This window comes from Amphiura filiformis, chromosome 7 (genome assembly GCF_039555335.1).
Source record: "Amphiura filiformis chromosome 7, Afil_fr2py, whole genome shotgun sequence".
In the NCBI taxonomy this organism is placed as follows: domain Eukaryota; kingdom Metazoa; phylum Echinodermata; class Ophiuroidea; order Amphilepidida; family Amphiuridae; genus Amphiura; species Amphiura filiformis.
In genome coordinates, this window is record NC_092634.1 from 18,069,392 (window position 1) to 18,141,480 (window position 72,089).

General features: G+C 37.7%; 1 protein-coding gene across 1 annotated transcript; it reads left to right on the plus strand.

The window, feature by feature from the left end:
- The first annotated feature begins 3,157 nt into the window (after window positions 1–3,157).
- LOC140156289 (DDB1- and CUL4-associated factor 17-like) lies at window positions 3,158–52,631 on the plus strand. The gene is made up of 15 exons (XM_072179270.1): window positions 3,158–3,321; window positions 31,599–31,721; window positions 32,694–32,755; window positions 33,233–33,274; window positions 33,634–33,730; window positions 40,267–40,403; window positions 40,761–40,839; window positions 41,694–41,783; window positions 42,735–42,842; window positions 44,413–44,512; window positions 44,783–44,919; window positions 45,266–45,375; window positions 46,732–46,927; window positions 50,155–50,316; window positions 52,229–52,631. Exons 1-15 carry the CDS (start codon window positions 3,307–3,309, stop codon window positions 52,442–52,444), a joined length of 1,674 nt encoding a protein of 557 aa, XP_072035371.1. The 5' UTR covers window positions 3,158–3,306; the 3' UTR covers window positions 52,445–52,631.
- Window positions 52,632–72,089: the final 19,458 nt, after the last annotated feature.

Sequence of the window (72,089 nt, forward strand, 5' to 3'; positions counted from 1 at the left end):
TAATTGTAAAAGTCTTAAAAGACTTAAAAGTTCATAAAGTACAATTCTGAGAAAAACACGTTTTTTTTATATGGCAATTTCAGTTAATGTTTGAATTTGTTAATATTGCTTGTGGGTTAAGGTACCCAGCAAACACAAAACGTTTTCGACATCATTCGCAAAAGGTTATAAAAGGTTGTCAGAAAACGTTTAAATGTCGGATTATATAAAGGGTACATTAATGGTATAAAACGTTTTCATAACATTAAATAACATTCGTTGGTAATTTACTGCACAGTAAACACAAATGTTTTACAGAAAACATTTAAATGTCGGGTTATATAAAGGGTATAAAAACGTTTTAATAACATTCCAAAAACTTGGTACAAATCATTCTAAACAGAATGTTATTTTGGGGTTGAAAAAATATTTTGCAAAAAATGTTCCAAAATATTTACAATAACGTTTTTAAAATGTTTTTACGACCTTTATATAACCCGACATTTAAATGTTATTAAAACGTTTTGTAAAAAACATTTTAAGAACATTTCTGTGTTTGCTGGGTGCAAATATTTTAACATAATGTTATTTAAGTGTTGACAAAATATTTGGCCAAAAATGTTTGCAAAAATAGTTTACAATGACATTTCGAAAACATTTTAAAAATATTGTTGTAGTGTGTTTTCACACAAAACGTTTTAAAACGATTTCATGACCTTTAGATAACCCGACATTTTAATGTTATTAAAACGTTTTCACCTAAACCAAAACCCAAAATATAACTTATTTAAAACGTTTTAAAAACGTTTTTGTGTTTGCTGGGTATAGTCATATAATGAAACCAAAATAATTGGTTTATTTGAAATATTCAAACTTCGTATTTTTTATTACATCTTTTGTTTAAAAAAAATTAGTGGACTTTGCACGTTTTACCACAAACAGTTTGACCCCTTTCTAGAAACCCCACGTTGCACAAGTTATAGTTTTAATTTAGTGTGTCTAAAGAACCAAAATGGTTCCTATAAAGGTCAACAAAAACCGTCGAAGATATTCTTTCAGTTTAAAGTTTGCTTCATGACCGAAACTCATATCCAATGGGACGAAAACAACAACCCCTTTTCAAATTGTTAGTGTTTATGATATGCCTATTAATATGCCTACCCTAAACGAGTAGGCCTACATCGAGTACTTCATTTGGCTATTTCAGAAAATAGATACACACCTATAGGAGTTCATTTCCTGTCTTTTTGTCCAGTCATGACTGTTGGAAATCCAGACTTTTAAAGTGTCCAAAGGCAAAAAGAAACCGGCAGAGAAATAGCTCAAAATCAGAAATCCACAATTTGAGAGCTCAATTTTGTTCTTTCCGTGATTTTTCCTTCATTTAATTGGATTTCCAAGCTTTTTCAAGTGGCATTGGCAACTGGAATTCCAGTCGTTTTCAGAAAGTAGACTTGGAAATCCGGACATATCTTTGATTGAAAGTTACTCCCTGATATAGGGAATGCGCACTTATTTTCTGGAATAGCCCATTGCCCGACGCTGAAAAAAAAAACCCACTTTTACTTGTTTTTATTTTCAACGTGCATGATATCCACCTCGAAACACTTTCATTTTGAACCTTTTTGTTCAACTTTTTCCAACTAAATTTTTACACAATATCAATAGTGTAAAAAGTACCACTGTGAAAAATGTCAATGGATAGGCTTCAATTTGGCGCTTATAAAATTGTCCATCTTCTCAGAGGGCAACAGTCCCTGAGATGAGAGGCTATGACTTCTTTCGTAATAACCCAACAAACACAAAAATGTCTTTAAAACGGTTTAAACATGTTATACTTTGGATTTTTGGTTTAGGTAAAAACGTAATAATAACATTAAATGTCGAGTTATATAAAGGTCAAGGAAACGTTTTGTATGAAAACACTCTACAACAATATATTTTTTAATGTTTTCAAATATTTTGCAAATATTTTTTGCCAAATATTTTTTCAACACTACATTATGTTAGAATATTTGCAGTAGGTTATCAAAAATATTTTTTGAATGTTATGAAAACGTTTTATACCCTATTTTATTATGTCCTTTATATAACCCGACATTTAAACGTTTTTTGGCAACCTTTTGTGTTTGCTGGGAATTATCCCCACCACGATCAACTTCGGATTGAAGCCCGCTTTGCTATCTTTGCTGGCTATTTCATGGACATTAATCAGCAATAGCGATGATATTCACAAAACCGCGGAACATAGGCGTAGATCCCGCCCGAGATCCCGTCATCATAATCATCATCATCAACATCATCATCATCATCATCATCATCATCATCATCATCATCATCATCATCATCATCATCATCATCATCAACATCATCATCATCATCATCATCATCATCATCATCATCACGTCATCATCACCATCATCATCATCATCATCATCATCATCATCATCATCATCATCATCATCATCATCATCATCATCAACGTCAACGTCATCATCATCATCAACGTCCATATCAATTTGTAAGCGCACTTTTAGCAAAGTCATATAGTTCATTGAATTTAGGCCTACAACCGTATGACCAAACAGGCGAAAATAGTAACTTTTTGCACAAGATTTGCAATTTAAAGAGAATTCTCCATTGTTCATTCTAGTGACGCTTATGTATGGACAATATATAAGTGTGCTTTTTCATTTAATGACATAAAATTTTACAAATATTTTAAGGAACACTTGAGGTTTGACTTTTAAAACCTTCATTTTGGTCAAAAAATGTGCTTGGATAGATTGAGTTTTTTACCACATTCGCCTTGCTTTAACATTGAATTGCGTTATCTGTTGACCTAGTGACGAAAAGCGTTTTTAGGGGGAAGTGTTAGCTTTCGTTTGATATAAAAAAAAATTCAGTCTGATTGGATGAAGGGAACACTTGAGGTCAAAGAGGCCCATTTTTCAGCTAGAAGCTCCACAGCTCTCACACTATGCACTCACAATAGGCGCACGCACCCGGCACCCCTGAAGAACAGGGTAGGGTTGGGGCCAAAAATGAAAAAAACAAAAACACCAAAAGTTGATGCTATTAATAACATCAAAAAGTTAAAAGTCACACAATTTTCCAGCAAGCACAAAAGCTTTGCAATGCTTTTTGTAAATTTTGATTTTTCCGGTCCCATCTGGGATACGGGCTGCGAGTAGCAAATTATCTGCAACAATTTCGAAGAGACCGAAATGAAGAATGAACTCACTCATGATCTCACCTAAAACGTACCATTTGGCATACAAGTTGTTGACTTTGGTTTGAGGATAGCCTAGGAGAGGTGAATAATCAATGCATGGTTGTTTGGTAAGTTTAAATTGGATAGAAGCAGGTAAAGTAGCATGGGTCATTATCGTCATTGCCCGCATTGTCTTGCATGTCTTGCAGGACTGCATAATTTTGCACCATTTATTTTTTTTGTAAACAAAGTTAGCCCTTCACAATTGATATTTGGCCCCCCGGGGGGCCACTCAAATATAATGATGTAAGCCAAAAAACGTGTGAAAAGAGTGTTTTTTCTTGGTTGGGCACGTTACGCGTGAAGGGGCAAAAAACGGTGATTTTCATGAAAAGGGTAGTTTTAAAATCGTTTGTAACGCATTTAGGGTAGGCCCTACCATTTTAATCCGCTTTTCAAATCTGCTGAAACTCCGATTCCAAAAAAAGTTTATTCCAGTGCCGGAATTCCCCGTTCGTCACTATGTTTCATGCAAATATATTTCATGACGTGTTACATGTGATAATAATAATAATAATAATAAAAGAGATTTATATAGCGCATCATACAGAAGTCTCGATGCGCTTTACAGAGCACACATACATAAAAGTAAAAACTAAATAAATGTACAAAAATCCTTAAATAATACACCTTACAATGCTTAAAATACAAACTACAATAACAAGATTAATTAGGCTACACCAAGCATCCCTCACAAGGAAAGGAGAAAATAAGAACGAGCAAAGGGTCCCAACCAAGTGAAAGACGCATGGTAGCACAGCATATACATACAGTAAGCAATAAAACAATGACCATATTATATTTACAGGCCATTATATTCATTATAGCAAAAACCAAGTTCAACATGATCAATATAAAAACATAATAATTATTAAATGGCGAATAAGATCAAATCAGACAGAAGCGAGAAATATTTCAGCTTGGAAAAACAGCAATATGATGGTGGCACAGCACCCTGCTGAGGGGAGAGGTTGCCAGCACGTCACCCTCAGCTAGAAACATAATAAATAAAACGCGAAATATGGGGTGGCACAACACCCTGCTGAGGGGAGAGGTTACCAGCACGTCACCCTCAGCGAGAACAAACATGATAATACAATTAAAATTAAGGCGTAGGCGAGACCAGCGGCGAGAACAACATTATGCCGATTATTAAAACGCAATATGGGGTGACACAGCACCCTGCTGAGGGGAGAGGTTACCAGCACGTCACCCTCAGCAAGAACAACACAGAAGTATTTTTACAAGATATATTTGACGAAAAACAGCGATAACTATCTGGCGATAAATAAAACACGAAATGGGGTGGCACAACACCCTGCTGAGGGGAGAGGTTTCTAGCACATCACCCTCAGCAAATTGAAACATAATAAATTATATAACAACAAAATCACAGATGAATCAAACAATGAAAAGATGCGTCTTCAGAAGTCGCTTGAAAGAGTGCAGTGAGTCAGCAGAACGAATGTTATGTGGCAGGTTGTTCCAAAGAAAAGGTGCAGCGAACGCGAATGATCTTTCCCCATAATACTTGGTAGATGGACGACATGTGACTGAGAGAAGTGATTTAGAAGACGAACGAAGTTTGCGACTAGGATTGTAGTGCGAGATGAACTGTGAGATGTACAGAGGAGAAAGTTGATTTTGAGCCTTGAAGGTCATGAGAAGAATCTTATAGATTATCCGCTGTTGTACAGGGAGCCAGTGAAGTGCCTGAAGAATAGGAGTGATGTGTTGATACTTGGAGGTGCGAGTGACGAGCCGGGCTGCAGTGTTTTGAACTCGCTGCAACTTGGAGATATAGCCAGTGTTCGAAATAAGGAAAATATGGAGGTTATCCCGAGGATAACTAAAGCATAAATTCTGCTTGTCCTCAATTACATTTTGGTTGTCCCCAAAATGTGTCATCCTTTTGGAGGTAAAATATAGTGGTTGTCCAGGGGATAAGTACTTAGCTCAATATGGTTGTCCCCAGTGATTTTTGGACAAGAGGACAAGAGGATAAGTGCTTATTTCGAACACTGGATATAGCTATCCGGTAGGCCGTATAACAAAGAGTTGCAGGAATCAATCCTTGAAGTAACAAATGCGTGAACTAATCTCGCTGTGTTGACCTCGTCAAGATAATATCTGATTTGACCAATTCTACGAATTGCAACTAGGGCAGATTTACAGATGCTGTCGATGTGCTCTTTCATACAAAAGTGAGAATCCATTACAGCGCCTAGATTGCGCGCACCACTTGAAGAATTGATCACGGAATCCCCGATTACAAGCGATATGTTTGTAGCAGGTCTGTTCGAGAAGCGGGAAGTGACATGGATGAGTTCGGTCTTGGCATCGTTAAGGACCAATTTATTTGCAACGGCCCATGATCTCACATCCGCAATGCAGTTTTCCATCACTTCAATAGCCTGAGCTCGATCATCAGGGTGGAAACACATATAGTTGTGTATCGTCTGCGTACACCATAGTATGCACACCATGTGCTGTTATAAGATCTTGCATAGGGGCACTGTACATGGTGAAAAGTAACGGCCCAGCGACCGATCCCTGTGGTACTCCGCAGCTGAGAGAAACACTGGTTGAAACTGCATCTTTCACGACGACAGATTGTGTTCTATTCTCAAGATATGATTTAATCCACATATGGGCAGTACCAGACACGCCATATCTGTCAGCTAATCTCTGAAGCAATAACTGATGGTCTATTGTGTCGAAAAAAAAAAAAAATCAAGGAGGACAAGAATGGCCTCATTACCTTTATCAAGTGCACAAAGAATGTCTGACTGAACACGGAGCAATGCAGACTCAGTACTGTGATGTGCACGATACGCTGATTGTTTGGAGGCGTTGAGGTCATTATCATGCAGATAGGACTGAAGTTGAGAAATTGCGACGCGCTCAATCAACTTGCCTAAGTAGGTCAGGTTAGATATCGGACGGTAGTTTGCAAGTTCATCAGCATCAAGCTTGGGCTTCTTAAGAAGTGGAGTGACGATTGCATGTTTCAGGCTTGATGGAAAAGAGCCAGATAGTAACGACTGATTCACAATTGCCGTCATTCCAGGCAACATCTCGTCAATACATTCCTTCGTGATGGAAACAGATTTAACCATGGCCTCGTACTAAGTTCTATGTAAAATACCGTTTAGATTAAAAAACGTGCATATTAATTAAGAATACAGGACACTTCGCCCACAATGCACTTCGCCTACACGCAATTTCGCCTACGTGCCATCTCGCCCCCTAATTAGCTATAGCGGCAATGCAACGCAATGGCATTGTGGATGTATACGATCGATGCGCACAGGATGTGTGTGTATTCAGACCATACTATCAATGATGTATTCATTAAATCGCCCCATTGAATGGATGAGAATTAGCCTGGTGTAGTCTTGAGAATAGCCCGGTGTCAATAGGTGATGATTGTTTTTAATGATCGTGCTGTGGTGATTTGAAGTTGAGAAGTATAGTTGTATTTCTCCCTCACATAATTTAGCTATAGCGGCAATTAGATGAGTAGCTCAGTATTAATTGTGTTTCCGTTTTTAGTCTTTTTGACTTTTGCATGTTTTTTAATTCTTTATTGGGTAATTTGTAATATAAGTATCTTTTCTTTAGTTTTCTACGGGCCCCTGAGGTCCCTTTTCTTTGCTTTACAGGCCCGTGGTAAAGTATCTTTTCTTTACTTTTTACGGGCCCCTAGGACCCCGGGCCCGGGGGTAACGCACCCCCTTAACCCCCTTGTCGTCGGCACTGTATCTTTCTTGACTGGCGAGAACTACTCTTTGACCGTTCCTCATCAGGGATATCCCTTTTAACAAAGGAGCACCTGCGCATATGATGTAGCATAAACACCGTCATCATGATCTGACTCGTTATACTTAATTGCTTCGGCTTCAAGTATTTAGCATTATGTATCCTATATAATATATTTATTTGATTAAAATGCAAGTAAGGCTTTAGGTATTTTAGTCTCAGCTCAAACCAAAAAATGTATGTATGACATGACAATTGACAATACAAGAACGTATCAAAGGGGAAAAAAGAATTAGGCCTAGGCCTCAAGAAAGAACAGGATTGAATAAAGAAAAATTAAGGACATAAGGAAAGAAAGACTTTGGCCTTATGCCTGAAGGAGGAAACCGGGTTTAACAATCTAATACGGTATTCGTTTATAGTTTGAACCATGTGATTACCAACGGAGTAGGCCTACAAAACAAGCATAATTGGACGGGAAAGAGAAAATAATTATTATAATGGGTGTACTGAAATGACATGTGAAAGACTAAGCTAAAACTAAAAGACCTACGCATTTACAGCTGCAAGTGTTACGTTTCTCTACGCAACATGTATAGGTGGTCGTCTCATGATGGAAGGGCCTTTTGATGACCAATGCTCAAAGTCTATTCGGGCCTTCCCGGAGTCCTTCTTTCTTAAATTTCTTGGTGACAAGCTCAAAGTCGAATCCTTCCCTGATCATGCTGATTTTTTGGCATTGTAATGGATAACATGTCCACTGAGTATACATTGGAATCAAATTCATTATGTTTGTAAGACATCGGAGCTACCCTGGGAAAAAATTTCAAATAAATGGAAACTTTTTGTGCAATAAATGTGTTTATTGATATACGAGCTGTGATTTAATTTGAAACTTCACGTAACTCGTTATTTTCCCCAGATTTGGAAGATGTAGGTTGTTTGGCTTTATACAGGTATGATTCATTTTAAACTTCATATAACTCGTTATTTTTCCTAGATCCTGTTAACACGCGCACTGCGTCTTCTAGGTCTATCAAATACCATACATGATTTCATTTTAAACTTCATATAAATCATTATTTTGCCCCGTATTTTGCGAATACGAATAGGTCTACGAATAGGTCTTCCCTATCCAGGCTTATCAAACACCCAGATTTGGAAACTCGGATGTCGTTTGCATGATCAGGCTGGGCATACACACAATATTAACACTTGTCTAAAATAATTCCTTCCATATCTTTCTTTCATTTATCATGTGTATACCTTCTTGTATATTACACATATGCACATCATATTTCTTTACTGATTTCTAACAAACACCACCGTCAAACAAAAACAAAAAATTCAAATTCGGATTTATGCGCGCAAATTTCAATTTCCGCGCTTGTTTCTTCGAGATGTGTTCGTGAAGGGGTGTGTATGGAGTGTTAGATGGGGTGTGTAGGGGTGCGTTTGTAAATGCCTCCAACTGTGGAGGTGTGTGTGTCTTGTCACATTCACACTGTGGAGTCTGCTAACAACCGTGGAGCTCCACAGTTGAAGATAAGCTCAAAAATGGGGTTTTTGGGCCATAGAGGGGGTATACCACCTGTCATTTTCTGATTAGAGCAACCTCCACAGTATGGCGGTTGCTGTGAGATTTGTGTAAAAAAATCTCCCCAGTTTGAATGTGGGTGTGTGAATCTCCCCAGTTGGAATATACACACACCTCCACACTTGGCGGCATTTACAAGAGGGGGTGAGTGGACGTAGAGAGAACAAATAAACAAACCAAAGTCATTGTAGAATTATAGGAGAAAGAAAACAAAACACAGATTCCAGATTCAGTTTTATGCGCGCAAAAGTAACATTTTCCATTTTCGCGCTTTATTAAAATTCTTCGAGGTGTGTTCGTGAAGGGGAGTGTGAGGTGATTTAATATCTTTTATAGGACTGCAAGTTTTAAAAGTTTTGAACATCTCAAACTTTATTTTAAGTGAGTTTGAGCCGGTGCGCGGTAAAATGAATGATTCGGTAATAATTAAATAAAAATACACAAAACTCGCAAGCGCTTTTTTTGGCCACATTATATAAATTATTAGGCCATACTGGCGCTATGGCCATAATTAATTTAACACTAAAAAGTAGGAACTTATATGAAGTAAGTAAACATAATTTGTAAAATAAAATAACACATATAATAGGGCCTAATTGATTCTTTTGTTCATGAAAACATACCTGTAAAAATAAAATACATAGGCCTAGGATTTAACATAAAAATACATTTATAAGGCCTAAATTTCGGACATATTAAATTAATTATTGGTCGTGAAAATATAATGTAAAAAAGTGATGCCGATGATGGGAAACTTGGAATCAACTTTCATTACCCTTATGATTTTGTATCATAATTCAATGGCTTTCCTTCATCTTCGTGTGCATGGTACGGACTTACAAGCACAAAACATGTTTTAACACGGCCCGCAATTACAAATTTTTTGTTGCGCACACTACCCGTCCTCCAACACGCTGGCAAGTAAAGACTTCCGCGAAATCGCCGGGTATGACATGGGTAAATCAATGGCACTGTGACCGTTATTCCATTTCCGGGCCATCCGTGGTTTGGCTGGCGGTGTGCATGCACACAGGGGACTTGTCAAACAATCGGCAACAAATACCCGCGGTGTAAAAGGGGCGAAACGCACAGCATAGGCTCTGCTCGCTGAAAATGGCCAAAAATTTATTTTAAACACTTTATCACGTTATCAAGTTATTAAAAGTAGGCTGAAAGGTTTAACAATCAATGGTATTAAGAAAATTAATATTTTTCTTTATAATTATCTTCATAAAAATTCACGTATAACACACTTTAACACGAAGTTATCAAATTATTAAAAATGCATGTTGAAAAAATGCATGTTATATACACATATTGTTATAAAATATTGTTATAATCACATCAGCACGGTTTGTTAAAAACCGAACATAATCTACACCGGGACGCGGACGGTAGGGGCCTCAATTTATAAAACGCACACACATACCCCCCCCACACACACACACACATTTGTTGAATATTGCCGTGCATTCACTGGAACGAATCCGGTCACATCAATCGTCATGATACATCCACAACCGCCATTGCAATGCATTGCATTGCATAGGGGGCGAGATGGCACGTAGGCGAGATGCCGTGTAGGCGAAGTTGCGTGTGGGCGAGGTGTCCTGTTTCCTTAATTAATGATGTCATATTATAAATGTTGCTTGAATTATGATGGGTATATAGTTATATTATATATATATATATATAGTTAGTTCAGTGGACAAACGGGGAGACGAAAATCCGGGACGAAAATATCATGTACGGTATTTCAAAAAGATTTTCAGGACCTTTATATTCCTCACATTATTTACTACTCCTGCTGGTAGATTTGTGAGTTTCCCCTTCTCTGGATTACTTTAGGAAATTATATTTGCAGTAGAAAGCATGAAAAGGGCACACGATATCGGGACTCGATACTCAACTTTAGGTGCCAAATTCGGAACCAAATACGATGTGAATACTGCTTAATGTTTAGTTGCCTCTGGATAAATTACGCTGTATATTGGTATTTTATATTCTCACAAAACTACTTTACGAGAATCCAATCAGATTCATGTAACAAGCTACGAATCTGAAGGCCTCATGGTACACTCTGAATTCATTGTGTCATTATTTATATTTAATTAAAGTGGTATGGTATACCGGAGGGGTGTATATATATCTGGGAGGGACCGTAGACTTTTAGTGTTCAATGACAAGTTAGTAGGCCTACAAAAACTTGTCCTTGACCTACCTATGGCGTTCACTCCAACTTGGGGTTGAGTGGTGCCATCTGCTTCATGATGTCCTGCCACTTCCTTCTGTCTTGAGCTAGCCTGCTAGCGCTGACCAAGGAGCTGATGTGTACTTTGTTACAGTCGGCTTTCAGGCAGTCACTCCATCTTTTGGTGGTCTCCCTCTTGGGCGTTTGCCATGGATATGTGCCTCAAATGCTAGTTTAGGAAAACGTGATGGTGGCATTCTCTGTATATGGCCGAAGTACCGGAGTCTTTTTGTTGAGATTCTGTCCAGGATGGTAAATTCCATGTCGAGGGTTTTGCGAATGGTGGTGTTTCGGATCTTGTCGAGGCGTGACACTCCCATTATTTTGCGAAGGCACATTATTTCAAATGTTGAAAGTCTGTTTTCATCTTCCTTCCTTAGTGTCCAAGTTTCCGCTCCATACAATAGTATCGAGAGCGTAAGTACCTTATAGAGCTCGATCTTTGTGCTTCTCTGGATGTATCTGGCGCTCCAAATCTTATGGAGTTTTTGAACAGTCCCTATGGCTTTCCCAATGCGTAATTTTACGTCCTCGGTGCAGGATCCAGATTGACAGATCTTCCCTCCTAGGTATGTAAACTCCTCAACTTGGGCTAGTGGTGTTCCATTGATATTTATATTTATTTGTGTGTTCTTTTTGGTGATTGCCTGTACCTCAGTTTTTCCTATGTTGATTTTCAGACCCAGTGTTGTACTACTCTCATGCACAAGGTTTACCAGAGTTTGTAGGTCTTTTTCACTCCCAGCTACAAGTGCGATGTCATCCGCGAAGCGTAGGTTATTGATAAGCTGTCCCTGAATGTTTACTCCTATATTTGTGTCATGAAGCGCATATAACATGACCAGCTCAAGAAGAATGTTAAATAGCTGAGGTGATATCACGCACCCTTGACGCACTCCAACTGCAGTAGTAAACCATTCTGTTAACTCTCCATTAACTCTTACAGCGCTTTCTGATTTCCAGTAGAGTGCTTCTAGCAGCTTTATGATTTTGTTGGGGAATCCAAAGAATCCCAGTGCCTTCCACAGGCCCTCCTGCCACACAGAATCAAAAGCCTTTTCGAAGTCAATGTAACAGCAAAAGAGTCCTTTGTCCTTTTCTAGGTGTTTTTCCATTACTTGTCTCAAGGTGAACAGTTGATCAATTGTTGACCGGCCTGGTCTAAACCCCGCTTGGGCTTCTGATAAAATTTCTTCAGCCCTTTTCATGATACGTCTTTGAAGAATTAATGTGAGTACTTTGCATGAGTGACTAAGTAGGCTGATTCCTCTGTAATTGCCACAGTCTAGCTTGTCCTTTTTCTTGTAAATGGGGGTGATGATTGCCTTTCCCCAGTCGCTGGGGAACTCTTCTTCGTCCCATATTTTCTTACACAGTTTGTGAATAATATCCACTCCTCTGTCTCCTGCTGCTTTGAGTTCTTCACCAGTAATACTGTCATAGCCCGGTGCTTTTCCATCGGAAAGCTTCCTTATTGAGCTGACAATCTCGTCACGCAGGATATCTGGTTCCACAGCAGAGGTTGGCAAAACTTGTAAAGTGTGTCAAATTTAGACAAAAAATTGTTTAGGGGGTCAAAATGAGACAAAAACTTGTTTAGGGGGTCAAATTTTTGGGGAAAGCGTGCTAAAAACTTGCTTAGGGGGGTAATTTTGCTCACAGAGGAAAACTTGTTTTGGGGGTGTTCGAAAACAATTTGGTCACGCATGCGTACACTCTCATATTTGAGTGGCCCCCCCCGGGTTTGGCCCTCACACATATGTCGGGCTTATGTTATCATCCAAATGTTTGCCTGTCTATTTTTTTTCTTTGTTTGTTCGGCTGACGTGACTGTCCGTTCAGAAGCAAATTCATTAATCCACTGACTGTCTGTGCTGCTATATAAATGCAGCCATGTCCATGAACTACAACAGAATATGCTTTCCTTATACTCAGTGAACAATACATAAGAAATTAAATCCAACATTTTTTGCTAGCCTACATCTGTGATGCTTTAACTTTAAGATTTAATTACCTTTTCATCATTTGATGTCATAAATTCATATTTAATGCCAAAATACCAACTGGCTCTCTGGGCCATCCAGACAGAAAATCTCCTGGCCCAAAGAGAAACTAACTGGCCAGGGCCAGCGGGCCAGTGGCTAAATCGACCCCTGGTTAGGCATGATCACAACATTTTCAAGTAGGTTTTTTCACATGGAAATTATTTTGTTTAAAAAGGTGATTATTAACTTAAAAAATGAGGGGTCAGCCATGTCTGTAGCTCAAATATCAGCAAAGTTATGGGCAAATGTCTGTTTTTGAAATTATCCATTTTTCTGCGGCCATCATTGATAATGTTGGCCGATACCGATCTGTGAATCAGAGATCGGTGCCGATATGGACTGCATCGGCCTTGAATCTGAATCGGCAGATGAGCTATCAGCTGCCGATCTAGCTTACCGATCTCTGAACTTGACAGTAATAAAAGTACACAACAATTCTTTAAGCTTACCATTACTTTCTTAAATGTAACATTACTACTATTTAATGCCAATATATTTCCAAAAAATGTTGTTACCACCGCAAGAATCATGTCGTTTCATACTGTATTTTATGTATGTATCCACCCTTTGATAGACCGAATTAAAATGTAAACAAACAATCAAGGTCAAATTTATTCAACAGTGAAAGCATGCAGCGATGATGTAATGACGTGTGCAGGGGACTCCCCAAAAAGCAGTTCATAAGTGGTTCGCCTCTACATTCCATTGTCCATTGTATAATAAAACCACAAAATATTATCCACTCAGTGACAATACTCCTGACTGTACATGCGTCCCTGGGAAAAATTTGTAAACACTATAACACTCGACACGTGAAGTTCCTGCGCCCTTCAATGTCGGGTTTCCCAAGGTGAATTTGAGGGCATGTTATTTTTAGAATCGCGCACATTCTCGCAATTCCTCCTCACACGGACGATTTCATCTCTTAATCTCTGAACACGTGAATTCTTTCTGTAAACAACCCTGCACAACCAATCAGGATGGGAATTCCGCGGTATTCCCCAATACGTCATATGCATAAATTATTATAATATCGATGGAGCTGATTTAGCTGCAGGGTCATCGAATCAATTCGCGCAGTGATTCGCCTAACTTGGTACACAAGCAAATCAAAGTTGATTCGCGGAGAAGAAAGAAGAATAAAACAATGAAGAGAAATGGATTAATGATTAAACTTCCGACAATCGGAGGCACTGAGTGAGTAACGCTGGGACTTGGGGTGTAAAATGGTATTTTATTTGGGTTGATATTGACATGAAAAACCTCTAAAACGGTCATCATATTACATAGTTACAGGTTTGGGGAATTAAGCTTTGACCGTTAACATTACTGGGGCCCGACTTGAATGAACTTGTACTGGTTGTAGAATAACATTTAAGGAATCTGAATCGGGATCGGATCGGCCCGATCTGCTAATTTTCAGATCTTGGGTTGGATCGGCCAACACTAATCATTGACAATGCCTTACGATGACTTACTGTACAAAAAGCAAGTAATCCATCATTTTTCACCACGGCGATCCGTTTTACACAAAGGCGATTTTATTTTATGAAATCTAACTATCACTGCATGATGACTTCTGTATCAAGGATACACCAGCAAGGAAGTACCAGCACTTTTTACACTACGTCTCCAAGTTTCTGGTGTCCAAATTTCAAAATTTTGTATTTACCTATGGGGATTACACAGTTAAGCCATTTACTGTGGTCGCAACTTTTTGAGTTGAACGTCGCCCTCTATAATAAGCAATGTGGACATACCTACCCTGGTAAAATTTAACATTTATAACACTTACCCTTACACTTACGGTTTAATGGGAGGTGGATCTAGGCTAATGTGCCTTTGGTCGCATGTCATGAATTGGTCATCTTTTGTGTAACATAATGTAAAATGAGGAAAATATCACCAATTGTGATTCACTTCAACACAACTTTTAATAAATACATTTTAAGTATATATTTCTGGAAAGCTTATATTACAAGGATGCCAAATCAACAAAATATAACATCATAATACAGGGTGGGTAAGAAATATACAGGGTGGAACATCAACAAAATTAGTATCTTTCTTGTCACAGTGAACCCCATATTTTTCTTTTCTGAAAGCTATGTAGCTCAAAATAAATATGGATTCAGAAAGACATTTCATGGGCCCATCAAACAAATTAGGAAGAAAGAGTTTGGTATCCCTTGTGTTAAACATACAGGTGGTCAAAAATTGTAAAATAATTTTACAATTTTTATGACATTTATCAATCAAAACTTTTTTCCTCCATTTCTGGCACTAAAACTAATAGCATAATTGAATTCCTCATCAAATTTCCTAAAAAATATGTGTACTTTTGAATAAGCAGGATGATTCGGGCCAAAGATAGGCCATTTAGAAATGTCAGAGCATTACGTGTACACTTTGTACAGTAACATATAGGAAAAACTGTCTTAATTAGCATTTAATTAGGCAATTAATTAGTTACATCTTTTGTTAAAGTTGATCTACTATGAGGTAGATCTACAATCCAGGATGATATATGTGCAATTTGTGGTCCATGCTAGTTGTACTTTTTAAGATACAAAGGTTTGAAGTTTGCCATATTTTCACAATTTTGTGTACAACTCTATGGGGCTCCCCCGCCCCAGCTCCCCCGCCCCGGCTCCCCCATTGACAAATCTTACATATTGAAGTATAAATCTCAAAGTAGTTGTCCAATTGACTTGGGGTTTTTTGTATTTGATAAAGAACATAATTATCTACAAAATGACACCAAACTTTCCACAATAGGTACTATACTTTTAGAATAAACCAAACTTGAAGTGTGAAGAAAGCATTTTCATGTTACGGCTCCTCCATTTTTGGGTGACCTATTTGTGACATGCGACCCTTTATAACCCCATATCTCTTCCAATGACTATCAAGTGCATTTTTGAAGGAATTCACCCTTTTTGCACTGATGACTTGTTGTGGGGGATTGTTCCATCCATTTACAGTTCTCTGGGAGAAAAAGTCCTGTCTACATTTGAGCGATTTGGTTAGTCTTGGCTTGAAGATCTTCATGTTGTGCCCTCTTGTGTTGCTCTCTTCTGTCAGTTGATAAAATCTTTCTTTGTCTGTGTTTTCTAATCCTGTCAGGATCTTGAAGGTCTCGATTAGGTCTCCACGTATTCTTCTTTGTTCCAGACTATATAAATTCAACGCATCCAGTCTCTCAGCGTAGCTCAGGTCTCTTAGTTCTGGCACTAGTTTTGTGGCACGTCTTTGTACTTTCTCCAAGGTGATGATGTCTTTCTTTAGTGTTGGGCTCCAAGCTTGAATGCAATATTCCAAATGGGGTCTAATATATGTTTTGTAGAGTGTGGTGAAGCCATCTTTGTCAAAAAAAAAAAGTTCTCCTGATCACCCTTAGTTAGACTGTTCATTACCTTCTGCGATGCCTTGGCGCACTGCAGGCTTGATTTGCAATCACTTGGGATGTAGACCCCCACGTCTTTTTCTTGGTCAATATCTTCCAAGCTTTGGTTTCCCATGGTGTAGTCATTCTTGGCGTTGTTGCTTCCCATTACTTTGCATTTGCTGGCATTGAATTTAAGTTTCTGACCACTTCTGCAACTTGTCAACATCTGTTTGTAACTTACTTAGCTGCATCATCTGGCGAGCTGACAGAGGTGAACATCTTCGTATCGTCCGCAAACAGTTGGATACTAGACTTAACATGCTGGGGCAAGTCGTTTAAATATAAAGAATAAACAGGAGGGGCCCCATCACCGATCCTTGCGGAACACCACTCTCGACATCTGCCTGTGATGAGTTAGCATCTCGAACTGAGACTGTCTGTGTTCTCGCTGTCAGAAATCCGTCTATCCACTTTAGGACTTTCCCCTCAAATCCATATGCATGCAGCTTACTTACCGAATCAAACGCCTTCTGGTAGTCCAGGAATATGATGTCTACACCCTCTCCTTGGTCAAGGATATCTGTAACTTCCTCCAGTGGTTCAAGCAGGTTAGGCAAGATTTCCCCAAAACCATCAAAACCGGGTACGGTATCCTTGATTTTATTATGAGCTCACCAATCGAGTGCTGAATAAATACATCGCCTGCTTGTGTATATTGAATCAGTGATGTACCCTATAAACTGTATGCATATCGCTATTCGTAGTACATCTTGTTTGTACATCCCATCAGCTGCGTGTAGCTCTGCCAACAATCATGATAAATAACACGCATTGTGGGCGGTGTACATCGACTTGATGCACAAACTCTGTGTATATCGCTATTTGTCTACGTCTTGTTTGAACCCCCGGCCCCCGTACTTGGTGCATCCGCGGGTATTCATGCTCGTCGAAAATTTCGCGAAATAAGGGGTGTTTTCAGATGAAGAAACGCTATTCGCGAAACACACAAAAAAGGGGTGTTTTTTCAAACCACATGTTTGCGAAATTGAAAAAAAGGGTATTTTCATTGACCAGCAGCCTAAGGGTATATTAGAAATATCGTTCGCGTTTTAGCGAAAATAGGGGTATTGTCGAAGGGCAAAAAATTTGCGAAATATCGCTAAAAAAAGTGGTATTTTTCCCCTAAAATCTTTGTTTTTTTGAAAGTTCGCCGACAAGCATGAATACCCGCAGATGTACGGAGTGCGGGGGCCGGGTATGAACCCCATCAGCTGCGTGAAGCTCCCGAAAATCATGATAATAATAATCGGCAAGCTAAATGCACGCATTGTATAAAGAATAAACAGGAGGGGCCCCATCACCGATCCTTGCGGAACACCACTCTCGACATCTGCCTGTGATGAGTTAGCATCTCGAACTGAGACTGTCTGTGTTCTCGCTGTCAGAAATCCGTCTATCCACTTTAGGACTTTCCCCTCAAATCCATATGCATGCAGCTTACTTACCGATTCAAACGCCTTCTGGTAGTCCAGGAATATGATGTCTACACCCTCTCCTTGGTCAAGGATATCTGTAACTTCCTCCAGTGGTTCAAGCCAAATGTTTTCTTCGTTTACCTCATTTGTTTGGCTCGAAATTAAAAGAAGACAATACGATCACTAGCTATCAGTGAAAACTAATAAATAGGAATCTATTTTTTATAATGCAAATCACACATTATTGCTTTAAGAATTCTATAGACATACATGTAGGTAGAAGCTTATTATTTTCTTCGACAATAGGATTATTGATTGGTTTTTGACTAGCACTAGCAAAATACTGGATTTCAAAATGTGTTACATTACATGTCCCAAGTCCTGGACTGCCCTATCAAAAAAAATTAATGCCTGTTTCACTATTTTACCGAGAATCCCGGTGGGCTCCTAGCGGGTGCCCGCCGGTATCCTGCAAGTTCTTAACCAGGATCTAAAAAGTGTGGAGAACAAAAGAATTTACTGTGCGGGAAACCGGGAAAGTCAGCTACAGTCCATAGCTCATTATCTTAAATATACAACAATGCACTCAAGTGCATTTATCTAACAGTGGACCGTTAGAAAAAACACAACTTGGTCGTATGTGTACATTGCTGCTCTCGATCCCGTCATGTAACGTAACGTACGTGTAGCCAGCCTTACAGTATGGTCATGATGGTATCACTGTAAAAACTTTTTATAGTAGGCCTATATTTAATAAAGTTACAATTTCATGTGCGTATTTTATTCATACCTGAGAAAAACTAGGGTATTTGTCTCAGATTCATACCCGTTCTTTATTTTCACCATTTTATAATGGTTGAATTAATAACATATTGGCAAGGCGAGAAAATCCATGTCCAATTAAAATCGTTAGGCGGAAAGGTCTATAAACTCGCGCCGAATGTTTTTTTTTTATCCTATTTTGGACCCGGCTTTTGGACAAGTTAATTTGTTTAACTCCGTATCTAAAGTCTCAACTGAGGCTTCTAGATTTTTTATTTATGTTATTTTCGTTGTGTTTTTACTATAAAAAGCAAATAATAAACTAATATAATCACAGAGAATCATAACAAAACAGATCGCAAAAGCCGGCCAAAACCCTTTGTTGAACATGTTGAAGGCTCTGAGATTTCCCTGAGTCACAATCGGGTGCAGATTTTTCATGGCGCATCTTAACCAATTACTAAATCGTATCGGCTTATTGCTAATTCCTACATCTATTTTATTTTATTTCAAATATTATTAAGTAGTATAAGAACGCACCTTCGGGTAGACGAGTAGGCCTACACATTTTAATCAAGCGTCGCTCAATTAAATCTTCTAGATTTTATACTCGGTACTCTGTCTCCAATGTTTGGCGCAGGGCGGGAAAGGGTCATGCTTTGATGAGCCGGCGTGGCTAAACCAATCAAACTGAAGTAAATAGAGTGCATTCAACACACATGCGCAATAGATTTCTTTCTTCGCAGCCTCACTGGTTAAAAGTTATGCCACCACGCCTTGAGTGTAAGAATCGGATGTAAAATTATTTGCGATGTTTATTTTAATTTTTTAATTTTTAAACTTTTAAACAAGGCTTATCGGAAATGAACATTCTCGTAGATATGTAAATAATATTTCAAATAAATAATAGGGCCTATGCTTGTTAGCCTATGATGTGAATTTTGTAGACCTACATGATCGTGAATGATGATCGTCGGACATTCGGAATATTAAAACTCGGAATCGTGGCTATGCAATTATGTATGCAATAGTTTATAATACGAATCTGTTTTTGAAGACTGACTGAACGGATAATTTTTCAATGAGATGTGAAGTTATTAAATTAGCGAGATGTTTTATTTTCGATGGAGCTGCAAGCATGATAATAAAATATGTATTGGCCTATGCGTATGAAACAAAATGTAAACCGACATTACTGCAGATGGTTAATACCTAACTGTAAAACCATCCCGGGAAAACCATATATTCCTCTGCGGTGTCAGAGTTTGCTGAAGTTCCGGGAAATTATCACCGCCCTACGAGTAAAATGATGATAAAACCAGGTAATGAAGGAAACAACAGAGATATAAACGGGGAATGTGAGAGATTCCCGTACCAATGCAGGAAATAAGCGGGAGGAAAACGAGAAATAGCGACAGAACAGCTCGAAACCGGGGAAAAACCGGGAAACTCCCGCTGTTGTCAAATCAATTCGGCATTGCAGCGGGATTCGATTGGTCAGCACGACACGGACGAAACGGGGATGGTTGTATACCGCATCACCTGACTGTTGAATTTCGATGCAAATCACGATACGGATACACCATTTGACTTCCAAGGGCAGTGAAAGTTTGTGTTGTCAATGTTTGTTTGTTGTTGTTTTTGTTTTGTTTTTAGGCGGGGGGCACGGGATTTAATTTTAAATAATGATAGTCATTGCAAAGTTTTGTAAGAATACAAACAGGTTCATGAACGGATCCTGGAAGATCAGAAATAATATTGTTTTCTTGTCGAGCCATTGAACTAAGTATTTAGGAAAATCTAAACATTCACATGGCCGGCGAATATAACCTACATGATTTAACTATGATGCTTTGATTATTTTTTGGATGCTTTGATTATTTTTTGGAAAAAGTATATCGTTCTTTTTAAAACGACCGAACGAAGATAACAAAATGAAGCATGAGAAAATATTTTAAGTAAAATAGGTCTATATAATTACAGAGTATAAAGATGTAGGCCTATATGCGTTTAAAATTAGTCAAATTCGAAATCACAATGATGATATGCCGGGATGATATGATGAATATTAAATTACATAGGGCCTAGCCAAATATTACTAGATTGTACTCTTGCAATCTTGATATAGAACTTACCATGCTCGATCTTGTTGAGCAGCATCATCATCGTATTAATCCTGGGTTCGTTTGTCTTTCGTGATATTTTTGAGTTTTCATTTTAAGATTTTTTAAAAGTTAGGCCTTCTGTGGCCTAGAAGATCCACATTTGTCCTCAAAATATTATTATAAAAGTATAACGTATTTCTCTGGAGATTTTGTATAATTCCACTAAATGCATGCATAAGAATATTGATGATCGGGATTTTATTCCCCTCCATGATCAAATGACTTCATGTTGACACATTTTATTTCCAATTTTACAGATTCCAGCAGCAGCGAACAATTTGACAACGTCATCAACTCGAATCCAATCTAGACCTCCATCGTGCACACGATGACCATCTAGCATCTTTCAATCGTGTCTGGATGGATGGAGGAAAGCCCGGAGGAAAGATCCCGTCTTCACCGCGCGTGGTCGAATTCTTGCGAGTTATCCTACCAAGTTCTAAAGCAAACATCTTCCGTTAAGCTTCCTAGTTCCAGTTCCAGGAATATAAATATTCTTCAATCTGCTCTGATGGTCCGATCCCGGGGCCGATATGGTTAGGAAAAAAACACCGTAAACACATCTTTCGAGATCAATGTCCATGTACTGACTGTTGTACAAAGTAGTAGTAACAATAAAACTGAGAAAGTGTATACCCACTTGACCCCCGACTTGACCTGCATGAGGCCTAGATTACTATCGATCCGTGCTCCTGTACAGTGTGACGATGTGGTTAACAATGTCAATAACTTGCTCATTTATGGAGGTGAGACGAAAATACCTAAATTGGTATGATGATCATGATGACGATGGTGATGATTATCAATGATAACAATGATATGAAGATGAAATACTTATTTTTTTATGCTATAATATTTATTACAATATATTAAATTTACGATAACAATCATCCATAATTTTGTGAAAATTCATCGCTGTTTTTCTTTTAAAATACCCCTTTTCAAGATGCAAATCCGCATTTTCTCCCTGGCTAGAATACTTTGTTAAAACTAGGTCACCATGCGGCTATGGCAATTTGATAGCTGTCGACCCAGGACCGGGCGCGATTTGGATGGGTGTGTTCGGGCGTGTATCACGAACATCCAATCACAAGTCACTCAAGAGAGATCGTAAACAAACTAAAAATAGATCGTTGGCAATCAGCCAAAACACCTGTGTAAGGGACGCACCATATGATACTCAGGAGGGGGGGGGGGGAGGAAGTTGGGGTGGGGGAAGAATTTTTTTTTTTGAAAACTTCCTACCCCACCCTGAGAATCTAAATGGTGCGTCCCTAATTATTTGCTGATGTTGAGAAAGGGTCGTATTGATGACTTTTTTGAAATAAAAAATAAAAAAGTCTGCGAAGTGTTTTGTTTTGTTTTATCTTTTTTGTTTGGTTTTTTCGCCACGGTAAATCGCCCAGATTTTTTTTATTACTTTTATTATCATTTATCGTTTTAGTGATTTGTGATTGTTTATTTATAACATAGGGCCTACTGGGAAAGTAATTATATTCCCCCCCCCCCCACTGCAATTACAATAAAAATACAATAAAACGCGAATATTGAAGAAGAAAAATATTAGCCAGGCACTACTCCCTTCCCCGATCTTAATGGTGCATCCCATGGCAACAGTTGATGGAACGGTGCCAACATTGAATTCATCGAGGGATCGAGTTTGTAAACAATGTGGTTGAAACATGTGGCGGTGCACCTTTGTGTAGATGTCTGCTGCCGTACTTGCAAGTAATGCAACCAATCACAATGTAGGAAAGACGTTCACCTAATTATCATTTTATGAATGGAGCTGTCGTCAACATGTTAATACTGTGATCTAATTGGTTCGATTAGTTTGGGGTCAGATTCATAGGGGAACTTTCCACCAATATTGCATGATTGTTTGAAACTCGCCAGAGGACCGTGTTTAAATTATAATTTGTGAATGAAACTTGGTGGTATTTCATCCATGCATGCGTAATCTTGAGCATGATTGGGAAACAAAAGATACGCACGTGGAATAAATCAGAAAGGAATAAAAAAAGACAAAAATTAACAGCAATGGATTGTCACGGTAACTAATACAAAATCATGGACGATTTTTAATTTTGTTGATTAAAAAACAGCGCTCGGAAAATCAAGAAATATTATAAGCTTAAAGTATACTTTGTCATCATTTTATTGCAGGGATTTTCATTTGACGAGATGAAATTAAAACAAAACTATCATAGCAGACTCCTAGGTTTCAAAATTTGGGCCTGGGGAAACGGGATATTGAACATGATGATGAAAATGGCGATGAACATCTCATGGTACAGTGTATGTTTTCACTTCTCGTAATCAATTACAAAGCATTATTTTTCATTATATTAACACATGTGCGCATATTTTTTTGGAGGAGGGGGGCTTTGGGAGCGCCAGCCCCCGGGGTAAAAGCAGTGGGCGGCCAAAAAGAAGGAGCGGCAAATGAAGGGGTGGCGGAAAAAGGAGCGGCAATAATAATTTTTTTATTTGCTCTTCACTTTTTCAAACCAACAAAAAAGAAATGTGTCAACCTTTTCGTGCTGTTGAGGAAGGGCAGTAAAATTGAATTTTCTTAAAGTGAAAGCCCCACTTTTGGTTCAAGTTCCTTGGGGAATTAGTCAAGGTTAAAATTAACAACAGTTTTTGCCGGCAAAAATGGCAAAAACTAAAAAAGTGATTTATAGTTCAGTTTTTCATCTCATTAAGTTACAAAAATAAGTTCCCAAGTGTAAAAAGGCCAGATTTTGTAATTATAAGCAATATATTAAGATATTAAAGGCATACGTTTTCATTGCTCATGTGCATTTAATCGAAATGTGGCATGTATCAAATTCAACACTTTTTCATTTTAAGGACTTCATGAGACAAAAAATATGTTGAATGATTCATTAAAAGTTGTGTGTTACTGTTTATGAGCTTTCTGTGTCACTTTTTAATATTTGAGTGACTATATGTGAGTTTTTGCCATTTTTGCCGGTTTAAACCAGGTTTTTGCCACTTTGCCGGCAAAAACCGAACCCTGGGCCTATAACGATAACGATAACGTGGCTCGATCTTGAAAATAGAATTAGAGATATCACATAGGCCTATACACACCCTCTAGCTCGGAATGTTTAATTCTTTTCGGTATTAGCCTAAAATGGGACAGAAACCTATGCACCAGATTGCAAATTGCGAATTGAAAGAACAGGGGTGATGGAATTGAGCTTTTATTTAAACAAATGGAATGAAGAAGCTAATTTGAAAATTTTAACTTTTTTTTTTTAATATAATGTAAATTTTAGGCACCCCCATCCCCAAAAAGATTATAGGGCCACCACTGATCATGCACACACCCCAACGCACACACCAAACGTCTTGCACATATCAACTCGGTTTCACGTGCATGAGCGCTAAAGGCAAAAATTTAGATTTTGCGCTCAAATTTACTTCTGCAGAGGCCTATACGTGGCTCGACCTTGACTGGAATTGGAAATATCACATGGGCCTACACACACTTAATTCTTTTTGGTATTAGCCTACCATCCCTAAAATGTTGCAGAAACCCATGCATCAGCTTGCGAACTGAAATACCAGGGCAGGGGTGGGCAGACCTTGGTCAATGGTGCTATATTTGAAATATTCTGACTAGTAGTAAAAGGAAGAACGAAAAAGTTGTGTTTTTTCTTTTGGATGCACGTACGATGATGTACTAGATATAATCTTCATCGAAATGGTCAGTAGGCCTATTCACTTGGAACTGTAATTTTATATCCAAAAAAATGGATAGGAGGGATCTTGACACCATGTATGTTTGGTGAAAGCACCAAATGTGGAAATCTCAACTTCGTGCTTGCATGGTAGTCGGGAGTTCTGTAGGCATCTGTAATTCTAATGGGCCTATATGCGGCCACCTCATGACAGAAAATTGCACCCCCCCCCCCAAATAACTTTTAAAAAACAACACTTAAAAAGCTGATCGTTATAAGATTATCACACACATGCTAACCTGATGATACGTTTGAGCACCAAAGTAAAATATTTCGAGTTTGCATTCATATTCCTTTCATTAATAAAAACAATTCAAAAGGAATTATACACTTTTAATTACATGACGAAGACTACCCCCACACACACACACACACACACTCACTACCAGGTAAAAAACCCGGGTAAAAGCACCACGGAGTCCATCGCATACCGGTGCTCCTTTCAAAACACGGGAAATCCCTGCATGGGATGATAGTTCGAGCTATGGACTCGAAGTTTTATTACATACTTGTTTATTTAGAATTATAAATGAAACACGACAGATCATGCATTGGGTAAGGAAGGGGCGGCTATTATTTAGATTTTGTTGAAATTGAGTTATTTGCAGATCACGGAAGAGATCAAAATACACATTTTAACCTTTGTTCCACCAGGAAAGTTGACATCTGTAGCATGTTCGGGTCCTAATTTGTGGCCCCTTAAAGCAATATTATAACATTATCATACAAAATAGATTAGCAATTCTTTGACATAAAATGTTAGTTTTTACTGTCAGATATATCCCCTTTTATTTTTGAGCCGAACAACTACGGCAAAGCAAAGAAAATGGGAATTTACTACCAGCGCGTATGTCGCCAATACGTACCACTCCTTCGGTCATGTTATGGTACGACCCTTTGTTGTGTAGATCACCGTCCTACACGCCGTGTACGTAGTGTGTGTTATGAACATCGTGCATGCGTTCGACTAATAATTCCATCGTAATAATAAGACGCCGGTTCCGGCGCTTTATTCAAAATCTCGGATTTTGACAAAACTACAGCACCTAGAGTCTTGATTTTTGCAGGGTATATTGGTTTAATAAAGTACAATATAATCGTGTAAAAAATGAATTTTAAAAATCAGTGAGGGCGTCCTCAACAGCAAATGTTATAATATGGCTTTAATTGGTATTTCCGTAAATTTGAGTATGACTGTGGAAATGTGGTCCTTTTTTTCTTGGTAAAACAGTGATAGAAATGTTCTTAATCAAATGAAACGGGGGGTGATTTGGAAAAAGTGGACTGGGCGGTTTTTGAAAGTGGGACTTGTTTAAAACTGACTTTTTCCTAATATTTTTTGCCTACAAAGACATAAAAAACCCCTATTTTTTCATCATTGGGCAGACATTAAAGTGCAACATCCTTAATTTTAAAAAAATGTTGATTTTCTCAGAACTACAATACAATTACCCCCCCCCCCCCCATGTTGATGCCTGTATATGGTTTCTGACCGAATTAACCTCATATTTGGCCCCCAAAATGACCTGGGATGACCCCGAATTTACCTTCCTACAATTTGACTCTAAATGTTGACTGTACCCACCAAATTTCGTGCCCATACGACAGTTTTTAGTATTTTGACCTCAGATGACCCCTCGGTGACCTCGGATGACCCCTGAAATGACCTTCCGAAAATTTGACTCTAAATGTTAACTGTCCACTAAGTTTCGTGCCCATACGACAGTTTTTAGTAATTTGACCTCAGATGACCCCTAAAAACATTGGGTGATGTTGACCCACTAACCAATGCGAACTTGTTCTGTATAGGGTCAAGATGCACCCACCCACCCACCAAGTTTGAAAAATGTGCGACCCCTAGTCTCTGAGAAAATGGGTTTTTGCATGTTATGCATAAATTATGCAAATTAGGTATTTAATTACCATATTTTGCACAGAAAATCAAATCAGATCCTCTGGTCATGCTACCCTCTAACAAGTTTCATCATCATAGCATCATCATATCCCCAGATACAGCTCCACAAGGCGGATTTCTTCAGATTTCCTACCATATTTGTAAAAGCATTCCGCATAAATTATGCAAATTAACAACTAAATTTGCACAATTTTCGCCGAAAAACTAATCAGGTGATCAGCAGGTGTGTATCATACCTGCCACCAGAATTCGTTACTATGCGCCCAACGGATCTTGAGATAGTCTGTCCACAAACTCCGCTACCAGTATCAATTTACGCTGATTTTCGCATAAATTATGCAAATTAGCTATGTTAATTTGCATATTTTTTACAGAAAACATACGGTTACGGAGCAAACTTGGATATCATTCCTCCCACCAAGCAGCGTCTCCGTAGGTCTTACGGTTCCCCAGATACACACATATATCCACCCCCCCACACACACACACCCCCACACACACCAACACCCCGCCCACAGACAATAGTGATTACTAAGTCCCATCCTGAACAAAGTTTAGGCGAGACAAAAAATAATTTTTTATTTGAGAAATCCAGCAGATATATAGGTCTAAATAAGTAACATAATGGTTCAAAGTTAGAATTGACACTTAATTATTACTTTTCATCTGTACAACCCTTTCCAAACATCAGCAAATGCACAGGTGTTTGGCTTATTGCCAACAATCTATTTTTAGTTTGTTTACGATCTCTTGAGAAACTGGACCTGTGATTGGATGATCGTGATACACACCCCTATCCAAATTGCGACCGGTGCGGCCCTGGGTCGATCAGCTGGTAGCCATAGCCGCACGACCATCATGGTGACCTACTTTTAAGTTGGAAGACATGTTATTATATTCGCACCGAGAATAAAAAGAAAGAAAAAATAGATAATTTAAAGAAAAATAGCGACATACTTAGAAAATACCAAATTTTAAAACGAAAAAAGGCAAAAAAAAAAGTTTGTCTCAAAGCTCACGAGAAATTTAAAACAAATGCGAAATGCGATTTTTTTGTTTTATTCCCGACTTTTGTCATGGTATTTTGAGAAAAAAGTCTGATTTTTCTGGAAAAACTAAAAAAATTTTAAAAATTTTTTGAAATAAAAAATTTCTGCATTTGTTTTTTGTCAAAAATCGTGGGATTTTACAAACGCGCGCGCAAGCTTTGAGACGAACCTTTTTTTTTTTTTTGCCTAATACTATGTAAATAAAATAATTTATTAACGTTCTCATCTTCTCCGATTGAAGTAATCGTTATGATGTTAATATCATTTAATATCATCACCATCGTCATCATCCTTCCTCCCTCCATCTGTCTGTAATGAGTTTCACTTTAATTTTCTTTTCTACATGCAATGATGCATGCATTGTACCATACCAATTCAACTTTCCTGATTGTACACAAAGCAGCACGGATCGATACATCTTGGCATCATCCGGTCAAGTCGGGGTCAAGTGGGTGTTGAGACTACTTTCTCACCGTCGGTCGGTCGGTCGATTGCTCCTTAATTGTTATTGAACATGGACAGAGCTTCACTATGTTTACGTTTTCTACTCCAGGTGGAGAGAGGAGAGTCAAAGGAGTTGAACATGTTGAAGCTTCGTTGAAAGTTTTTACAATAAATACTATTCATCGGACCATCAGATTCAAGAATATTTATTTTTCCGGGAACTTGGAAGATGTTTGCGCTTGCTGGGTCTATGGTTGGAACTTGGTGGACAACACGTAAGGATGACAAGATCTCTTCCGCACGACCGCACCCATACCATGCATGTAACTATGGTAACAATAACCATACATAACATCCAGGCACGATGCGATGATCATATGATCATGGTTAATTAATGATATATCATCATGCACGATTCGATTGAGATGTCCCGGGGAGAGGTCTAAGAGGATTGATTGATCGAGTTGATGGCGATCCCGGATAGGGCCCGGATAGCGATGCTAACTTGTTTGCTGGAATTGGAAATAAAATGTGCCAACAATTGAAATCATAAATTGATCATGGAAGGAAATCAGGCCCCAGTATGATTATAAGAAATACGTTTTATATACTACTTATTTTGAGGAGAAATCTTCATGCCACAACTGTTGTAGGTAAACATGTTTTGCAGGAACTTAACGAAATGCTGGTCGGATTACTCCATCTTATAAATTATAGTGAGTTAAACTTAATTTGTTTCTGTGTGAAGACTGTGTCACGTTGGATTATTTATTTTGTGCCCGGATTTTTTAATAGTTACAGGGATCTATATGACTAAGATTTTTTGGCGGGGGGTTGTGTCTAGAAAGGGTAAAATTCAAATTGTGAAAAAATTCTAGGTATGTACTATGCCCGGATTATATGCATGTTCTACTTCGAGAGACGATGCACATTTACCAATCTATAGTGTGAAAACCGTGGGGGACGGAGCAATCAGGAACTTCCAAAAATTCGGGGATTTGCCCAGTAGACTTTGTTATACATGATTCACAGCCTCATTCTTTTCCTCCCGGGCTTTTGATTTTTGCCGCAGATTTATGCACAATAAAATTTTTCCAGATATATTCGTTGGCAAATTCGATTTACATAAATACCAGGGATACGGGACTCGCTGCATAATCATGATGCATATAATTATAAACTCGCACACGCAAAATCGGAATCAACAGAAATGTTGGGACTTAACTTTTTTCGTAGATATATCTGCTAGAAAAATTTCATAAAAAGAGGAAGATGGAATCACAAGATATGATCATGACCAGGAGTCACGACATTTCGAAGTTATAATACAATGGTGCGTGATTCGGCAGGGACGTAACCTTACACACACTACTACTGTTTACTGTATAGGGCACAGTCAGCACAGATGCTGTTCAGTCACTTCCGGGAATCACTCATGCACAACGAGTTTCCCGGTTTTTTCCCGGTTTCGGCATTTTCTCTTGCTATTTCCTCGTTTTCTTCTCGCTTATTTCCCGCATCTCCTGTAGCTTCCCGTTTTTATCTCTGTTGTTTTCTACATTCCCTGCACACTCCCTGTAGGGCTACATTATTTAAGTAATACTGGTGGTTTTATGGGGCCGACTTACAATTTCCCGATATGTACGATCTTTTTTCAGAATTTACCTTTATTTTTTTCAAACCCGATTTTTTGGCATATTTGTTAATACACTTGTTCTAACTTAAATCTATGAGCAAACTGTCAAATTCGCCCTATTTGTAGTAAAACAGGATGATTTTCTGTTGGTCCGACATCAAATCATAATTTTTTAGATTATGATTTTATGTGGAGGGAGCGTAACCAAACTGGCCGCGTAGGAGACTTAACTCTGGGGCCGCACTCGCTGTCCTAATCCAAATAGTGCGATATGTTTCGAGTGATAGAGGTGCAAGTTTATGATGTTGTTTCTTTGCAAATTCCCAATGTTTTTCTTTTCGCGTCCAAATGTATTGGGAACTTTCATAATGATTGCGTATATCATTTTGGAAGAAAAAAAGAAAAATCGGCCTACATTTTTTTATGCAAAGCTGTAACGTCCTCAGTCGGTAATTGCATGATTTCAACAGACGATGGTGGACTACATTATTCACTGTGGCAACAGCCAATATCGTAAACAAAACAGACAATATGACGGCAACACTGCCTGGACATTGGACGCCCCGTGGCCGTGCTGAGTTGTGTTTTTAGCTCTATTGGCCCCGTTACAGAAAAAAAATGCACAAAATATATTTCTCAGTGAATGTATAAATTTTCACATAAAAATAAATATTTTTGGATTCAAAATAAATGTGAAGAAAAAAAAAAATTATAGCCGGGAGTGAGCGGGACTCGATCTCGGGACCCTATGCACCGCAGGCGAGACCCGTTACCATTAGACCAAGCGAACCGTGATACACAATGGGGGAAAATTTTAGGTATATATCATAAACATACCGTGCGTTATTCATACAAAACATTCAAATAACAGTACTTACAATGAGGTTCACTGGCGAACCTCAACGGATTTAGACTGATAAAATAGTGCTTAATAACATACGTACAGTTTTGGAATAAATTGAGACATTTTTGTGTTTACGTGTAAAACCAATGACAACGTCAAAATTCAGCCAATCTTGGCCGGCCCCCCCTGGATTTCAATTAGTTGTTAGAGAATTAGGCTTAAATAGTGGCATGTTTGTCATAATATTAATTACACAGCTTCTTATACTTCTTGCCTAAACTCCCATGCTTGAATGTAATTAATACTCCATTATTTATCCAGAATAAATAAAAATTCATTAACACATGATCCACATTGGCGCATCCAAACTGATATGGCACTTCAGAGCAAACTTTAAGAAATAGGGCAATTGGTTTTGCCCGATTTTTTTACACAGCCGTTGACGTGTGTCTTTTTTCTTACAGGATCTTCTTTCTTCTTCTGCCGACCATTACATTTGCTCTAGCATTTACATGCATGCATCGATTTTGACCTAAGTTGTAAACAACTTGCTTGAATTTATACTGTTTACAGGCCTGCTATAAAATGGATTGTTTGACTCATTGGGTGCTATGCCTTTGTAAACAAGCATGGACAATATTATTTTCCACACCATTCTATCTCCAATAAACTTTTGCACTAAATCAATATTGATTACATTGGCCCAAAATAGCACTAGACCACAACTCCATTGTTTGGTTGTGTACATTTTGTGTTGAATAGAACATAACTATTATAATACCTGAATATAACTGTAAATTGAGAAACCAGGAAATTGACAAGTGCTCTGACTGGGCTGTAATTGGGCTTCCTGGTTTGTCCTGCTTTGTCCTGCATTTTCCCTATTTTTCTTGCTTTTGGGTGAAAATTGTTTCACCTTTCTTGGATATTTTGGCAGGATGTGGGCAGGTACCTGGTAGGCTCCCAGCAGGAATCTATTGTTTAGGAGCCCAGGAAAACATTTCCTGGTTACTTTTTTTTTTGATAGGGTGGGTTGTTCTTTCATACATGTTGGATTTCACATGCTCAATAGAGGCATGTACATTGTACATGTAGAGGGTGGATTTTTAGTTTTTCTTTTATACATATGATAGGCCTATGTATAACTATAAGCAACAATTTCCCATGTTTAACTCAATTTGGCCAAAGTATGGACCTGGGTGGGTTTTGTATTCATGTACCGGTATTCAATTATTTAGGCTTACATATTTATTTTTGCAGACCCTGATAATTATCATGTCGAGGCAAGGAAGGAACATAGTGTGTCAGCTAAGAGCAAAGGAAAGAGAAAACAAATGGAACATAAGAAGAAATCTGAACATAGTCAAGACCATTGTATGTCAGGTAAGTGATATGAATTTTCTGTTATGAGCCAGGAACCCTATTTGCATAACATTGGTGATTGTTACGTAAGAGTAAGGCGGGTTAAACGAATGTAGGCATTAGGGCGTTGGCTAGTCATGACTGTTTTCGTCGGGACTAGTGCGCACACAGATAGATGTAATTTTTTGTTAAAAAATTATTAAAAGGTGGGTTTCTGCCCAAATTTAGCTTGTTTAAAGTCAATTGCAGACTCAGATAATTATTTCTGGTTAGAAAGGAAAAAGCACCAGCAGGACTACGTAGCCATAACAAGATTAATTCTGGAATACCCTTCAAACCAGAATGAAATCTATAAGTTAAATGGTTCAAAGGGTGTTCCAGAGTTATCCATACTAATAGTTCTTATTATTTCAGGTCAGATCACATCAGTCCAATGGGGCTACTTTGCCACCCAATGTATTGACTATTAATTCTAGATTGTTCAGATAGGTGTTTTGTCATTCCTGTTATATTTTAGAAACCCAAAGGGTGGCAAAGAAGCCTTAAGTAATCAAAGGTTGAACTTGCTTCAAAATAGGTCTGGTAAAGTAGCCCCGACCCACGGGGCTACTTTGCCACCCAATGTTTTTTTAAAAAAATGGGGCACAGAGTGCCCCAATGGTTTTCATACTACATATGCAAAATGCACTGGCATATAGCTTTCCTAAAACCACCTATATGTAACAATTCATGCAAACATAAAAAGAGGGCGCACCACAACATCCAAATAATGTGGCAAAGTAGCCCCGGTTTACAGTATCGAATTAGTAAATAAAAACAATGTATTAAAGAAGACATCCTGAACATAAAGACCATTTTGTGTTGAATAAGTAAAATTTGTGCTAACCCTGATTAGAGTTATATATATTGAAATTTATCATTTCCATTTTTGTGATTTTTACTTATAAATATTTATTATCAATATTATTTTTGTTTATAATTGCATCATTTCAGGAGCATTCTTCATTCAAAAAAGTGTGGGAGAAAGTTTCTAGATCCCCAATTGCCTATGAAGGGTAAGCAATAATCATTTAATTGATCATTTGATAATACATTGGAGGGAATGTTATAAAAGTTGAATAAGTTTATTGTTATATTTCTTGAGAGAAATAGAAATTTATTGTTAATTTGTTGCAGTATGTAAATTTCGGCCCAGGCATATCCAGAGTGAATGCTATGATTTCAAAGAGTATGCAGTGCAGTGATTGCACATTTTGCCTTTGTTCCTGCAGTGCTAACTGCCTGCTGTGATGGTTTTTCAGAAAATTCTAGCAGTGACAACTGAGTTGATTTACCAGTTACTCCCTGAAAATTATTCATGCTGAACATTGAACATAACTCCTGAACGTGTGTGACCCTTATATATTAAAGGTCTGTGGATAGATGTCCATTAATATTAAGTATGTAGGGAAGTAGTAAAAACTTTTCTTTTGGTGTGTCAGAAATTGTATTTTTTGATGTGATTGCATCTGTTTGTTTCATCCATTTTACAGGAACAGAATTTACTTTGACAATTACAGATCTGTTTATATCGGGTAAGCCAACATTTTGAATTATGTCATAAGACATGGGAAACTGGTTTGCCATGATTACTGAATTACTCCAAATTTGGGTTCCAAAGGCAAACATTGATCTCTAACTGTAACATATTCAGTTTCCTCTTGTATCATCATTGGAATGTGTATCACTTGTTGAGAGACTAGAATAATCTTCCCTAGCCAACAAATGTTTTCCAAATCAACATTGCAATAGGGGAGTGGGGAAGGATGTTGGCTAATTAATTATGCTTTGGTGTGGCAACATTTTTTACCAGGATTGTAGTTATATAAGCAGCTGCATGTTTCTTTTTCCAACTCCTGTAAACTGATTATTCCTTATTTTCCTTTAACATCAGGCATGGACGACAAGGTCAACCAGAGCTGTTGTACAGGTTACCCCAATGTCCCAGCAAACACAAGATTGAAGATGCGTTGGTATGCCAGTTTCCTTTGGTGAGAACTTTGAGAAATATGATACAGAGGTATAATAGGTGACCCGTTCTGACAAAACCAGGAACAAGTCATATTTTTGACATTTCATGATTTGAATACAAAAAAGTAAGCACTAGACAATCACAATAAGCTTGAAATTGATGCCAAAATTATCTGAATAGTATCAATACTTTTCAAGATATGGGTAATTTTGTGAACGATACTTTGATATTTTTGCTAAGTTGCTATTCTTAGTAATAGGTCAGTTAGGTAAGCTGACAATATTATTTATAAAGCCTACCCAGTCGCACTGCAGTTTTTAGCGGGATCTCGCAAATGGGGCGTACCTCATCCCATTTTTTCACACTTCTGTAAGTAGCAATTAGCACCTCTTGAGTTTTCCGATAAAATCAATGGTCACTAATAGTAGTGGCACCAGTCGCGGTACACCGCAGTACGACGGACTTCCGCACCACATTGAATAAACAATGTTCATTGTTTACTCTGGTTTAAATCATGGGTCAATATAACTATAAACAGATTCTAGGTAGTGTGTGTGAATGTGTGATAATGGACGAATATAACTGTTTACTGTTACAGTATTAACCAGCTATTGTTGATGGTATCGGTAGCTAGTGATTTTTGCTTTACGGTCGGCACTAGTATTGTGTTAGCATGGTACTGTGTGCGATGCATTAAATTTGTGTTTGAGCTCTGTTTTGGCATATTTGGGAGTTTATAAGATATGTCCGAAAATTGGGTTTGATACTTTGATTTACCGACTGTATAAATACTAATACCGCTGCACATCGATCTTTTTTACGGGTAAGGCATATACAGATACAATCTACACTTCTTCAAAGTTTCACACCAAAAAAGAAACAAACAGGATGTTATTTCCTCATAGGCCTATATAGGATCACCGTCATTCCTCTTATACAGGGGGGGTAAGCGATCTTCAACCACAAGTAGGTAGCAATTAGCACCTCTTGAGTTTTCCGATAAAATCAATGGTCACTACTAGTAGTGGCACCAGTCGCGGTACACCGCAGCAAGACTTTTGCACTAGCCTGGTCCGAGATATCTGCCTGCCCAGACTTGGCCCTTGGTCCGATTAATATTTTGGAGAAGTTTCACTTCCAGGTGCTTCATAAAACAACTTTACATGATCATCGGAAAAAACATGTTGAAAATTTGAAAACGTACATGACTCCGAGAACGCGAGAAAATGTAGAGGGCTATTTACTTCCTTGCCATCTTGGCCAATAATTTAGTAGCCTACCATGGCAACAGTTGATATATATTATTTCTGGAATGTTGCCAACATACCCTTTACCCCGAGACTAGTATACCAAGACATCTAGTTGTAACCATGGTAACACGGGACGACGGTGTTTGTGGTCAATGTCTGGTATACGTACATGTACGTACAACCAATCACAGCGCTAGCTGGAAACAAGTTCACCTTATTATAATTTTATGAATGGGCTGTTGTCTACATGTTACGCGTTCCCGGGGTAGGCCTACTCGATTCAATTGAACAGCTTATTGGAGTGCCGGGTTTGGGGTCCCGGGGGTTGGGTGTCAGGCTTATAAATAAATAATTACGGGGTCATAGGCAGCCATGTTGTTTCATAATTATAGTTTCCGTCAATGTTCCTGGCCAATAATGGGGTTGTCATTTTGTTCGGAAGGTGGGGGGGGGGGGGGGAGGTGTTGTCACAAATATATATGGGGGGGGGGGGCATCATTTTTTGGAAAGATTACCAAAATTAATGGAGGAGTCACAAAAAGACTGGTTTCAATACAATTTTAACCTGTTAACATGGTTATTGGGGTAAGGTGTCGGCCTATCGGTGCTGGTGGGCGGGGGTCATTTTGTCGAAATAGGGGGGACGCAATTTTATTGACGCCAACTTTTGGAAAAGTTGGGACAACCCCCCCGAAGAAAATGATAGCCCCTTATCTATGGGCTGAACAATAATAATTATGAGCCCGAGTGGGGATTTCCAAACTGCCTGCCAAAAATCAATCCCACCGGCCTGCCAAAAATGCTTGCTTTTCCTCTCCAATTCCAATTTATTTTGCATCTATTTACTTTCTCAATAATAATTTCAATTTTTATGGGCCTTATAAATGATAAAGATCTGATAATTAATCATTATTTACAGATATCGGCACGTGCATGCATCTCCCGAATTTGGGGGCGAGGCCCCCCAGGCTAAAGGCAAGCGGTGGCAAAATAGAAGGGGCGACAGAAGATGAAGAGGTGTATTAAACGGCCAAAATCACCAGAAACCATTCCTGATAATTATTATTAGTATTATTTCAGCATTTTTAGTATATAATAACAAATTTAAAATTTGAAGGAGGCGGGTAGAATAATTATTAATGAAAAATGACGGAAAATTGTTGGAACACTATAACGTTACCATTTTAATGCACTAACAGCTATAGGCGTAGGCGGTGCCGATATTGCGGGCGTGTAACACCTCAAATACTTTACAAAACCAAAAATTTGTTGAAAAAAAATTAGCCTAGCCCCTACCCCCCCTCCAACACTTTTTAGATTTTCGAGAGTCGTCCTGGCTGGAAAAAATTGGGTGAACCTATTTCGGGCTTTTGCTGCAAGGGTGGCAAAAACCCCCCCCCCCCCCCGGGTAGGAGCAGCCACGGTACGCCACTGACACTCACCAAACGGGGTGACGGGGATGTGCGGGGTTTTTTTGCGCATTTTTCAACTACCTCTAACCCAATGACCCCCTTTCTTGTTTTACTGAACTCCTTCTCACCCAATGACCCCCTTTTTTGTTTTCCTTTCACCAAAAGACCCCCTTTTTTCAAAAAATTTGGGAAAATTTCTGATAATCTCTCACTGGATGACCCCACATTTTTTTGGAAAGTTTTGTATCAACTTTTATATCTTGACCAAAAATTGTTCCCAGTCTCACTAAATGACCCCCTTTTTTGGTCAGAATTAACTCAGTCTCACGGAAAGATTCGTTTTTGGGGACCTTTTTTGGTGTCTAGGCACTCAGCGAAAGACCCCTATAGTTTCGAACTGCTGTCCGCAGATTCCCGTCACTTCCAAAGTCGAGTGCCCCCCGGGCTTACAGCTATAAAGGTGAGAACTGACGAAAGTCGAGTTATCAAACACACTGAGCAGCAATTTTGTCACGAGAAATAATATTGAAAGTAGGCCTATACAGTCTTTCTAATTTTTTTTTAAACGGTAAATTTTGTTGTATAATAACGTATTTGTGGTCAATTAGAATGCAAAAAGATGAAAAATATGACAAATGTTTCTTGATTTTTATAAATTAAGGTTTTCAAAATTAGGGCGGTCGATTGCGGCCAAATATAATAATGTCATTGAAAGAAAATCGAATTGGCCAAAATACTGCAGATTGTAGGCTAAATGTTTTTGATTTGAACTGGCCGGCAAAACGAAAATCGAAGTGGCAAATGCAATGCAGATTATTATAATATTATTGACTTGTGGCTGCCAAATCCGATGTGTGAACTGGCAAATCCCATGTAATTGATTTAATCTGGCAATTAGGATAGAGTTGTAAACACGGCTGCCGAATGCAATGTGTGAACTGCCAAATCCCATGTAATTGATTTAATCTCGCAATTAGGATAGAGTTGTAAACACGGTCCCGTTCCCGGTCAATCGAGAACAATTCACACACTTCAGTGGTAAACAGAATTAACAGATTAGCTCATTATACCATTGAATGCTCAAACAATTTAATTGGGGCGGCGATTCAATCAGGAGGTGTATCGGCGATCAGATCATGACAACCTACGAAATGGATAATTTGAATTTGTCGAAAAAATACCGGAAACAAGGAAATACTGTAGGCCTACATTGTCACAAACGTTTTCAGGACTATCATTATTTTTATTAATGAAGCTTGGTTGATCATATACATGAAATTGATACGACTCGATTAAAAAGTAAGACTTTGAAGCATGTTTTATATCGCCCAATGTTTTCATTTATCATGTAAAGGGGAAACCCCGACTCTGTGCGAAGCGTTTTTCAAATATACTAATTAAGATTTTTAATAAGTACATTTTAAAGAGTTTAAGCTCATATAAAATTATATAAAAATCAGATTTTTTCTCTCTTGGGAAGATTTATTATAAATATGGATTATACTTTTCAGCATAACTTCTGATTCTGATATCGTAGAAAAAAATATGCAGGGAATGATTGCACCCTCGATCCTTTCTACAAATACCGCGAAACTGGGAAAGATTGCCCTTTCGCACGTGTAATGGGGTGTATGAAAACACGAGGCGAGTGTGCAGATTTTTTAATGCGGAAAAGGGGATTGCCGTCATGCCGTGTATTGCATGCGACGAGCGACTGATGTTTTCAGGACAGTTATCTGAAGTTTTTGCGGTATAAAAACAGTTCTATAACCCATGTAACATTACCATGAGGAATGTTATAATTATGAATACTAGTAGGCTCATTTATTGGTATGTTGAAATCGAAAACCTTTCTAGGTTATACCCAGGGTCAATGGTTAAACCATTTTTACCAATTTACCAGCGATTTTAAAATGAGTCCTATTTTCAGGGTCATTTTTTAATAAAGAAATCAGTATCCCAGAATGGCTCCCAATCGGCTTTTAAAAAGCTATAATCCAAAAGCTTCAACCCCGTCAGGCCATTTCCCCTACCAGTTATATGTTAATTTTAACATGATTTAAGATAAGAGTTTCAAATCAGTGACTTTAGATAGGCCTATGTAAATAGATCGGTGCTGGAAGCTTACCGCGGTAGGCTTCGTATTGAGTTGATGCGATGGTGTTTATTGATCAGTCTCACACTTTTCGGTGATAAAACAGATTAGCTGATAACAACTAATTGTGTCGGCGGCCTGCGGTATAAAAAACAATAGATGCGGCGCATCCGTTCTACTGCAGGAAACCTTATAAATAATATTGTCAGCTTACCTTAGTTGCATGCCTTATACAGGATTGAATACAGATTATCATAGTTCAACTGTTATTTATTGATGAAATATTAAACCTCTTTTTAATAAGTACTTTCCAAGGATTTGAAAGTCCACTTAGTGCCACAGTCAAATACCGTGAAATTCACAGAATTAGATGTTTTTTTATGGGAATGTTATCTTTAAAGGCCTATAATAAGCTCAATCACCAGTAACTTCCGTTTTTTGAGAGCAGTTTTGGGACACTTTGACCTCTGACATATCGGGAAAATTTACGTAACTATTATTAATTTTCTTATTATTGTCACAATTTTGATCATTAAAAATACCAAATAATTAATTTATAAAATACTAATTAATATTTTTTATATTTGTTTTAAATATTGTAAAACATTTTAGATTATATTTTGTACGTACAAAATATAATTATATACTTTTCAAGGATTTGAAAGTCCACTTAGTGCCACAGTCAAATACCGTGAAATTCACAGAATTAGATGTTTTTTATGGGAATGTTATCTTTAAAGGCCTATAATAAGCTCAATCACCATTCTAATTTCCGTTTTTGAGAGCAGTTTTGGGACACTTTGACCTCTGACATATCGGGAAAATTTACGTAACTATTATTAATTTTCTTATTATTGTCACAATTTTGATCATTAAAAATACCAAATAATTAATTTATAAAATACTAATATTTTTTATATTTGTTTTAAATATTGTAAAACATTTTAGGTTATATTTTGTACGTACAAAAACCCAATATTTCTGAATTTTCTGAAAGGTCAAAGGACAAAGTGTCCCAAAACTGCAAAAACTGTCCTACAATGCATTGCAAACTTCCAATGCCAATTGGGCTTATTAGTATTACTCAAAAACATGTCTGGCGACTTGTTCCGGGCTTTGTTGGAGCTGGTCACATATGTTACCATCCACCACCATGACTAAATTTATATTAAAGTTGTTCCTTGTTATGCAAATGAGACCGTTTACGCTCTGTAGCTTTTAAACTGCGATTTCGGGCTTGCTCTTTATTATGCTAAAACCTGTTTCACATGCTTCAAGCCTGTTTTACTCAGGTGAATGAGCATAAAGAGTTTACCACACGACTACAATGTAGTTGCATGGTTCAGACTAAATATCACATTAGTGTACTCATGGAATGTGATGCAAAGGGGCCATAATGTCGGCAGAGCAAGTTCTGAGATATAGTATATTGGACATCTTAAAAAATAATAGAAAATAAAGAATTTCCCAATGCATTTTTTTACTTCCTTTCAATCATGCAATAGGGACATGTAATATATTATTATAAAGCTTATTTGGAGGAGTATTTGCCAGGCGTAACACCCATGGCTAGAGGCTGGTGATCTTCTGTGTGGCATGCAAGGGGTCTGAGGTTCGAATCCTGGGGGTACCAAGTGACTTCTTTGTTCATCTTCTCTCCTTTTTCATTAACTTATTTCCCTTCCGATAGCAATAAAACCAAAAAAACATGGGTACAGGGTTAGACAATAAATAAAGTAATCTGGGATTACTTCCTGAGAGTCCTAGTTACTTACTGTTGATTTGCCCTTGTTGACAGGACCATCTACCTATGAAGCACAAGGGATTCAAGGGACACCTGTTAGCATTGACTAGAGACAACTGGCTTGTTAGATATGATCTCAATACAGGTGCAGTACTTCAGGAGCTATTTCTGTCTCAGAGATACAAGTTCAGGTGAGAATTAAAGTTACTGTGACAAATGCAAGCTGTATCTTGTATACGTTATTTGGCCAGTGGTAGAACAATAATTCTTAACAACTAAACATATACCTATATGATTGGTGGATTATCTAACATGTATGAATCAATGCTGCAACTGATGAAACATGTCTTGAAGTGAAGCAAATGTGGTTCCGACATATTCTAATAACAGCAAAATAAATGTAAAGTGCTTTGAGGCTGTTGACAGCATGAAGCGCTATATAAATATCTGCATTTATTTACCTGAAGATAACATCCAGCGAAATACAAAATCAGCTTCAACAAACAGGACACATGTGACTGAATTTTTGACAATTTAATTTTTTGCAGACATCTTGGCTGGCAAGGGGAAGGTGGTACTATTGTAATCAGGTCAATTCATGCAAAACTTTCTGCTATGGCAAGAATGGTAAGTTAACATTTTATTTGTGATAACCTTATAGTGACACAATTTGATCCATGCAGGCTAAAATGCTTCAATTTCAAAATTGAGCTTTAATTGTAAGTGTATTTCCCATACAGAAAGTTATCTAATGTCAGGAACAATATAGTTTTCCATACATGGCTATGAAAAAGTGCTATTTTTCTAATGTTTTATATTTGTTCTTGTATTTGCTTTATATTTCATTTGGAAACTTGTGTGGTCACTCTTTTTCACTGTCACAAGGAAATAGCAGCATTTTAGTTCATGGGCATGGCATGGCATTGATTTGTCACCAAAAATGAACCTAAATAACATTAAAATTGTGTACACTAATAATTATGTTAATGTCTTATAATTATCCTGTCTGTGCATGCCTTATTTGAGAAGATTTAAGGTGGTACTACACCCCCTGATAAATGTTGTGGCTAGTTTTGCATTTTTCTCAAAAAATAAGTATAAACTGGTAACAAAGCTCATGTATATTATAGGGCAAGGAATCCAATTACTTCACTGAAATTTCAGTGATTCAAAACAAGTGGTTCATTATATATGTTAAGAAATGAGGTATATTCTAGTGGTACATGTTTTCTTGTCATAAATAGTGTACCGCTTGTCTTGAGTCACTGAAATTCCAGTGTAGTAACTGGATTCCTTGCCCCTATAATATACGTAACTTTTGTTACCAGTGTGTTAATGTTATTATTTTTTGAAAAAAATGCAAAAATAGTCACACATTTATCAAGGGGTGTACAATGTAGTACCACCTTAAGTTGATTGAGACAAATAAGCAAAAGTTCAGTTCACAGTATTTTGTACCCATTGCATTTGTGTTCTTTCAGGCTGGAATTATACAACCTCTTCTTATGGTGCTTGCAGTATTTTCTGTATTACCTCTACAACTTGTGGCGGTGATGGAAGTTCAAAAAGAGGTATGTAATTGGCTATCCCAGATTTATTTCGCACCCCCCCTATGGAAGACACTTCCGGAATTCGGGGCTAAATTGACAGCCGGAATTCACATGTCAGGAAAAACCCATGGAAGACACTGCCGGAATTGTGGTAATATGTCTAATATGGCCAGCCGGAATTCACGTAAATGTAAATGTCTTCCATAGGGTTCCAGCTGAATTAGACATTTTTGTTTCCAGCCAGAATTCAAGTAAATGTCTTTCATAGGTTAATCGAGATGGTGATCATAAGTGAAGATTCTGCTGGAATTGGAGCATTTTTGACCATTTTCCAGCCGGAATATTAAGAAATGTGAATGTCTTCCATTGGCACATCATGGCCTTTCACAATCCCCACTCTTGTTTTTTCGTTTATTTTAGCAGCCGGAATTTCACCTAATCTCAATGTCTTCCATACCCTCCAGCTGGAATCTGGAACTGCTGGAATTCTAGACACATCTCAATTCCAGCTGGAATTGTATTTTTTTTAATGTCTTCCATAGGGGGGTGCGGAATACATCTGGAATAGCCCAATGGGTCTTATTCTACTAGACTTTCAAAAGGATCCTTTTGTCTAGATTTGCATTTCTCTCTTTTCCACCGTGAATAATGGTGAAATAAATATATATGTATGCACTCCATATTTCTGTGGATGAATGCTAGTGTTTTTCAAGTTTGATATTTATTTCGGAAGTCAGATTTGTAAGGAACAAATTCAGTCAAGTGTGCAGTTGACTGTAATTAGTGTGATTGAATGAAGCTCAGATAAAACACATTTTGAAAATCTAGGTGTTGTGAAAAGTGTATATCCTCTCCTCCTAATTCACAAAATGATAACCATACGAGACGCAATTCTTTGTTGGTGGAAAAGCTTGTTATTTTTGTGATCTATGGACTGTTCATTATATTTTGTGGTTTTTTTTAACTTCACAGATTTTTGGTAAAGATATTTGTGATTCTGGTATATCTCAAGGAGCATTGATTATTATGCATCAGGGAGGCACAGTGAGATTGTACAGCTTTGATAGAATTGTAAAAGAGGTAAGAAAAATACATTGTGATGGCTGAAAAGACACAAACAAAGTGTTGAAAATAATATGCCATTTATCTCAATCACACTATTTCCTTTGGAAAAATAGTTATTACGGTCATGTTTGTAACATTTTTGCAGGAAAGTTCAGATACATCCATTTTTCTAAATTTAAGAAATAAACAGCTAACTGATCAGATATAAGGAAAATAATCAGACATGTATGCTGCTTTGACCATACTTCCAAAATTTTCTTGGAATTCTGAAACTAAGGTATCAATTTAAAGCTATAGGTCAGATGTTGGCGACTATTACTCAAATTGTTTGAAAATAGTGTTTATTGGCTTTTGCATGTAATGAACTTGTCATATTATATATTATATATTCCTGGAACCAATCAGAAAGACACCAGCAAAATATATACTAGAGACGAATCCAATTTCACACATTCCTACACCTCAGTGGCAGCCATAGGTGGGTCCCCTTCAGCTCCATTTCACCTAAAATGTGAAATGATGCGGCCTTGGAGGGTATTTTAAACTGCATTCTATCACCCGTGGATGCATTTACAATGCTTGTATTTTGTGAAAATTTGCTATAAAAATATCAAAAATTGTTTATTCATGTATTTTAGTCGCTCAAGTAATTACACAAACCATTGAACTAGCCCTGAATGTTGATGCATGTTCCATTCTAGTACACGAGCCTGCAGCATTAGAGGCCTCAATATACCAGTGCATGCATTGATTTGGCTAAGTTTCTCTCTCAACAAGTAGGGATGTAAACGGTACACGGTCATACCATGACACAAACGCAAAGCTTGTGTAATGTAAGGAAAATATGGCAGATGAAAACACAAACTGGTAAAAAAATTAATCGGAAATTGCTGTGTAAAATTAACCAAGCTGGGACTCACAGACACTCAGGCAGCCCAATAACTCTATATATCTCTACTGTAGTCCACAAACATTCCAACTTATGATTTTAATTAATTCTCCAATGCATCATCACTCGCTACTCCCACAGACTATCTCACTGTGGATGACACTATTTGTCTCAATCTCAATACTATTTTATTTTATTCGTGAAGCACCGATCAATCGGCATGCAGTGAGACAGGGTTGGAACAAAATTTTGCACGGTATTGTTTCCTTGAATGCGACCAGTGTTTACGGTACACTTTTGTTTAAAACTATTTGTGTAACACAAGAGAAACTACACAGGATATAAAGTCATGCCTATCAACAAGTAATACACAGTATTTAACGTATGACTAATGCACCATCATGCTTTCAACAAAACAATGCATAAACAGATCACTCAATATAGTAGACTTACAAAGTTACTATTTTATGATTTGTGAAGTTCAATATTGTATAATTGATAGGAAGTATACATATGCCACCAGGCACTTCTGATATTCTCTGGCATGTTTCTAGAGTTTCCTCATATTTTGTAATAGGTTCAGTTTCCTCATATCATTTGTAATAATAGTAGCAATAAGGTGCCAACTGCCAACAAGATTCAAGCAGGGAATTATGTTATATGTTTTAAGATTTATTTCTGTCTTTCTATACACAGAATACCATTGTTCATGCAAAACTTGGAGATATGTGCAGTGTAGTGAATGGCATTGTGGGTAGTCATCCAAGTGGTATACCATGTACTGTCAAATTAAAAGGTAAGAAAAAAACTACCAATCTATATAATTACATTGCTCCATAGATAATGTGTTAATGTTGCAATTTCGTTCTGGTGTACCAGAACGTAATTCAAAATTTGCAATATTTTTGCTAAACGAATTAATCTGCAAGAAATTGTTTGTACATAAACATTATTTAGCCAGAGGTTTTCAGTAGTATAAAAATCTTTTTTTTGGCGAAAAGTGGGGGGGATGATGCTGTGGATCACGAAATGCCCTTTTAAAGGAAACATTTTGCTTCCCTTTCAGAAACGCCTCCAGTGTTATTTGAAGTTCGTTGTCATGAACACAACCTGCAAATGGGTGGCTTTCCATGGCATTATATTTTTACCCCCCATCGTAATAATGGTGTCTTCCATGTACATAAAGTGGAAAATAAGAAACAGGTAAGAATTACATAAGAACACCTTTTTATTATTCATGAGGTAATAATGCTGTTTCATTGGTTGATCATCACACTTGCAACTGATTATGCTTAAAATACACATTTTTAATATAGTAGATGAAGAAAAACTAAAGCAGTTACCACACCATAGAAGAACCATGTGACTTCAGCCGGGTGGACTTTGTTCTTTGTCATTTGACACTTTTGGGGGTCATAGGCCTACCTTTGTTGCATTTCAAGATATGAAAAGGACCCTACTTTTACTGTTATTGGAGGTTTGCAAGTTGTACAGTTTCTACTCACTATATCCTTAGTATAATTTTGCTATGTTTCCCCCATCTCTGCAGGCACATAATGGTGTAATTGACATGGATTTATTATCATTGGAACCAGACAAAGCAGTATTTCATGCAGATGAATCAGGCAGAATTTTACATATCAGTGGAAATAACATCAGGTAGGGCAAGTTTTTTCAACTTTATCATATAAGTTCCTACTTCTGGCTTTAACTGGCAATCCTACCCATTGAATTTCAGTGGTGCTTAATTGTGAATGTTCTTAATCATCCAAGTAGATAGATGTAGTAAAAATTCCCATTTGGACTTACATTTTTTTTGTACTCTTTGAGATGGCTACGGTATCACATCTCATCCAAGTTGTATCTTCAGGCCATCAGGCTGAGTAGTCTATTCTTTCACATCAAGTTTGATATTGATGTCATTGCCTTTTGCAGTTGCACTGCAAGCATGCCGACAAACCGCCCTTCTACGTATGTTTAAATGCTCTGCATAATTAACTTGACACTCGCAACTTCATGCTGCGGCCAGAGAATTGCGCACCTACGTCGGTACCGAACTTGAGGTGAAGGAATGTATAGCAGTAAACTGTTAACCCTTGATGAAGTTGGATTAATATTACAGCATAAGTCCTTGAAAGGTTGTGCATGGCATAATCCCACTCCATGATTAAGAGATGGTTCCTCACAGTGGACATATAGGCTTCACAGAAAGTAACAAAATTGTTTTTAGTTTGTTTTCTTTTTCGCGCAAAACGCGTAGTTGTATGTACCTTTATCAGTAATGCGTTGTGTGTGCGTTTGTTTTTTTAATCGCTTTTTAATATATAATATCTTTCGTCAACGGGGTTATCGGAGACATACTTCAAAGTGATTTAGTTCGCTATTAGGGAATCCGCCAGGGACCCCGTTGACTATTGTATTTGTGTATATTGTTTTAAGGCTTTTTTTTTCCTGCTATTGTATGTATGTTTGCCTGGATTATCAATAAATCAAATCAAATGAAATCAACCCGGCTGTTATAAATACGCTTATTACTATTAGTCATATTTGGTATTTGAAAACACCAGGAAAAAGCAAATGCAGTTCAGCAATAATAACACCTTATTTGGTTACAATTGATTGAGTATTGTGGTCTCAGTGTAAGTGTAGAGGCGACAAATACCCATTTAAATTTTTGCAGTAAATTGTAGGGGTGCAGGATTTATTGTACATATTCCTATTATTCGCTGTCGTAGTGCACGTTAGTAACCATTGGTTATACTGCTCCAAGCCTGGGCTCATACAACCTGTTCCGAATTTTGATATGCCATAGGCTTTGTGTTGTGATCATTTCGATCAATGGTTCGTAACAAAGAAAGCGTGATCCAGTTGACCTAGCAACAGTAATATTCTAACATGCACTATGACAGCGAATAACCAGCCTATTAGAGAGAGAGAGAGAGAGAGAGAAAAAACTAAAACCGAAACAAACAAAGTTGATTGCTGCATTTCTTATGATGCCGTTATAACTTTCAGGATATTAAAGCTACACTCAGGTGACAACGCTACCTCCGAGCTGAAAGAATGTTTTACCATCACCCCTGCAAGTCCAGATGGTGAGAATACTGCATCACTTTTAGCAAGAGGTGAAGATACTGGCTGGGCATTGAGTTCCTCAGGGAGGATCATTAAAAAGAGAATCTTTGATAGCAGTATACTTCCAACTGTAGAGGTATGCAAAGTTTTCATTTTGTTTTGCTAGATTCAAATATCACTATAATAAATTGGGGAATTTGGCAAATTTGTAACACTAAAGACTTAAACAGTGTTCTGACATAAGAATTTACGAATTGTTCATGTGCTGATAAGATTTTGGTAGCAGTAGCTGTTAGTTTTAAAAGTATTTTTGGCAGTGAAGGCTAGCCATACTTTTGAAGAATTAATAGAGTCTTAGAAAAAGGCTACTCTTTGCCACACTGTCTGGGGTAAAGGCTGGGTTCAGTCTACTGTGCAGTGAAAGGCCTGGGTTGGAATCTGGTTAACAATGCAGTTGCACAGGTGATTTTATTTGCTTCATCGCATCACACAAGAATTGATTTTCTGGTGAAACTGGTTTGGGTGCTTCAGGCTGAGTTACTTGCAATTCTACCATCTTGAGAGACAGATGGACTTTGGTGAGGTCCACATGGGTTAACTATACATGGTTGTGACCATGTGAAGTGCGAGAGCCTACTGGTATATATATATAGGCCTGGGGAGTAGTATGTGTTTGTGCTTTTCATATGTGTGTCGTAAAACCAACACTTGACAAGGAGCAAAACTTTACCTGTCATCAGAACCAGACTCTTGGCTGGGTGAGATGTGTGTGAATTTAATCTACCCTCATAAAGTAGTCCTACAGGGCAAATTTGTTATACTACGTAGACCTGAGAGGGAGAGGGGTCATGTTTGTCTTTTTTTCTGCTTTTTTGGCTTCTTACTGCTATTAACAAGCAAAACACATCCACTACTTCGGACATTGAACATGATTTAAAATCTTATTTAGATGCTTTCCCGCCTGCGTCGGAAGAGGAAATTTGTAAAATCATCAGTGCTTCACCACCAAAATCATGTGACTCTGACCCTATTCCTACTTGGCTTTTAAAGAATCATCTTCAGCTGCTTGCTCCGCTTATTACACGCATTGTTAATCTGTCATTGGAATCAGCAGTTTTTCCATCTTGTTTCAAAACTGCCCTCGTCACACCTCTTCTTAAAAAGCCATCGCTTGACTCTGAAATCTTGAAAAATTACCGACCGGTCTCAAACTTGGCTTTCATCTCAAAAATAATTGAAAAAGTTGTTTCATCTCGTATAGCCCATCATCTTACTGCGAACAACCTATATGAGCGCTTCCAATCAGCGTATAGAAAACATCATGGAACTGAAACAGCATTACTTCGTGTTCAAAATGACATATTGTGTAATTTGGATAAAAAACATGGTGTATTTTTGGTATTACTTGATCTATCTGCTGCCTTCGACACCATAGTCCATGGTGTCCTTCTGTCGCGTCTCTCCTCTTTTAGAGGTAGTGCACTTGAATGGACCCGTTCTTATTTGACCGACAGATTGCAGGCTGTCAACATCAATGGTTGTTTGTCATCATTCATTCCACTCCTTTTCGGTGTCCCCCAAGGATCTGTATTAGGACCTCAATTCTTCACCATTTACTCATCTCCAATAGCTAACATCGTCCCCAAGCATGGATTACAAGTTCACATGTACGCCGACGATACACAGCTTTATTTATCTTTTGATTTAGATAGTGCATCAGATGAATTTTCTTCACGTTCGCAAATTGAATTATGTATCAAGGACATTAAATCATGGATGACTGTAAATAAATTGAAATTAAATGATGACAAAACTGAACTTCTTATTATCACCTCCAAATATAATCAATCAAAACTTCGCTCTAACTCTCTTCAAATTGATTCTGCCAACATTCAAGCTTCTACTAATACTCGCAATCTAGGAATTATATTTGACAACATTCTCTCAATGGACGACCACATCAAAAATGTGTGCAAATCAACTTATTTTCAGATTAGAAACATTAATGAAATTTGCAAAGTGCTCGATTATGATACTGCTGCAACACTTGTCCACGCTTTAGTCACATCACATCTTGACAATGGAAATGCTTTATTATATGGAATCACTGAATGACAATTCAATAAACTTCAACAGGCTCAAAATGCTGCTGCACGCATGCTCACAAGGACTAGAAAATTTGACCATATTTCACCCGTCTTACAACGTCTGCATTGGTTACCAATTTGGTATCGCATTCATTTCAAACTCCTTCTTCTCACCTGGAAAGCGCTCCATGACATGGCACCTTCTTATATCAGTGAACTTATCAATTTATATATTCCATCACGTAACCTTAGATCATCGGATAAGCATCTTCTTTCAGTTCCACGGACTTCTTCATCATTTGGCGACCGGGCCTTCTATATGCTTGTGCACCTGCACTTTGGAACTTGCTTCCTTTAAATCTGCGTATTTGTGATTCACTTGATATTTTCAAAAAGACTTTAAAAACTCATCTGTTTAAGATTGCTTATGACAATTGACTTCTATATATGACTGTTTTTATAATTGTGACCCCTCGGCACAAGTGAGCCCTGAAGTCGCCAATCATCATTTTTGAGATATTCAACCAAAATATTCTGCTTGAAATTAGCTTTAAAATGATGTATATCATGTCTATAATACTTGACATTTAAGTAGTGAAAAATCAATAAAACAGTCAATAAATCCTTTGTTTCCTATTGTTTATTGTTAAGTTCGATGGAGCATATCTCAATAGTGGCACTGGCGACATCCGGGCTCAGTTGTACTGAGGGGTCACAATTGTGTGTTAATTTTTAATTGTTCAATGTTTGCGCCTCGGAATAGGTTGTCTAGATAGATGGCGCATTATAAATGCATTATTATTATTATTATTTATTATTATTTATATTTTACTGTCAGTGTAATCCTATAGTGGGAGTATTTTACTGTGTAGTACTATAATGGATATAGTCCTATTTTTTAGTGACAGTTGTACAGAAAACTTTTATATTCTTTACAGGGAGGGGTCTTACTGCCCTGATGCCTTCAGCAATGGCCACATGCAAAGATTTCATGTAAAACTTGCCAACAATCTAATCCAACTTGCACTATGCATTTACGAACTGCGAAAGAAGGGTGATCGGCTAGTTATAATAATTGCTAACTGGAAATGCAATGACTTTTTAATACTTTTCACTTTCTATATCATTGTGTTTAAAAAATCTTAAAAACATGGATAGAATAGACAACGTTGTTACTCAAGTTAAACAAACATTAATATATAAAAGGCTCTCATTGGGTAGGTAAAAAACAAACGGTGTCATATATTATAGTTCAAATTCTGTATTATCTTTTCAGTGTATAAAAGACGTAGACTATGAGAATGAAATGGACTTGTTAGTTGTAACATCTGTAACGGACACTCGTGATGATGCTACACATGTAGCATCTATAGGTCTTCATGATAATACGACTGGCAAGCTGATAAAGCAGATTCCACTGGAGGAAGAATGGGATGAGGTGAGTTCAACAGTTTAGTCATCTTGATTCAGTTTTAGTTGATATCTGAATGGTTATCTCCTTTCACAGAGAGTTATACTCGGTGATGCCAATGCCGGGCCTTAGGCACACAGTGGGGCTACTTGGCGATCACTTGCCGCTACCCAATAAACCGTGCGGCTACTTGCCTAAAATTGGGCTACTTTGCAAAAGTCAGTTCGCGACAGTAGTTTGATGTGTTTTCCTTTCAATTTAGCCGATTTATAAAGGTTTTGAGTCTCTGAAGCTCTGAATTTCAATTACAAAGGGTTTGTGGCCATTTATTGATTGGTCAGTAACTTCTCAACTACCGTACCTGAAGTTTAAGTCAGGTGCTTTTCCGCCCAATTGGGCGATTGCGTTCTAAATTCGGGTCAATTCGCCCAAATATCCAGTATTGGGCGCATTGTTGGAAGTTTAAATATTGCGCTACTTGAGACTCCTTTACCGCGGCCTGGCGAGCCAATATGCTGCGCCTGGGGGTTGTAAAGTTTTGGCAACATTGGTTATACTCATAAAGTACAAATCTTGTTGTTGCCAACATGTCTGTCAGCAGTGGCAGCACCATATTTTTTTTGGGGGAAGTGAATTTCAGGTGGAGGGGACAAAATCAACAAATTTTGCGCAAAATTGCTGCAAAAAGTGGAAATTTTAGTAATTTTGGGTTTTTACTTGGGGGCAAGAGTCCTGACTGGGGGATCTTCCCCCATTACCACCCACACACACCGTGGCACCGACACTGTCTGCCAGGTGTTCTGTATAATCAAAAGGAAACCAGATGGCAGAAAAAGATCTTACTTGAGTTTTCGATCAATGTTTCTTTTTCAATTCTCAACTGATTTCAACAAATGAGGTCTTAAATTAGAGCATAAGGGTACAGGATAATTGGCTGTTGATTTTAATTTTGACATCTTTGTCTTTGTTTAGGATATACAGGGGTGAACATAAATGGTACCTTGATTCTTTTGCTGTCTATATAGCTTATCAGTTTGCAATTGAATTGTTTCTTGAGTATCCTGTATCAGGCAAAGTGTATATACTCCACTCCATTTGGCTTCCTTGAGGCATTAATTAACATTAGTGCGTGCTACAGTATGAAATTGCATGTGTTAACTCAAAAAACTGGCATGTTTACACGCATGATCAAATGTGGTGCATCTGTACATGAGTGATTAAAATAAAGGCAAAGCATCTGTACACATGCAAAGTGACAAAGTACTGACTTCACTGCCTGGAGGAAGCCAAATCATGCTGTCAAACAACACAGGATTCGGGTCAGTGCTTCCCCATGTATCGCCATCGCATATTCCAAGAAATGTATCCTCTTGAACCATTTTACATTAAAGTGATTTTATACTAAAGAATCACATACTGGAGATTTCTACAAGCATATAAAATCTGGTCCATGAGGGCCTATGGCGGCAAATTTGAAATGGAGATAAAGGCAAAAATATGGAGGAAAAAATAATAAAATATATAAGAAGATGTACATCACAAAACTTCAGAACTTTAGAACCAATTAGACCTTAGGTGTTTTCATGATAGTAACTCAGTTTTCAAAAATGTCTGCTTTAGCCCCCCCCCACATACGTGCCTCAAAATGAGTCAATTTTGGACGAAAGAGACGATGGGCTGACACCATCCACAAAAACTTTACAATAGATTGAGCTTACAATAATACTTGTTTTTATAGCCACCTATATCAGTAATACATTTGCACAAACTCCAAATGTTTTGTGGAGGGTCTCTGCTTTTCATCTCTTTCGTCAAAAAAAACCACACACTCATTTAGAGGCATATATATATGCTTGGAATTTTACGGTATTATAATTATTGCATCTGTAGCTGTGTACATGTATTATTTATTTGCTCCACTATATGGGTTTACTTGCAGACCATGGAGCATACCATCTGTTTTGACCTGGACACTTTTGCTCACATCTACAAATCTGGCACTAGTAAATTCCACTGTGTTCTCTATAGACTGGACAGGACAATTAATGATGAACCAACTAGAGTGACTAGGCATCCAAGAAGACATGAGAAGCCAGTAACGCAGGGCAGGAGGACATCAAGAAGACTGCTTCAAGATGCTGAGGATGATAGGTGATGATGTCTCAATGATTGAGGTGGTAAAACTCCTTCATTCTCCCTGCTGTACATGCAGCAGAGTTCAAGTATTTGAGATACTCGACTTGCAATAGAGTGATGATGAAGATCATTCAGCTTAGATGGGCTCGGTAACATGGTAGGTGGGTTGTTCTGTGATAGTGCAGGATGAATGTCACAGAGGTTTCTATATGAGCAAGCCTGGCAAGTGATTGGTCTCACTGTGCGCATGACCAATTCTACCAGTATCTAAATATTTACATCATAATTATGTGTTCATACATACTCACGATATAACGACGTTTCTGATTGGATTTGCGCCCTTTTTTGCTGGTCATAAATACCGTTTATGACCAGTACGCAGGGCATAAACAAGCTGCGTCACGCAGCGTTGGAACCCAATTAACACGATCCACGATTTGCTAGTGTTGCGTACACGCGCATGTCACCGCGCCCATCTCACGCGGAGCGCAAAAGATGACGCGTATCACGCGTTGACTCCGGCCGTTGACCTCATGAGCCGAGCTGCTTCCTGCAAGTAGGGTTACTCATTTTCTTCCAATTTATGAAGGAAAACGGTATGGAAATGTTATTTAAACTGAAACCCTTATTATTTTCATCTGTATTGAATTGCTAAGAATGTTGGGTATGTATGAACGGGGTTCATTCATAGGAGTGCGGGCTTGATCGCTGTTTATGCCCTCGGCTCACGCCTCGGGCATAAACAGCGATCATGCCCTCAATCCTATGAATGAACCCCTAATGCACGGTCTGATAAAACCATGCCAAAGGAAGCAATGATTTGTATCTTTGAGATACAAACAAATGTAAGGAGAGCAGGGAACTCATTCATACTGGCATTCATACACTCCTAGATAGTGAGAACCAATCAGAGCAAGCATTAGTAAATTACTAGCCGACTAGTAGCCGTGCATAAATATTGTATAATTGCATAGGCGCAATCCATGTAGTACGCGCAGTGCTTTCAGACGCATACATTTTTCTTGCGGGATCAAAAATCACTGGATATTTTAGTCGTGTATGAAATAGGTTTATAAATGAGTATCACTTGTTGCTCGAGAAATTGTACAAAATAATGCACTTGTACTGAGATGTTGATGCGTCTAATGCACTCCTCCCTTCTGTGCTTGTGCATTAGATGCATCGACATCTCAGTATGTGTGCATTATTTCACTCCCAACAAGTGTTACACATTTATTAACCTATAAATATAAAAGCTTACAATTTTTCAACCAAGTATACTTCTCCACAAAATGAAAGAATCGGCTGACAATCATGATTTGTATTTGCTGCTCTCATACATTTGCTGTTCTCCTTGGACAAGCTATCTGCTTTATTTAGGAGCATAAAGACTGAAGACATGGTGCAGGGTCTGCTGACCAACATGTTTTCCATGGGCTTAGTTATCAGTAGTACAAGTGTTCTGTTGTCTGGATATTACCATGACACTCGTCCAATTTGCAATGTTAATGCTGTGTTCAATAAAATGCTAATAAATGTGATGCGATCAAGCAAAATTAGTCGGAACTCGGAAATATTGATTTTGAGATATACCCAAACAAAGGACATATTTTCCTTTGTTTCCTCTTGTTTTGGAAACTCTTTAATTGCTCATATCTTTGGAACTGGTTGTTCAATTTCAATGGGGTTTTCTGGAAAATGCAGCTTTGTTAATGTTTTTATGCCTCCACCGCGAGGCATACTGTTTTTGCAATGTCCGAGCTTCCGTGCTTCCGAGCTTCCGTCCGTCCGGAGGCTGTATCTCAGGCATGGATGGACGGATTGACTTCAAATTTTCAGGATAGGTGGGTCATGGTCAAAAACTCTGGCTACTTTTTTTTTTGGGTGGGGTTCAAGGTCATATACTGAGGTCAAAGGTCATTTAAGGTCAAATTACTAAGTCCGTCCGTCCGGAGGCTGTATCTCAGGCATGGATGGGCGTATTGACTTCAAATTTTCAGGATAGGTGGGTCATGGTCAAAAACTCTGGCTACTTTTTTTTGGGTGGGGTTCAAGGTCATATACTGAGGTCAAAGGTCATTTAAGGTCAAATTACTAAAAACCGTTGTATGGGCATGAAACTTGGTGGGTACAGTCAACATTTAGAGCCAAATTTTTGGAAGGTCATTTCTGGGTCGTCCAGGGTCACCCAGGGGTTATCTAAGGTCAAATTACTAAATATTGTCTTATGGGCATGAAACTTGGTGGATACAGTCAACATTTAGAGTCAATTTTTTAGAAGGTCATTTTGGGGTCATCCAAGGTCACCCAGGGGTCATCTAAGGTAAAATTAATAAAATTGGTCGTATGGGCATGGAACTTGGTGGGTGCAGTCAACATTTAGAGCCAAATTTTTGGCATGTCATTTTGGAGTCACCCAGGGGTCATTGGAGGTCAAATTACTAAAAAATGGATTTGTACACATTTAAATTTAAATCGCCCATGGTGGAGGCATCCCATTTGACGCCTTGCGTCGAAAACCGCGACGTTTCTAGTTTTATTATCCTATAAGAAACTGAAAATTTAATATCTTTGAGTTCCGACATATTTTGCTTGATTTTGTTGAGTAGTAGGCCTATATGTTAGGGATGTGTGAAGGATAGAGGATATCAATTGTGACCTTTGACCTGGTTGCTGATCAAATAATAATGTTGACATGGGAATTGAAAATATATGTCATACATGATGTAATTCCTATACTAAATGTTGGATGCATATCTACAGATCCTGGTACTCTACTTTCACATTTGCAGTCTGTGCGATGTGTAAATATGGAAGTACCATTCTGATTTGCTAATTGATTCATGTTGTGAAGCCATACCATTGATTCATCATCAAATAATTTTCTTCAAAACCACAAATGGAAAATTATTTACATTGTTCTATGGAAAAGTTTTGCCCACTTTTGTGCAGAAAAGATTTGACCATGCAGTCAACTGTGCAGTGAGCATAAACTGTTACCAAGATTGTATACAGGATATGTAGACGCAAAGCCACCAATTCCAGTTACTTGATTCAGCCATTTCAAATCACCCCTACATATTTCTCAATTTGAATTAATTTGTTGTTAATCTCTACAGACTCAAGCGCGTTGAACTCCTCTATCAAATTTTTCAAAGCTTTTGAAATACACTCTCCTGTCTCTGGACACTGAACAATTGCGAGCAAGTAATTGCCACATTCTGAAGCACATGCATCTTCTCCAGTAATGGTGTAACTAATATTAACCATATGTTTTTTGGTCCCTGGTCTAGTACCATCACCTGAAAACTTGATTTTTACTTTGCCATCTTGTAACAGATGGGCTTTGGATTGGTCTGACAAATTTGACACCAAATGAGACTTAAGAGATTTGTACACACCTTCATATTCTCCGTCTATGCTAAAAATCTTGCATGTTTCATTAAGAGAACGTCGTCGGTTGATGACAGCATATGCACGAGGTAGTGTTTTATGTCTCTGTGCCATCTCGTGGTAAGCATCATCAGAGATAATGAAAGAATCCATGATAAAAAGCATCTCATCAAGATCATCATCTGTTATCATCATTTCATTTACTTCAAAATTGCCATTTGCATCCAAACTTACAGCTGAGATGAATATACCTGCTCATCCCTAAAATCAAACCTACAAGGGATCATCTCAGGGCCACTCAAGTCTTTCAATGTTTCTTTCACTGTTTCAATTTTCTGATTCTGGGCGTCGTTTTTGACATTCACTATACTCTTCCTTCCCTTTTGACCTCCCCCTTTGTCCCTGTAATCGCTTTTTTGGGATTGTCAATCTGTCAACTTTTCTTTGTAATTCTGATTTGTCTTGTTTACATAGATCAAAATCCATGTTCCAATTGGTCAAATTCATTTTTTCACTTTCACTCCATTTTGTGCGCAGCATAGAATGGCGACGACCACTTTTGTTTCTTGTCCAAGCTTCCCACATACGTCTTAACATTTGAGTTAAGGACTTCAAGGATTGGTCGGCATTGAAATGCTCAACAACCTGATTATGACGTTCTATAATATCTGACGAAACATGATCAATCTTTTGAATTAAGGTGAAGATGAAAATATCCGAAACATCAAGCTCAACAACATGAGGAAAAGCAGGATCTGGCAGTCGCATCAGGTATATGGTAATTAATGCCAGACACCCTAAAACAAACAAAAGGAATAACATGCAGGTTTCCATGTTTCTTGGGTTTCTTCAATAACACAGAGGATCTGTGCTTTAAAATGTCACCAAATGAAATTTCAAACTTTGAGCAGGCCCTGACTTTTGTACACACAATTTGATACACACAAGTTCTCGAAAGGCCTACATTTTCATGTTTTCACGTGTGGATACGCAAATTTCAAAACACGCTCAATTAAAAATAAGTAATATGATTATGAAAATAAGTTATTTACCTTGAGGCACGAAACAAATTAAAAATTTAAAAAGATAGTTCACATCAAATACTACTGCAAGTAGTAAAACCTGTGCATTAAATAATAGTTTATATGGTACATATGTAGACCTTCTACTTTAGAAACAAACCAAGATCTTGTCTATAAAATCTGATAGTGTACTTTTGAAAAAGAAGTTCTAGAATTATCTACAGATAGGTGTAAATGTACTACAACATGTCACATACTCTTATGTCACATATTTCAACTTAAAGTATGTGTGCCAGTACAATCCTCATCTAAATAGTCATGGCTATTCCCCAGTCCCTTGACAAACTGCATATATATGGAACTTAAATCCCCTGTGAAGTAATTCTAGCTTGCCCTCCGTGGTGTATTCCTCCAGCGGCTTTTTCTCTTATCCAAAATGAGACTATTCCAGAGGTTACAAAGGCAAAGGCAAAGCCCCTCTTTGAATTTATAACACGGAAAAACCAATTTTCCCCAAGAAACTGACACCAGTCTTCTAGTGATCTCAAAGTCTGTCTTGCAAATGTGACAGGCACATCTTGTAGAAACAAAGATACATGCAGGTCTCGTGGAATTTACAAATCGATGTGCACAACACTGTCTGTCTTCCTCTGTGCATGAAGTGATTCTTTGATTGCCACTTTCAAGTTCTTACTTTCCTCAGAGGACTCCAAATGGCAGAGTGGAACATCAATGATTTCAGCAGCTTCTCTTCATCGTATTTAGAGTTTCTCCATTCTCGTTCAGTATAATGCACCTTCACAAACAGTTTATCATCAACAACTTTGGACGATGACCTCCAAGGGATAAAGTTTTGTTGTAGACCAAATCTCTTTCTTGCAAGGTTCACGTTTTAGCTCCGGTCCAAAATGAAGTAGCTTGACTGCTTCACTCTTGTGCGTCTAGCATCAGCCATCTTATGATCTGTCGGAAAGAAAAAAAAATTATTCAAAAAAAAAAAATTAGTATATAGATTGATCTAGTATAGTAGTATTTACGGCAAAGATGTTTATTTCTTCCACTAATATACTGCAAGTACCAGTTCCGTAAGCAGATGTGTTATAAATAGCTACGGAAATTTGGTAATTATCCATTAGTTACACAAATAGAAGCATGTAATATGTTAGAAAGTTTAATGTAGTGAAAAGCAGATTTCATTTTAATTTAATTTGTGAAAGAAGGGCCCAACTCCATGAAGTTGGGCCTTTCTTCCATGAAAACCATGATTAAACGTGGAAGACTATTTAGAGAGTGGATTTTGTATCATCTTTCACACACAAGGAAGAAAAATTTGCTGGCAATTAAATGCTGGGTCTAACTCATTTTTGTAAAAAATTGGAGTCGGGCCCTTCTTCCACTCAGGTATTCAATTTTAGCCACCGATGTTTACATTAACTTGTGATGCTTATAATAGACATGGGAGACTCCAGATTGCTTTGTAATAGTCCATTTATTGTCTCGCCTGAATGTTCAGGGAGAGACTTAGTAATCCAGGAGGGTGAAAGTGCAAATAGGAACAATGCCAAAAACTACGTCACGCCGGTCACGCTATTGTTCGACTTAAACTACATCATTCGCCATTTTGTAAATATTAACGCATGATCGTTGCTTTGAAGTTTCCACCGGATAGTCTGTGGATAGCGCAAGAGCATGCTTTGACCATGCGCAAAAAATGAATATCATGAAGATGTTTAAGATTGATTCTTAGATGTTTCAAAATTACCGTCATATTGCATAGATTCATCAAAGAATGGTTTGAAGTACTAACCTTATTTAGTAATTTTAAAAAATCGGGAGAATTTTACAAAATCAATGTTTTTACCTGTCGGTATTACAACTCGTGAAAAACATTAGTGATGTGCCTGGGTGACCTAATCTACTAACCTTTAACGTTTCCTCTATGAACTCTAACCCTCCTGCAATATGGCGCCTATTGTCTAGAGTTAAACTACATCATTCGGTGTGTTACGTAATAGCTACGATGCCTATCCCTTTATATCCCTGAGTAATCACTATGGTGTGTGTGTGTCCGTGTGTGGGGGTGTGGGGGTGCGTGTGTGCGTGTGTGTGTTCGGAAAAAGCTTGTGAACGCGTTATCTTGAGAACCGTAAGAGCTATGATGATGAAACTTTATAGGGGGTAGCATGACCAAAGAGTGTCGACCTGATTAGATTTTGAGCGCAAAATATGGTAATTAAGTACCTAATTTGCATAATTTATGCGTAATAAGCGCAAAATACCTTGTGAACAGATTATCTGGAGATCCGTATGGGGTACAGTGACGTAACTTGGTGGGGAGTAGCGTGGCCAGATGTTCTCGACCTGATTAGATTTTCAGCGCAAAATATGCTAATTAAGTACCTAATTTGCATAATTTATGCGTATTTGATGCGTATCAAGCAAAAAACCCTTGTGAACAGCTTAACTGGAGATCCGTATGGGGTACAGTGACGTAACTTGGTGGGGAGTAGCGTGGCCAGATGTTCTCGACCTGATTAGATTTTCAGCGCAAAATATGCTAATTAAGTACCTAATTTGCATAATTTATGCGTATTTGATGCGTATCAAGCAAAAACCCTTGTGAACAGCTTATCTGGAGATCCGTATGGTGTACAGTGACGTAACTTGGTGAGGAGTAGCGGGGCCAGAGGTTCTCGACCTGATTAGATTTTGAGCGTAAAATATGGTAATTAAGTACCTAATTTGCATAATATATGCGTAATAAGCAAAATACCTTGTGAACAGATTATCTGGAGATCCGTATTGGGTACAGTGACGTAACTTGGTGGGGAGTTGCGTGGCCAGAGGTACTCGACCTGATTAGATTTTCATGAGGTCAAAGGTCACATACAAGGTCAAAAGTCAACTGAGGTCACCAAATCTTTTAATAATTAATTTTCAACTGTGCATCACATATCCCAATAACAGCTTGATCGGTCATGTAATTAAGGAAGTATGACGACTTAAAGATAGTCGCTTTCTTTGTAAAGTATAGCAAAGTAGCACTTTCAATGAGTGATAACTCGTAAAGGAAGCATCTTTCTGTTTTGATTTATTTGATGAAATAGTTCTTTGGTATATTGCCAAATTTGAATTTTCAGCACAACATACTTTATCCAATTTCGTGAGGTCAAAGGTCACATACAAGGTCAAAGGTCAACTGAGGTCACCAAATCTTTTAATAATTAATTTTCAACTGTGCATCACATATCCCAATAACAGCTTGATCGGTCATGTAATTAAGGAAATATGACGACTTTAAGATAGTCGCTTTCCATGTAAAGTATAGCAAAGTAGCACTTTCAATGAGTGATAACTCGTAAAGGAAGCATCTTTCTGTTTTGATTTATTACTTTGATGAAATAGTTCTTTGGTTTTGCCAAATTTTTGGAAGGTCATTACAGGGTCATCCGAGGTCACTCAGGGGTCATCTGAGGTCAAGTTATTAAAAACTCGTATGGGCATGAAACTTAATGGGTACAGTCAACATTTCAAGGCAAATTTTTGGAAGGTCATTTTGGGGTCACCAGGGGTCATCTGAAGTCAAATTAGTAAAAACTGTTGTATGGACATGAAACTTGGTGGGTACAGTCAACATTTAAAGCCAAATTTTGGAAGGTCATTTCGGGGTCATCTGAGGTCAAATTAGTAAAAACTGTTGGATGGACATGAAACTTGGTGGGTACAGTCAACATTTAAAGCCAAATTTTGGAAGGTCATTTTGAGGTTACCAGGGTCATCTGAGGTCAAATTAGTAAAACTGTCGGATGGGCATGAAACTTGGTGGGTACAGTCAACATTTAAAGCCAAATTTTGGAAGGTCATTTCAGGGTCACCAGGGGTCATCTGAGGTCAAATTAGTAAGAACTGTCGTATGGTCATGAAACTTGGTGGGTACAGTTACCATCGGCCAGATAATCGTGCCCAGCCGATAACCGCCAAATTCATTTACCTCTCTACCAACAGTTATCGCAAAAGCAGGCGGTCACAAAAGCAGGCGAGACTCGTGGTTCGAGAACCGCCTTGTTCTGCTAGTATACTATATAACAAGTTCTGTCAAGGTGGTTGCCCCAGAAACATTCTGAGGTCTCAGCATCTTGGTCGCTTCAATCTTCTTAGGGTCTGGCTTCAGTCCATTCTGTGTCAAGACGTGATAAATGCGATTTCCGTGTACCTCAGCTCAAGTTTCTCGTAATTCAATGTTATGTGTTTCTCTTGGCACCGGGCTAGAAATTTCTTTAGATTTGCATCATTATTCTATCGAGTCAGATTCCCTTTGTATGACTTTTTGGTTTTCACTGGGAGACTCTCAATATGCACAAGGGCTGTACATGCTACGCGCGTTGAACTTGTTTTCCCATTGGGACATCAGGTGCCCTTTTTTATGGCAGTGATAGCAAGAAGGCCCTGATTTAGGCTTACTTTCATTGTTAATCTTTTGTTTACTAGATGGGAACTTCTATACCTTTTGTATCATGAACCCTGATCAGATGATGAAATAATTATTTTTTCTATGTTGTGTGCTTCTACCTAATCGCCCATAGGAATTTGAGTTAGAAAAGGGCTTTGCCAATATCTTATTCAGGAGGGCTATGGGGTAATCTGCATCAACTGGTAAAGAGAAAAATACCTCCATAGCTTTACCCACCAAAACACTCGGAAGTAATGAGCACCAGTGGTCTTTTTGCCAGAACAAACTGTTGGCGATTTCCTTGAAATGCAAGAAATATTTGTCTACTTTACATTCATTGAATTTTGGTACCAACTCGATATGTTCAGTGACATCAAATGTACTCTCTTTGAATACTCAATTCTTGTTTCAATTTCTCATGCTCAAGTGATATTTTCATTTCTAATTCTTTCACTCTGACTTTTACCTCCATCCTTAAGGTGTTATTTGAAACATTTTGCTCTGTGCATACTTACGAGTAGGGCAAAGAACACTGACTAATGCACCTTTTGTTTGAAACTAATCGGACATACGGTTTTTGTAATACACATATTTTAAATTTCTTTGTATTATATTGTTTTTATCAATAATCAGTATAGTTGAAGGAAGGTGACCTGATATATTTGGAAAATCAAATTCTTTAAAACTTATGTATAACATAAAATGCTGTCCCTTTCAAGCATTCATTCCAAAAGATCATGTAAATGTTCCTTGTAAGTGCGACTAATTTTTTATGGAATTACTGACATTTAATACAGCGTAAAACTGGTAGTCTACAGTGTTTTTATTAATGATAATCATCATGATCATGTAATAAATCAAATGAAAGATCCTATTTTTCTATTTAAGATACTGAAATAAGGAGTTCCAAATTGTTGTATTTCCGAAGATATCATCAAAAAAACTGCTGAATTAGTCGATGACGTGGTATACCACAGTTGCAGTATCTTCATGATCTTCTGGCTGCATGGCGATTAATGTTGGTTGTGCTGTTTTGGTGATTTCCGAACGACACCATTTAAGGGTAGCTTTTTTCTGTTAAAAATAAGAGTAAAATAAGAACATGATAAAAAAATTTCAAATCTATAGCAAATAATAATGATAATTAATGTGCGATTTGCATTAAAAATAGATTTTATGAAATTTTGTCTACATATTGTTGGTTTTTACTATCAGATATGTCCACTTTTAATTTCGGGCTGGAGCCGCAGAACAAATGAGTTAAAACAGAAAATAGCTAGATCATTCCAGCGCCTATATCGTCTACTATGTGTATCAATGTGATGGCATATAAAATCTTGTTATAAAAACTCCTTATTTTGCTGCAATTAAAGCATTTCAGGCTTAGTCTTTCATAACTACATGTAGTATAGTACATCACATGGGTACCGTATTACAATCGTGCAAAACGTAGAAATTCAAGCGTCACTGTAAGCATGGTAAGCAAAGTGCACATTTTTGCTTTAGTATAGTCCTACAATCAAGTTCAAAATTGTAGCTTAATATAACTTCAAGTTCAAAATTCAGTGGAACTTGATTGTAGCCTAATTAGATAATATGGATACTATAACCTCCTTTAGATAAGATTGCACCAATTGTTGCCAGCGTCATCTGTAAAATTCACATCTTGCTTTAATTTCTTCGTCAATTCTACAATGCAGAAATCTGAAAGAGAGAAAAAAACACATCAATATAATAAGCATCAAGCATTAATTGCAGCCAAAGAGAACGAGTGTCTGTAAGTCTTTCACGTGTTGGAGTAGCCAGGGCCGGGGGATGTCTTGCCGCCTCCCTGTGGGAAGCCTTTTTTGTAATTTTCAGTCCATTTTTAACTATTTCATCAATTTGCCCAGCCCCCACGTGCCCCTCCTCTGAAAAGGTCCTGTCTACGCCATTGCATAGATTCCGGGCATAAGTTATAGGAGTGACTAATGAACCAGACTTGAAAAATTTGATATTTAAGCAGCATGTCCTACAAAAACGGCAGCAACATTGCCTATGATAACGCTTATATGCTTTGTGCCTGGCTTGAGCATCTTGTTTGATATAACAATATAACGGTCATATATGAATTATAACGGTCCCGGCGACAATTTCAGGCTATAAATATTCTTTTATTAAAGTTGATCGTGCACATCACCACTTGTCCTACAAGTGTCCTCAAGCATGTTAAGTGGTTACATTCACTACTCCATGCTTTCAAGCAGGGAGTGAAAGCAACTCGCCCTCTACCGTATTGATTTTTTTATTGGGTGGCCAGTTTGGGTGCTCTATCATCTCAAATGCCGTCCTACATTGCGTCTTACATTGGAGTGTCTCTATTGTGAAGCAGCACTAATTCTCCATTGTACATGTATGTGGCTTCTTAAATGTATAAGACGATTTTTTCCAATGTAGGACGTTATGGTTTAGCAGTGTGAGACGTCTGTATGGCTAATTCAATTTGATTGTGGCTACTTACTGCTGTCTTGGCATAGTAGACACACTTCTTTCCACCACACACTCGACGAGCCAACATTTGTTGTGTAAACAGAGTGGTGTTATTTCTGTGAGCCTCCTGAAAAAATAAATAAAGTAATTAAAAGCTATCAAAAACAAATCTGAATTTATAAGCTCATTTTCTATTGAGCTAAATTGTTTTAAGCTGTGCTATCAAGGTTGGCGTGATTTTAATCAATTGATTGAAATCACGATTTAAATCACGATTTAAATCAAATGATTTTCTTTTTAAAACACTGATTTAAATCAACTTTTTCAGTTTTTACCATTTTTGATAGATTTAAGTTAATTTCTATCTTGAATTGCCTGTTTTACTTCATTTGTAATGTTTCTTCACCTTTTGGATACAATTAAATACCTCTATGATGTCATTTTATCTATTGCTAAAAAATCATTTTCAGGTGCAGAATTCAACAGGTTTTTTCCCATGATTTTACCAAATTTTTTCTTTGAAAATTTCACATCTGAAAACATGTTTTGATTTTTTGTAAATACCTGATAGGATTGTGCATGTCTAGCATTCCACTGGTCTCTTTAGACTTTATCATGGGGTATAGCAGTTCTTGGGATAAAAAAAAAAAAAAAAAATCGATTTAAATCAAATAAAATTGATTTAAAATTTTATTTTTTTTTTAATCAAAAAAAATCACCAACCCTGGCTATTCAATGTTGGCTCCTGTAGTCACAGCCGGCTGTACTAAAAGTTGGTTTGGCTCAGTGAGACTGTCTAATTAAGGTCAAAGCTCAATATAATATACTTATTTTGGCATTGAAAACAAAGTATCAGGTTTCTGTCGTTTTTTTTTTTTTTTTGCATATGCAATCAGCATTTTCTGGGCATATGAAGGCGACCTTTACCACCATGCGCAAGGGATCCACGGCCACTATGAATACTATATTGGTTCTCATTTTGTTTGGTGATCCTCAGTTTATCTTGACTGTCTAATCCTCTTGCTTGATGAACTTGTTTTCTTTGAAACAAATGCTGAACTGTCGTCAGGTAATTCTGGTGATACAGGAAAGCCAGTCAAGTCCTGAGTTCTTGAGCAGTAGCATCAATCATCATCTGCCTGGCATTCTCCACTGGAATAGTTGTGACCTGCAGATGGGACTCGCCATGGAGGAGAGTCAACCACTCACCAAAAATTGGCCTTTCACAGACCAAACGTGGTGGACTGCAAAAACAAAGCAAATTTAATATGTGATAGTCTTGGGGTATTTCACTGCACTGAAAGCATGTAACCTGTTCAAGTATAAAATGGGTGATGAGCCATCTCTAATGGAATTTATTTTATTGTCTCGGCATTTGTCACTATACATTTAAGCTTCAGCGCTATACAAAGCCATAGTTATTTAACCTTGATGGGTGATGTTATTTACACACTTCCAACTTACCCATTTAAAGTGTATATCTGCTTCACAAGCCTGAACAATTGGGCCATTTACATTGCCTCGATTGTGTGCTCTCCAAATTACTTCACAGAAATGTCCCTCAGAGTTATTTAAGCTTGTTCAAGCTATTCATATGAAGTGCTGTTTGGCAGGTGCCCAGCTACCTTTCGTGGTGTTTAATTGTATGAACTTCAAGATCTTTCCCTGTTGGGTTCCTACATTATACAGTCAATATACTTCAATATGAAATGGAACTAAGTGTATTATAAAAGTGATCACAGAATGGGGACCACTGCAAATTCAACTTACTGAATTGCTACAGTAACATACAGAATTAATCTTACAGTCTGCTATGAATATTGTATAGATTTCATATGGTTCAACTCTTGATGCATTCCTTCTGCTTGTGGTATGTTTTCGTTGCGAACAAAATACCTTCTGCTGCCTTGCCGTCTCTGCCTGCCGACCAGTTTGCTGCCAATAAGAGAGCACATCTTTTGGAGTATCTCACTGAATGACTCTGCGCACGTCATTAATATGTACACCTGCGAAAAAAGACAACAAATAATTAACATAGGCTGCATAAAACCGTACAAACACCTAAATAGAGTCAAATTGGGTGTAAAAACAATGAAACATCGACTTGATTTACCAGCGTGTATTACTATACTATACCTTAACTATATAATAACACCAGCATCCAAGTACGGTATTTTGACTACTTCCCCGCTCATGCGCAATTACGTGCACGCTGGGAAGTAGTAAAAACTTCTGCACCCCTATTACCACACGTTGTCTCGACCCCGTGTGTCACCATTCCTTCAGACGTAGTATTATGCTACACAACGGTGATTCTGCAGATGCGTTTATCGTGGAAATGCTGCAGTTAGTTTGCCCAGATTTACCGATGGGTAATGACACACAAATTTGACGTTTTATTAAAACAAAATATTATTTATGGAGTGTTAAAAATAAAAATGGAATGTAAAATCACCTTTGATACCTACAACATGAATGGTTTCACACCGTGAGTATTGTTCAAGTTTATCATAGTCATATTTTGCCGGTAGTGAGAAACGTTGGAACGTCTGTTCTTTAGCTAGTTCCCATCGAGTTTCCTCAAAAGCATGCTTTATAGTGGATTGATTGACGGCCTCAGCAACTGATGCTACTAAAACAATGACAGGTACAAGTTTGTTGAGCACACTTGTAACAATGTCTTCAATGTTATTGTTACTGTTGTTTCCACGTTTTGACTTATATGAACCTGTTGTTTTTGGCCCACACTGTAGGCATTTCACAGCAGCATGTTCCCATAAATACATGTGTTATTTCTATAGATGCATATATCCCTATACAATAAGCATGTTATATCTATGTAGTATATCCCTGACTTGCATTAGCCACTGGCCATTATACGACTCACAGTCGCCAAATGCCGCTTTCTGGAGGATATCCAAATGACAAAGTCTGGCTCTTTACATACTTACATGTACATACATAAGGATTTATATTGCATCTTATCATGAAATACCAAGGCGCATTACAATAAATAAGAGACTTATGCTACAAAAACATGCATATAAATATCAAGCAAAAAAGAACCCCCAAAAAATAACAATATTATGTAACAGGAAATAAGTGTGACTTCAGAAGTTCTTTGAACCTGTTGAGGGTGGGGGCCTCACAAATATGCTGATTTGATTTGATTTGATTTGATTTGATTTGATTTGATACTATAAGAATAACATACAAATTGCACTACATTTACAGTACCGGTACTATTATTACAAAATAAATTGCACATCAAAATTGCAGAACATGAAGTATAACAAAATTACAAATCAACACAAGTATAGCCCAAAAATCCTCGGGAAAAGCTTATTTCCATTGGGGTCCTTTAAAGCAAAAGAAAACGGGAACAAACTGCCATACTTAAACAAGAACAGAGACAACGGTGCACAATTAAAAAGCAGATCCGGTCAAACTATAAAACTCTAACAATCAAATGGACCCTTGATCAGCTAAAAACTGTTTGACAGACTGTTTGTACAATTTAAAATCATTTATGTTCTTGATTTCATTTGGCAGTGAGTTCCAATGATGAATTAGTGCACTATAAAGTGAAGCTATTTTTGCCTTTAGAGTGAGGAAAGTGAAAGTGTATTCCATATCTGTGGGCCAGTAACATGAAAAGACAGATCCCAGAGGCAGCGGTTTATATGGAATGTGGAGTCTAGTACTATCAAGAGAAAAACAAAGAGAGAAACATGTTGGTCACTCATGCAGCTATTGAGGCATCCTAGGTTCAAACCATGAACCACTATAATGCACCAGTGGCGAGGTCTCTGCTAGTTTCTTGGCTTTCCCTCCCTTTGACTGCTTGTATCGTCCAGATTGACATCCAATCAGTTGGCTTGTGGTTGCACAATACATCATATGCGATATGATCTGGTCCATGAGGGCCAAAGGCAGTAAATTTGAAACTGAGATAAAGATAAAAATATGGAGTAAAAAAACAATAAAATACATAAGAAAATTGACATCAATAAACTGCATAACTTTAGAACCAAGTATGCTAAACCTTTGGTGTTTTCAGTAAATGATAGCCTGTATGTATAATGTAAAAGTTACAGTAACTCAATTTTCAAAAATGCCTCCTTTGGCCCCCATGGACCAGATCATGTCACATATTGTCTTTGACATTGAGCTCATCCTGAAAAATTCTGATATATGTGCCCATCCACCACAAACTGGTCGTAAAGTCGGCATTTTCCATTTTGAGATACAATCAAAACAGTATATGGATTTCTATGTAAAATATACTAGGCCATGCGTTTTGAGTTGGGCCAGTAAATAGGTGGAGATGTTACATGCGCGCGACATTTTAGGGTTCATCTTTTTAATTTTCTCAGTTAATATGCAGCCTATGTGGTTAAATTTGGTGTCAAATTAAAGCTTGTGATGAGACCAATACAGTAAACCTTAAACAAGTTGTAAAAGGTTATTAACATTTGAATAATTTGCATCTAATTAGCATAATGTGCGGGGTGGAGGAGGATCAGGAGGAGCAAATTTAATAAAAGTGACCCCCAGGGGTCATAGGATGCAAGAGGTCCATTTCTTTTTTCACATTTTTACAAATCACTTTAAACTGCATACTATAACACCATACAATCATATTCCAGGTAATTTAATTTGCTTTGAGAAGCAATTTTGCATATTTTATTTTCCGTTCTGGTTACACATTGAAGTCAATGGGAATATATGCCTTGAAAGAGGCTGGGGCAAAATCATTTTAATTTTATTGAACCCTATGATGTTATATATGTATTTAAAGCTCTGACTGAGAGGAATTCAAATATGGAACTTTTAAATATGTGGGGTGAAGCTAACTTTTTTTTTAATTTGTCAAATTTTACATTTTTTCCCTAAAATATGTGGTATTTTCAGTTTCATAACTCCTTAGTGTTACACCCTGTGTCATTTTAAAGTACATTTTTGGTTTCCTTGGTTCATTTGCAGCCAGAAAATGTATACTTTTATATATGTTGGGTATAATATGTGAAAGATATTCATATCTAAAAGAAAAAACATGCAATTTTCATCTCGCGAAAACATGTAACACATTACCGGCCCAACTCAAAACGCATGGCCATTAGTAATTTAACCTTTGATGAACCATAACATCACTTCCAGATATCTGATGAAGCTGGTTGAGGTGTCATTTTAAAGCTGAAAGTAGATTCTTTCAATATCTGCAATAAACAGAAAATGATCTAGAGCCGACTTTACTACCACTTCGGGGTGGATGGTCACATATGACTACTTCCTTTTGCACTCTCACAAAATGCACCAATTCACCAGTGGATGATGTAACTGTGCCACCCGTGCCACAGTCGTAATCAAACTCCATTTTCTTCAAATCTTTTTGCATGCTATCGACGCTGCCAAAGACATCCCACCCAACTGCATCATGAAATACTCGCTTCAATACGCGCCACATTCGCAAGGTCATGATCCCTCGTAATGAAAGAACGGTTTCTCTGTTGAATTTTGTTACCACTTTTAGCCCGGCTTCTTCTACTGCAGCAGCATACCCGACTTTATCGCGGGAAATTTTAATTACCTGTTGATCATGAATATTTGATTTGCCTGATGAAATCAACCGTTCCACCTTTTCGATACACTGCGAACGTTGATTGCTTGTACGCTTGACGACATCTTTACTATTTTTCTGTACTCTACGTATCCTGAGGAATTGCTTAGCCTTGCCACCAGACCCTGTATGCGGAATCACAATTCACAATTTCCGGAAATCTGAACTTAAAATGAATATAAAATTTCAGGAAAATAATTTTCTGATGTATAACGATAGCCTTGAATGTTCTTCAACTATTAAAACCAAAAAGAATTGTTTTGGGGTCACTGTGTTTGAAAAAAATCATTGTAATTAACGAAAGCTGTAGCTTCTGAAATGGTCAAAAATGTCATTTTCCCGGATTTAATTAAAATTCATAATTAAAAAAGTAAATGAGATATTTCAATTTTTCTTTTTGATTTTGAAAGCGTTAGTCAAGTTACATAAAGTAGTGCAGCGTGGGTTCGAGCCCGCCGGCGCCTCTTACAAAATTTTTTTTTTTTAATTTCATTTTATGTTAGGGAAATGTGGCTGGGAGAATGTATGTATGGCGAAGAGTGGTGTGATGCATAGCTTGTAAGGCAAGCCATCACAGCAGACGATTGGACACCTGCATCTGTATCTATTTTCCTCAAGAGGAGGCGCAGAGAATTAAAGCTGTTTGGATTCACAAAAACAGGGTCTGCAATATAGTGATGTTTGGTGGCTGAAGTGGATTGTTTGATGCCACATACTCGTATCGGTCGCGTACAACCTTCCTTCCTGCATCATCACTCAAAGAACCAAGTTGGAAAAACTGTTGTTGTCTTACTTAAACTGGCTCATTTGATGCTGCAGCCTTTTCTTTGCACTCCTTTATGTCTGCACTGCTGTTCGTACAATTGCGCTTGCAACTCGCAACTTTTGTGGTACACTTCAGACATTTCAAATAAGAAAAATAACAATATTTGAAAATCTCTAAAAATCGGTGAGGGTGAGGACGATATACATATGTTATTTATTTTGCTTGGTCTAATCATGTAAACATGCATTCACAATTAAATTAACTATCAATCAATCAAGTTATCTATGGTATAAAAAGTTAATTAAGGTGATCAACACTTTGAAGTTGATAGAATCAATAATTTGTCTATGTGTATTTTTGTACTGAAGAAGCATTTAATACGGTAACTGAAATTGTATCAAAATATACTTAACTGGTCAATCCTAATAATATTGTAGCCTCACTATCTATAATGGGTCAATGCAGTCCACAGTTCACCACTTTTGGTCATTTTATGTCTCAAATATTCTCTAAATATTCCTCATCAGAAGAAAGTACAATTCCACTATATGCATTTGCAAATTCACCTTCGTGATAAATATTATCATTGTTATACTCCAATAGTATGTCCGCTTTCACCTCCAACATCACTGTTTGAACTGTGTCCAACTGTCTCACAAAGAATGTCCCATACAGCTGTACAATCTGAATATATAGCATATCTGTGCTGAAACTGATCAAAAGAGAAGACAAAATGTGCTTCTGCTACTATTTTATTTGTTGTTGCTGATGGGATCCCAGATACAATATCTTCCCCTGCTAAAAATGGGAAGCATTATTTTGATCCGCTGGTCACTCTGGTCATGGACATTTGCAACAGTCGAAGTATGGTTAGCTTTTCATTCAGTTCACAAATCATATCCATGTTTAATTTCCGTCTAGGCAGGTTGTCTAAATCTACATTCAAATCGAGATCAAGTGCCCTAAGTTGCACTTCTGCTGGAAATTGGGTGCAGTCTCCTTTATCACATCATTCACAAGTACATTTTGATCTGCAGATGTCGCAACATGTATTTAATGGTGTCATCGATTGAGCACCATATACTCATGTCCAAAATGTTGCAGGACCATCCTCCTTCTGCAAACACTTTTGTTTGCCACATATTCCTTCATAGGCTCGCTCACAGTACTATCTTGGTATATTCCCGGATACGTTAGGAGAATTGAGACACTGGGCTTGCCACCCGGGCTGCCCTACCACTCTCCTGCAGGAATGAAGCAGGTTCACCAGGCACACCAAGATGTATTATGGTGTTCACATGCTTCACGTCAACCCCCATACCAAAAGCTACTGTTGAACACTTTTATATGTCCATCTTCCTTGGTGAATGCGTTCACTACAGCCTCTTGTACCTCAGGTGGAGATTCCTTGTGATACATTGCAAAAGGAAATTGTTTGTCACCGTTTTTACAGTTCAGTCCGTGGTAGAATATGCCATACAAGTCTGCACACTGCTTTAGGGTTCTGCAGTAAATTATTACCCTGCTTGTGTCATTACTGTCTGCCTTCAAATCTTCTTGCAGCCATGGGAACATAGTCCTTCTTTGAGCAGTGGATGTTGACCAACTTGATCTTAGGTCTATTCGGCGATTCTTCTACAACATGCACATGGTGCATTGCCAGGTTGGTGATCACTTCCTTCCTCGTTTGAAGCGTAACTGTAGCAGTCAATGCCATAAGTGGTACATTAGATGACAACATGGCCCTGATGTCGACGAGTTGTGAATAGTGTTGCCGAAACACTTTCTTGTCCTTGTCTGCAGAATCCCTGAAAAAAATAAGCAAAAAAGAACAATGTTAAAATACTCTATACAACCAATATTACCATGTAAAAAAGAATCCTTTGACATCTTCGGAGATCCTTTCATTCTCATCATCCGTTTCCACCTTCTTGAGGCAGTCTT

Bases quoted from the DNA above. Each gene is read 5' to 3' on its own strand.
- LOC140156289 (XM_072179270.1), top strand. The intron at 42,843-44,412 runs GTAAGAAAAATA...TTCTATACACAG, and splicing joins TTGATAGAATTGTAAAAGAG to AATACCATTGTTCATGCAAA. The intron at 45,376-46,731 runs GTAGGGCAAGTT...TATAACTTTCAG, and splicing joins ATCAGTGGAAATAACATCAG to GATATTAAAGCTACACTCAG.